We start from the raw sequence: 70,631 nt of genomic DNA on the forward strand, positions 1-70,631 counted from the left end.
CATCCCTGTTCTTGGGAGCTGTTGTAACAAGTGAATTTCTCCATTGTGAGAGCAATAAAGTCCTATCTTGTTGTGCGCTGACGATGCTTACTGCTACGCTACAGTAATCCTCTGCACTGTACTGCAATTCCTAAGAACAATGTGTAAACTGTTATTGGAGTATATTGTTTTAAAGTTTTGATTTGACCAATTCAAACATCATCACCATTTTCACAGTCGGTTCCAAAAAGAGGGAAAAGTCTGATACCAAACCGCTCCTCCAGATCAGAGATGAATGATTAAAACAAATGCTCACATCAAGGTGTGTTTGCATGCCTTGCCTGTTCATACATGAGTCAAATATCCCATGGCAAAATAGACAATTAAGGCTATGCGCAAAGCAAGCGTAGGGGTGTGTTCTTAGGTCAAAGCACTATTTGCACTCGACAATATGTAAACGCTTGACAAAATTAGGTGTAGCCCGTCTTGCGTCTCTTATGTAGTTTAACTTGATGGAACATTCGTCTGCGGTCTGAGGTCACCAGACCTCCTTTTCACCTTCATAACTGGCACAGCTTGTGGCTCAAGTTTCACAGTTGCTGTCATTTACAAGCAAGTTAGCCTGACACAAACTGCTGTTACAATAGGCGCATTTTTAATTGAATGTAAAATGACACGCCATTAAATAAAACAAAGTCTGTGGTAGCAACACTGTTGTCCTGCAGCGACAACAGTTAGACCAGCCTTATCACCCGTGCCACATTTTCACCGTCACAAAGGCAGCGTGGCCTAAATCAGCTTGTAAGAGCCACCGCAACATCAGAGGCAGGAAGAGGAAACAGAAACTTCACCTTTGCACAGAATGGCACAGTAATAATAAACATACTACAGCACTGTCATCTTCTTATAACCTCCATTTGTATGGACAGCAGGTGTAATAGGTGTAAATAGGTGTAAATGTAGCAGGTGTAACTGTTTTTGAAAATAATTACTCCATGTTACTTAGGAAAAACTTACATCGCATAACAGAAGAAGAAAAAGAACAACCCTACATCAACAGAATGGCACCATACAATGCTACTCACTGTAAGCCCGGATAAGTAGAGTTTACTTTAAAAATATAGGAAACTGGTTGCCCTAAAAAAATTAAGTAATGTTTGATGAAACCTTAAGTGCATTTAACTTAACAACATGAGGGGATGGCCCTGTTATTTTGAGTTCAATACACTAAAACCTTAAAGGGACTAGATAAAAGTTGGTCATTTTTATACTCACTGCTGCCACCTCAGGTCATATGTGTAACTGCAGCTTCTATATTAAGCTCGTGCATGACGGCACTTCTGACCCGAAGCAACAACTTTTTGAGTGACAGTGCAGGATTTTAGAGGCAGTTGTGGTGAACAGGTCTGAGCTCATTCTACACTTAAGGACATGGCTGGAACATGTAGGGGGAGGAAAATACTTACTTTTAACATTTTTAAACTCTGTATAGTCCCTTTAATTTGTTAAACTTAAAATCATTCGTAATATTAAATGCTTAGCCTCTTTATTCCACTATTAATTTTAAGTTAAGTGCACAAACCTCCAAGATGATTAAACTTAAAAACACAAGTAATATCAATTGCTTTACATATTTATTCCACTTATAACTTTAAACTGAATAAACTAACCTCCAATTTGATTTACCATAAAATTCCTTTGCCCAATTACACTATTGGTGGTGGAAGTTTGGGAAGTCCGATTCCCGGACCACTAAAACAGGCACAATAGGATCCCATGAATCAGAGATTTTTAATCTTAGTGGGACTTTTCTGTTTGCATAAAGGTCATATCATATGCCATAAAAGAGACAAATTGTTACGTTTGCTACAATGTTCATTACTTTGGAAATAATGAATTAGAAACACAAATCATGAACGACAAATGTTAGAACAAGCTAAACCAAGCATCTTTCACAGTGACAGTTAAAGTGCCACTGTGTCTAATAATTCAAGTCATGTTTTTACACTCCTGCAATTATCAAATCTGCTCTAATGTTTGTGCTGAAAGTGCAAACCAAACACATGACAAGAATGTTGATAAGTTAACCAATGAATATTTTTACTTTGTGAGGGTTGAGCAATTGTTTCCTGAATTGAATTGCCACTCAAGGTAGAATTTGTGTCTAATTTAAAGGAGGAAGAAGATGAAATCTATAATGTTTTGTAATGTAATGTAATATATGTACATTGATATATGTACATTATACTTTGTTAAATAATCCAACCCGGAGCCATGAGACATTTCATAGTGATCCAAATCAATTATCATACTGGTCAGGAGCTTCAACTCCCTGGGCCTGTTGTACTTAAGTGACTGAAATGACAACAACCCGCCTCTGGCCATGTCATGACTGCATAGATTTCTTTTATCAATTGTGAAAGAACGATCTTTACAGAAGCTCTCCTGTCAGTAATGCAGGCTGCAAATCAAAATAAGTCATTTCATAGACGTGAACTGTTTATTCCACATCAATGTAGCACTTGCAGTCTGTTACGCAGTGTGATTATGTGCAACCCACAATCATCCATTCCCAGCTCAACAGCTCTTCAGATTTGTAAATGACTATTTCACCAAATAGATTGCTGCTACTTAATTCAGAATGGTTTAAGTGCACATTGTGGACAAGGAATTATCTCTCTGTTTAAAGAAATGGAAAAGCTTTGCTGCCAAAAGATTTGTATTTATTTCTGAATCTCCATGACAAAAAAAAAACAGTTGATGTGAGACGTCCCTCGGCCAAACAGTAGAGAACAGGCTAGTATTAATAGTTCACAGTTCAATTTTGTTTCTCTAATAACTGAATATGCCTAGTCTCATGCAGCTATCACATTACTTTGTTTTTATAGATTACCAGTGAAAATAATATAACATACTTGTTTGTATTATTCATTTGAATCAATTCAATCTATCTATCATGTTTTCACCATTCCACCAAATACATGTTTCCTGTGTGGGAAATGGAGGGGGAGACTTGATACATGAAACTTTGCGGTAAATTTGTAAAGCATAAAAGCATGTCATTTGCTATTTTAGCCACAAAGCACACACAAGCATGTCATTTGCTATTTTAGCCACAAAGCACACACATAGGGAATGCAATAGGTCACAGAATGTCTAACACAATGTAAGGAAACCCAAAATTGTAGCCTATATTTTATGCAGTGTGGATATCTGACTTTAAACAATAGCCTACAATTCTCCTGGTTATATCTAAATTGGTGGGATAAGGAGATAAAGGTCTAAAGGGCTGTGCAGGACAACCCTAATGGAACTACAGTACAGATTATGATTCTGGGAGGCAAACTCAATGAGAGCACCTGTGTTTTCTATCTGATCTAAATGAGTTCTTTCATCATAGTAACATGCGCAAACGTGAACTAAAACTTTGAATCTCAGACTTTAAACACAGATCCATAAAAGGCAGAGAAACGCACCGTGCCTTTTGCTGCGGGCCAGTCTGAACGCATTGGGGGCGGAGCGCGAGACGCAGCCCCGCCCACCCGCAGCAACACGGAACTGTTTACCCCTCTGCTGCACAGACATCGCGGATCTCCTCTGTGAAACCAGACTGACAAGGGTTTGGGACTTCATTTGCGTAAGTTACGGTGTATTTTGTGTGCTTAGAGGGCTTTCTGCTGATGCTGTGGTGTGTTATATTGCGAGTAACTGGTGTAACTGGTCAGCAGCATCTCCCAGGCGATAAGTCGACGCTCGCGCGAGGTGCTGCTAGCTGGAGTTAGCGTTAGCTGTCATCTAAAAGCTATTGCACGTCAAGGGTATATTGATTATAAACCAACAGATTAACAGTCAGTCTTTGAATCATTTGCTAGTGATCTGCTCCGGCTTTTCTACCACATTTTGTTAAAGGATGTTAGAGATAACTGTCATATGTGTTCAGTAGGTTTTGTGTCCATCTCTTGGGGGACAGAAAAAGTAAACATTTGTGACAGAATCCACTTTAGACAATCATTTTACTACAGTCCCACGAGAAGAAAACGAGGAAGAAGCAAGACAGATAAATTAAATCCCGATGTCATTAATGATACTACTAACGTATTACTTAGTACTGATTAAAATGTGTTATGATTGCATACAATTGCATTCTCAATGTGTCAGGCTGTCAGCTATTGTTCAATATCAAATACAGATCATTTGTCGATTTCTTTATTGAATTGAACTCGAGCTATTTTATACATTTATGTGTAAGGTACGCTCAGCCTCAGTTTAAAGATGTATATTACAATCATTAGAATGACAAGCATGTGTGTCATTAGTAATCCTGTAATCCTTGATGTGCTTCAGAGATGGTAGCTCAATCTGTTGTTGCTATAGTAATGTCTGGCGTCCAAATGCAAAACCTATCTCTTACAATTGAGAGTACTAACTATTGCTTCATGTTCAATAATTCCCGAACACCCAACAGGCAACTGTCACATGATGAAATAACGCTCAGCTGCAGCTTTGCGCCATTTTCTGTTATATCCAGCTTTTAGTTTGCTGTCCTTTTATTCATTGAGTTCAGTGAATGCTCCTGGTCCAAACTGATGGTTCAAAGCAGCAACACCAGCAAAATGTTTTCACTTCCCCATTTTGATTTGGTTTTCAGAAAGTTTCAGCCATCCCAATGTGCATTACATGTACCATAGTGTTAAGTGGCTGCCTTCAAAGTGACAGAAAAGTGTCTATAACAAATTACGATATGGACAATCTCTCCAAATGGGAAGATTGTCACAGGGATTTGACCACAATTCCATTTTTTTTTGCCAGTATTGTAGCTTTTTCAGTTTGTATGCAATGATGACTTTCTTAATGCCGACCTCTGAAATTTCTTTTTTTTTTCTTTTTCTCTCCTTAGCAGAATGTACCGCTTGCGGGCCCTGTCGGCGGCCTCGTTTGGTTTGGCGCAGCTGTCCCGGCGTTATCACAGCGGGGCAGGGCGATGGCCGGGGCGTCGCAGGCTCATGCTGGCGGCTCTGGCCGGGGTCACCGGAGCCTCAGTGAGTACGGGACTCCTGTGGAAAAGGTATGTAATATTCACTGTTATGTTCCCTGACAACAAATGACCAAAACCATGGATGAAGTGCTGAAAGATTGTAGTATATGTGTTCACATACGCTCCGAGCAGGGAAAATGTGTCTGATGGACTAGATATGAAACCTTACACTTTTCCCTTTTTGATTTACCCATTCAAGTAACTGATGTGAATCATTTGCCTCCAGCTCATCGTCTTCATCAGACACTTTCACTACATTCATTAATCTCCTCTTTGTCTTTGTCTAGGCCTCTTATTTGGCAGCTAGAATCTCAGCACCTTCTACCCATTCACTAACAGTATTCTGTAGCGCTGAAGCCAAACTTGTGAATAATCCACCTTGAGTATGCAATTCCCTGATCTTATTGTTTGTCGTCTGATGTGCTTCTTGCTAAGGAGACAGGTGTGTAGTTTAGAGAAAGTGTGAAAGGGCGTTGACATGAGCGCTCTTTGGGGAGAGAGGACTGTGAAGTGATGGATGAGACTGCAGGGTTTCAGAGACGAATCTGTCGCCAAGGTTCACCTTCACCTCATCCCACTCTGTCTCATTAAATTGAATCATCCGGCTCATCTTGAACTAACTCAGCTATTTATTAGCATTATGCTATTTTCCAATTAAGACTGAAAATTGGTCACTGCTCCATATTGCACAGACAAGCTGCTCTCAGCTTTCAGTATAGTCGTCAACATGTATTGTTATAAAGGCATTTTGCAGAAGATTACTGGAGAGTTACACATTTGATGAAAGTGATAACAGCAGAATGTTACTTTATTCTGACTGTATTTCCTCAGATCAGTTTTTTTTCCTTCTTAACCAAAATAAACATAGTGTGAACAGACCGCATTGCATTTTTAATAGATGAAGAAGCATTAGCCGTCAAAAGAACGCTTTGAAAGCTGAAAACCCTGTTTGTGAGACCCTTGTAGACAACAAGTACTGTAACTAGTTGCGATATTTCTGACATTTCGACGATTTACTGGAGAGAATCTTGAGAGAAGACAGTGGTGTAGTGGATGTCTGAATATACTCAATAAGCCCCCATGGTGATGAGTGACCTTTTGTTTTGAAACGATATTGACTGTCTAAAATAATTGCAGCCTTACTGTTTGTGTTTACTATCAATTATTATTGGTAGAATATGTACTGTATGAACAGCTTTTTTCCCCCTAATTTTGTCCTAACCAGGGCTTACGCGGAGGCTGGCCCGTCAGTCCAGCACACAGAACAGCAGAGGAAGGAGGAAGAGGACTTTATGAGTGCGGCACAGTCCATGGCGGAGTCGGATCAGTCGGTGGAGGCCAGTTCTGGAGATGAGGAGTCAAAGGAGGAGGGGGACGAAGGCCGGAAGAAGAAGCCGCGCTCTGGATTTCGTGACCGCAAGGTAATCCATAAACCATTAAACACCCCAGCGTTCCCACAGTTTCCTCTTCAATTCACCTTATTTTGAAAGCCGTCGCCAATCGATGTCCAATATGCAAACGGCAGGATATTTTGATGGAAGATTTCGCTGTGAGCTTCTCTGTTGTCATAAACCTGAGATGTATTTTGTTGCCTTAATTAGGGAGCTGGTGAGAAGATGCTTGGCTCTTTATATTATACTAGAAAAACTCCCATAATGCTAAAATAGGCAATGGGAGTGTCTGAAGCAGTGTAAACAATCGTGAAAAACAACAATAAAACCTTGCATTGTGCTGTGCAGTATGAGATTCTTAAACAGTGCATCATGGCCCCTGTGCGACTAATATAAAGTCAAGTGAAAGTGGGGCAAGTGTTTGAAATTCAGATCTTTTCCTTTTATGTTGTTAATATTGTGCCGTCCTGAATCCCACACAATGGCCTTTGATACAGGGCAGGAAACATACATAGTATACTTCAGTTACTTGTGGATGTAAGCTTTGTTATGGTAATAAAGCATACATTTATTGTAAGGGTTGAAAGAATGATTCTCAAAATATGGTGCACAAAGTCGACTGGTACAGGGGCTTCCTTTGGTGGTGAAAGTGCCTTTTGGAAAGTGGTGTGAAAAGTATGTCAAAACCATCTTTCCTACGTCTGAATGCCGTAGACCTTTTCAGAAGGGGTAAGGGTGAGATCACATGGCTGGGCAAAGGAAAGTATGATTGCCGAAGAGGTGACAGAATAGCCTCCTAGACTTTTCATCACTTTTCAAGACTTTGCTTTTTCACACAACTGTCCAGCGGCCTCTCATCCATACCCTGTTATCCACTTGGGCTGGGGACAAGCTCCCGGACATTCCCCAAAGGAGAAAATAGGCCTCTTTTCAACCAACTCTAAAGTGAAGCACATAGTGGTTTTCTACTCACAAAAAAAAGAGTACAGGCTCTGCTATTTTACATTCGTCTTCAACTCATATTTCTCAGCTTATATTGTGAAATAAGTTGAGACTTTATTCAATTTGCACCAAGGGTTTGAGAGTACAGTAATGTATACTCTGAATGTGTTCATGTGGAGGATTTGACAAGAAATATCTTATTTACTTGTAAATCATACAACATTAAAGTACATTTATTAAAATGGAAAGCTTATGGATTTTAATGTCTATCTTAAATTCTGTCTTTACTGATGGTGACTTTATGCTGCTATAACCCAGAAATCTAAAAATGTCCAGTGTTTTCTCCCGGGGGTTTGTCCACTATCACTCACTGTCATCCAGAGTCACACAGTGTCACCTCTGCAGCGTTAGGGCTGAGCTCAGCTACAAACACACAGATCTGTCAGCTCCTCGACAAAGCTTCATCTGTTTAAGCAGACTTTGTGCAGACAGCGGGTGACTGTCTAGGTAAAACACGGCTAATGCTAAACAGTGCTGTAAATGTTGAACCCGACTAGGACGCCGTCCTGTCCTCAACAGGATTTTTTCTTCTCGTCGCTTCAGTGACACTTCAATAGACTTTATCTTGTTAACCTGCCTGACACACTCATCCTCAAAACGCTCTACTTCTCAAGTGAGTCAAAGGCTAAAAGACATTTATTTAGCACTGACAGCTTGTCTTCCAGGTTGTATACTTTGAATAACTGAATACTTTGAATAGATAGGGTTAGGGTACTGGCACCCCGAGTCTGTCACCTGTTTGGCAAGTGCAGTCCTAGACCAGGAAAGATCTGTCATAGAGCACAATGTAAAAACCTATTTTGACAAACTATTCATATTCAGCTGACATTTTCCCATCATGGAAATTTCTCCCTCAAAATCGGTTTTGATACTTAGCCTGCCTCTGTTCTTTCGTTGCAATTTATCAGAATTGCTCTTGAAAACGCGGAGGTGCTAAAAGAGATGAAAAAGCAAAATATTTGTTTTCACCAGCATGCACATTTGAGCTTGATATTCCATATAGTCATCTCTGCACCCACATGTTTAGTTCCATGGCAACAGGCAGAAGTAAACCGTTTCTTCATTGGTAATCTGTAACGTGTGACTCGTTTGATCAATCAGCCGTTTTGCTTTGCAGGTGATGGAGTACGAGAACAGAATCAGGGCCTACTCCACGCCAGACAAGATTTTCCGGTATTTTGCGACTCTGAAGGTTATTAGCGAACATGGCGACGCCGAGGTTTACATGACGCCCCAGGACTTCATACGCTCCATCACTCCCAATGAGAAGCAGCCAGAGAGTGAGTATTTTGGGGCTGGTTTCAACACCTCTAACTTTATGTGGTACTTTGGCTTCTTTGTTGCGTCTGCAAAATCAGTGTTTAATTGGAGTCCCTTTAATTTGTGCTATTTACTGCATTCAAATTTGCCGTTTTCCTGGTTTGGACTTAATTTAGATCTTTTTTGGGATCTTTTTTTGTTTTTTATTTTTCTTGATCCAGGCCTGGTGGAACTGGAGCGAGGTCAAATTTTGCTTGGTGAAAAAGTTGGAGAACCAATGTGTTGCACAGTAGTATACTAAGGTATGACTACTGGTAAATGTACAAAGCAAATATTGTATCTTCTTCTTTGCAAAGTTTGCTAATGGGTGGGAGAAAGTGTATTTTGTCCTTGAAAACATTGATTACTAGGAGAAAGGGCAGGCAGAAGGGTCTGGTTAGACGTGTAAAAGCGGCGATGCTATATGTCCTTGTAAGAGCATGTTCATAACTGTAGCTCTTGAAGCATGTGCTCGCTCTGCAATGGTCCAATGGTCCGCATCTTTGTAAGTTGTTCATGGAAGAAGCAGTAGTGAATAAAGTAGAGAAAATCTACAGTATATGTGTGGAATGAAGGCTGGTCCATTGGGTCTTAGTCAACAAACAAGAGATAAAAAATATGAGTGTGTACTGTGAGAAGACCGGTGTTCTGAGAGCCCTGTGAATACGCAGTGCAGTATAGGCAGTAGGTTGTGGGGTCTGGCGCCACGGGCTTCATCTTTGGCAGCCATGACAAATAAGCACCAGTTTTCTGTGTGGCTGCCAGCGGTGCTCTCATCTGTGTGCTGTTCCCATCAATGCGTATTGATTGATTCATTTACACCTGTCTCCTGCTCTATTAATTATCTATATTTTCTTAAGTGTAATAACTTCAGTTTGACAATTGACATTTTATCAAGTATCAATGTACTGCACATCTGCTTTCTCGATCACCCAACTCCTTCACTAAATCTCAACTTTCACCAATTAAATCTATGTGAATATGGACATGCTGTACCTCATTTTGAAGCTCTGAACCTGGAGAATTAAATTGTTCAGTTAGTTTTGACCTCCACACTCACTCTTGCCATGGAGATCTGACATGTTTGTGAGTGGTAGCATGCATTTTCCATAGACTAATATGAGCTAAAAAGAGTATAAAAAGTAGAGAAACTCTGTTAGCTGTGAGTCATACCTGCTAAATACATCTAACACACAGTTGTTTCCAAGTGTTTTGATGTGAACAATAACTCCAGTATTTTACCTTTTAAAAAAAAAAAAATCTCCAGCAGTTTATTATTGCTGCAAATCCCATGATGCTTAGTGACATGGCATCACGATCCTGAACCTGAACCTGAACCTGAACTCTGTTAATCAAGCTTGGACAGAATGGAGCGGACATTTATTTGTTAAGTGCTTTTCACCTGACAAAAACTATGATTGGGTAAAAGTAATAAATTACAATTAGCAACAGACTTTTAGTTTATGAAATACTATTAAAGAATAGCTGATCTGACATATATTTGTAATGTCATATACCCAAGGACATCAAGCGTAGAAAAGTCCATTGATCCTTGTTTAAATCATTTCGTTAACGAACATTATATTATCTCTATGGCATATTGTATTTGTATGGACACGTTCTGAGATGCGAGCCTTATTATATTGCAAAATCGCCGTTTCCATCTTTGATCTTCCATATTGGGCGACAGTGGCTCAGAGGGCAGAGCGGGTCGTCCTATAACCGAGACATTGGTGATTCAAATCCTGGCTCCTGCATGTGCAGATAACTGTTGTGTCCTTGGGCAAGACACTTCACCTGTCCTGCTTGTGTGTTGTGTAAATGCTGCTGTGTGTGAGTGGTGATCGCCAGAGGGGCAGTCATGCAGATTGGCAGATTGTCATTTACCCCAGAGCAGCTATGGCTACGATACTAACTTACCACAAAATATGGAGTGAATTATTAATGACTTCAGTGTGGTGCTTTGGGAAACGTGTCAACTCAGCGCTTGTTAAGTGTTAGCCGTCATTATTTTTCCATCTGACTGAGATTTATAAATGTTTTGCTGACACAGCTGCCAGACAAAAATCTTAAAAATGTAAAAAAAAAAATCTATCTTGGGCTTTTTTGAGTGTTGTTTATTTGACACAATTTGATGGAATCGCCCACATTGCTTTGTTATGGATTTTGTTTCAATTCGACAGAAGTACATACCCTCTCAAAATACCTTATTAAAGGGACATACAGAGTTTAAAAATGTTAAAATTAACCAATTCCCCACAATTGCCTCTAAAATCCTGCACTGTCACTCACAAAGGTGTTAATTCGGGTCCGAAGTGCCGCCATGAACGAGCTTAATATAGAACCTGCAGTTATGCGTAAGACCTGAGGTGGCAGTATTGAGTATAAAAATGACCAACTTGCATCTAATCCCTTTAAAATATGACAATAATGTTTTTTTTTTTCCTTGTATGTTTCACTCTCAAGTGTTAATACTCTTTGATGTGTTTTTGGTTTTCACTCTTCAACTGAGTCAACCAAATCGCTATCACTATACTTTGTAATGCTAATTAATGATTAACAATTAATTAGTAATATAATTGGTAGTTTCCAAAATAATTTAAGTAGCTGCAACACTTGGCAGAGCTCCAGCAAGCCGGTCACTGGATAGCGCTGCTGTTGCCCCGCGTCTGGATTCTAAAAGGAATCGAGAAGAGGGGGGGGGGGCTCTAATGTCCCGTTGAGCCCTGGAAGTCACGACGCAGCAGTTGGTGCATCAATTAACACGTCCAAAGCGGAGCAGATCTGAGCGCCACACGCAGCCTCTCAGTTTGATATGTAATCCCAGCGCTACAGGACGAATGGCATGGCAGAGAGTGTGTGTGTGCCGCCTGTGACTGCTTTAACTGCATACAAGAACCTCTGACATGTTTTGTTGAAATCAGCCCCAGACTTAGCCGTGATACTGACTACAACTGTCTTGGCAGTTTTCCGACAAGACAAAATGGGAAATCGGTGGATGGTGGCGTTTTATAGGACTATCCTGTGTCTGCGGCAGTGTTACCTTTCCTGCTCACTTCAGCACTTCCTGTTTTTACTATTCCAGCTGCCAGACTGAATTTGACTTTTCCATACTTGGCTTTGTATCTCAACTCATTTTCTGTACATAAGGGTTGTTGAATTTGGAAAGCTTCATATCCTCCTTAGAGTTTACTTCGTTAATTAGCATGTTTTAGTTAGTTTTGTTTTAGTCTTCTTTTGTCCAGGCTTGGGTCTGAATTGTCACACCAGCCTTCTTTGTGTCATACAGGATATTTCCATTGTAGTTTAGATGTTTAAAAAAGAATATTGTCACCTGGGTTGATGATGGTGTTTCACTTCTCGTAAAACTTTCAACTCAAACAAACCTGTCCAGTCAATGACATTTGAATATCTTTGCAATTAGAAGTTTGAAAAGTTTTGTACAAAGCCGTGGGGCTGGTTAAAATCAACAAATTATAATGAATAGGGCGTAAGTTTAATTGACCTGGAAGCAGAGTGATGAGAGAGTGATGACACTGTAACACTGTCACGACTCCATAGAAAAGATGAATGGCCTTTTCACATGAAAAGGTATTGTGAAGTAATGCAGTTAATTAATGCAGAACTTATAGTGTGAAACATGTTCCAAAGCATCCTTATCTTTTCGTTATGCGCACATTAATTTTCTCTCAAATTACGGAGCAGAAATTTAGCTCGTAATTGTTTATCATAATAAATGGCAGACTGAAAATGAGTTGCTAATAGCCCTTATCAGTCTTTAGCACTCCTAATTTGATTAGCAGCGATCCAGTGATAATTTATAATAAAACATGCTTCTCTGCCTGCGGGGTATTGGCTGATCTTTTTTGTCACACAGTTTCGTCTTGTTTTTCAGACCTTGGCCTGGATCAATTCATTGTGAAGCGCTACGACGGCAAGGTAAGAAATTAGCTTCTCCAACATCTCAATTAAATGAGTGTTGGGTTAGAGAGGTCAAGATGTGAAGACGTAGCACTCGACATGAATTGTTTCTCACTTGGTTAATTTAAACAAACAGATACTGAGTCCACAAATGATAATGATGTTTTCCAAACGATGCCATTCTACGTTTCCTTAGGCGCTATTTCCCAGTATTTCGCTATTGAGGTTGTTTCCACCGCACTGAATGGGAAAAGTCAATGGTGGATAAAATGATCAGTAAATGTATCTACATTTATATTAAACCAACACAATCAAGAGTCAAAGGTTAATGGGTTTTTCTCTAAAAATGTTTTTAAATATTATTGAAACTAACTAGGTAAAAAACTACTACTGGAATTAAGAAAAACCTTATTTGTCCCACAAACGGGAAATGGTATCTTTGCCACAGCCAAGCAGAAATATCGAAATTTAAACCTAAAAAAAAAATACTACGTACTTCAGCGTTCAGGTTATGCTACAGTTCATCTTTAGTCATAATGTGGTTTATGCAATTTGTTTGAGATCTACTCCCAGTGTTTGCATCCATTAATGTCAATTCATCATCAGTTTTCTATCCATCCATCCTTTGATATAGATTAGTCACCGTTACATTCTTATCTCTGATAGCAGGAAGCATCTCTGATTCATGCGCAGCCAACTAAAGGCATTTATTCAGCTCATCGTTGGAGCTGATTATAGTTTATACCCTCATTACGCTGCCACCAGCCTGTAGGCACAAGAGCTACTGATGAGCTGTATTAACCACCCCCCACCACCTTTTAAAAGTCTTTTCAGCTAAATCAAGTATAGCACTTTCCGAATTCGCCCCCGACTCTTTAACTTGATAATTATGTACATCAAATATTGTCCTGTGGTGGTGCTTGTACTCTCAATGAATCCCAATAAGACCTCATGTTTCAGCCTTGAAGGTATAAAATATGTTAAACCTTGGTTGCAACATATGGGGTGTAATGCATTTGTACCGCCTCCATTTTGATCATTTTAATTGAAAGATATACATGTAGACAATAGACAAGTTAGTATTATGCTTGATCTTGCTCTGGATAAACCTTAGAAAGATAAATAGGTTGTGAACACAATTCATATTCTCTATTTTATGAAGATGTGGTAAAAAAAAAAAAGATACCTAAAACGACATTCATTATTAAGATGGATGCATATTATTAAAGCCACACTGGTTATCCAGTATGTTGCTGCGCCACATGAGCTACTAAAACCATAAAATCATAAAGCTTTGATTCATAAGCAAACACGTCAGCGATAAATGTGCTCCTGGACACAAACAATGCTATCTTTGCAATGGGTTATTAAAATAAAGCAGTTTGAAGAGGACCTAATTTGTTTAAACCTCATGTTTGGCTACCGGTGGTCAAGGTGAATCCACAACATCTCCATGGACACGAGCTAGAGATGTCCCGCCCCCAAGCAAAGCAAAGTTACAAGTCAAATGTTTTTGTCTTTACAACTAAATTAACACTTGTAATTGATTCTACTTGTGCTGAACTTGTTAAAAGCCGTCCGCCCACAGACTGAGACATGTGTAATCTCTTCTTGTAGTGGCATTACGTTTTACATGACACAAGATAACCAAATCACGGTGGTGCAAAGTTATGTAAATGTCACTTGTATCCGCAGGCGCTATGTTGCTCCATTTGCGTGTTATATTGAGACGCCGCATTTAGCTTTGATTGGCCCCTGAGATTTCGTGGCTACAGTCGGGGCAGCGTCCTCTCCCTCGGTTTTGCCTAGAGACCTGTGCTTTATGCTCATTGGCTTAATGTACAGCTCGAGGTAGAAAAAAGCCCTTTGTCTCTACTGCCAAGAAACCATGAAATCCAGTTCACTCGAAGCCGCAGTGAGTTAGAGCTCATGAAGCCGCCACAGCACATAAAGCAGTATACCATGTGCTATAGCGTCTGTAAATCACTTTGAGGAGATGGAGGCTGTGGAGCTGGGGGTCGGTAGTAAACTACAGCTCTGGTCAATATTTTAAAGAATATATTGAACCTAATCCGTAACATGAGCCGAACATGCCACCCTTCGCTGCCATGTTTTTAAATAGCTCCTCGACTCAAGCTATTTTTCACCTAGCGTCGTGGTTGGCTACAGCATTACAGCATATGTGCCTCTCCTCACACGCTCACACCTGCTGATGCTAATTTGTTCGGGGTTGGCTTATTACACAAATCGACTGGTACTGGTATCAAAGTGTGATTAAATCAAGGTCATATTGACAAATAAAGTTAGTTTATGTCTTTTATTAATATAACTCCCCACAGTTTACAAGCTTTATAGGATAATAATAATCAAGCTCATCAATCCTGGAAACCACTCTGGGTTCCATCTGGGCTCTGGAAGTAAAATTGCCTTTTCCTTTTTCCAGCGGCTTTTTGAAAAAATAAATAAAAGGCACTACAGGGTTAACCAGCTAGGTAATGTAATTGTCTCCTGACCATAGTGTGAATGTTTTTAATGAAAATACGACAAAATGCTTTTATGTTATGATTTATGATGTTTTAGAGCAATATTGCAATTAGAATTGTGTTGTCAATAGACACCACATACCTGGTTAGCTTCTATCATACCATTCATTATTTTCCAAAAGTCTATGGATGAAAATAATGCAAATGAACTATTAAAACCCAACAGAACCGAAAGCGTGTATTCTTGTGCTGACTGTTGATCTCCAATTGGACAGGCAGTGAAATCCAATCATTACCAAGTTGCTAAAGCCGTGTTTAAGGACAGTAACTGCAGATGTTGAGGTTGTCTTCCCATGTCCTGCTTTGATTGATTGAAATGTGATGCACTGTGGATTCTTTTACACTTGTTACTATATTATGTGCTTGTCATATTGCACTGTGTATAATTGTGTGTTCCTCCCTGCTCTGATCTACTGTGCTTTCAGATGCCGTGATTACTTACTGTATATCAATGTAATTACATGTGTGACCATTTATAATTGTACCCAATCACGAGTAATCCCCCGCCATGTTCTCTCTCTTCCCCTGTGAATAACGTCATGGCCATCTCCCTCCACTTTTCCCTGTGTCCTCCCCAACCATTCCCACAAACTCCCTCTCTGCAGGACTTCTGGCAGGTATGGGGTGTATGCTGAGCAGCATGAATGCACCTGAATGAATTGAAACTGCACCTTGTACTCACTACTACTCCCTCTACTGTATTCTACCTCTACTTTAGTACTTTTATTTGATATGTTTAATTTCTTCTCATTACTCTTCTTTACCCTTTCAGTCCTCCATACTAATGTGAGGGGTCTTTCCACTGCAGTTAGTCCAGGGGAACAGCCAAGTAAGACTGTTTTTACACTTAGCGGTTGAACTAGAGTCCACCATGTACAGGGCATACTCAGCCTTTTAAGTTTTTAGGCTGGTTTTGCAATTTGCTGCAAAAGTATGTGCTCGTTATAATAGAAACGAATAATTTCACCTTCATCATAAAATAATGCAGTGTAGGTTGTATTTGACCGTTTGGTTTTAAGCTACGTACCTTTTCTGATTCCTTACAAAGATGTGCAGTCTAGTGCCCAGTGTGATCTCCATGAGTTTCGATGGGTGTGATTTACTGAGCAGATTAACAAATAAGAGAAATGCATGGTCCTCTTTACCATAAAAAACATGGTTGTTAATCCAAGAACAAAGACATGAAAAAGAACTAATAAAAATCCCTCAGAAGATTGAGAAACGGTGATGCCTTCTGTCAAATCAACAGGTGAACCACTAAACTGCTCATTATAGTGCATGTTGCTCTATTCCCTTTTTAGATACTGTAGTTCTAGCGAGTATGCTTATTGTAGTTATGCATTCACCATTACTTTCACATTAGATACCTGCATCTGCTGTAGGTTTATTTGTTCTTGTTAGACAAATCAATAAATTGCGTTATTTAGTATTTTCCACCTTACAAAGATCTTTGTCATATGCATAGACTGATAAGTAAGAACACACTTTAAGGTATAGTCAGCTATCAAAGGGCAGGTTTCAACTGGTTTACCTTGTGTGCTTAAGGGGAGAGCCACAACGGTACACACCCTGTTTTGTGTGTCTAAAATATGCAAACTCATTCTGCTGTTTCTGGACATTATGTTCCCCTGTGCCCTTTGTATACGCCTGATAGACGGACCGCAGATGCTTGCCCGGCCTTTGCTGCTAAATTATTAACAGTGAATCCAGGTATTATTAAATGATACTGCAGCACTGCTATATAATTTACAGATAGTTAGTGCCTTAGACTAAACCTTACCTGCATATTAGTTGCTTTATTGGAAGCTTACATTGAACATCACCAAACTGCAGTGCTGTTCCCCTGTTCTCTCCCCTTTTTACTTTTACAAAAACTCTTTCTCTCATCTTTTCATGTGAGGAAAATCTGCTCCACATGCTTTGGCTCCTCTGCTGTATACTCCCAGCATGCTCTGCTCTGTTGCCTGTATCTAACTGAAACTTAGCTGGTGGGGCACCCCTTTCTGTGCATGGTGGCATTTCGGGGTGGTTTGGTTTGGAAATGGGCACTTGCTCTCCTTAGTTTTAAAGTGGAGGCTGATTGTGCTTGAGAGCCCACTCCATCCTCTGGGTTGTTGAGTCGTCAGTGCTGCATGATCGCTGTAGAGCATGGTTTAGCATACCTTTTGAGGCAGGGCTTGATCTGTACATTCCTCCTGTTTACTTTTGCGGAGTACGTAGCGTCACAGGAGCGGCTCTGACAGACGGGACGAGGAGGCAACTTCACGCCAACTGTTCACTCTTCACTCTGTTTCACAGGAAGGCGACTGTTTGGACTGACACCCTTGTATTTCTGAAATACTTTCACTCTGTCCTCGATGGGTTGTGTTCATGTGGCTCTACAAACAAATCCTAAAATTGAATAATTGGCCAATATTTATATTCTCACTCATCCAACTAACATAAAATGCCATGTTTGATGTTGGCACAACTGAATGACTTAAGTGTTTCTCACACTTAAGGCCCTCACAGCAGCCATGTGTTTGGGTCTTAGATACTTCTAATTGTAGCAAATTTTTCAAAAAGAAGTAGTTGTACTCTTTGAAAACCTTGCTATGGGCGGAACTGTTTTGCTCTTGCCACCCATCTAAGTTATTCATATAATGTTGTAAAGCATGAACACAACTTTTTCTTTCATTCTTTTCTGTCCTAGAACTAACTTCCACAGCAGGTTCCCTCTCATATTTATGGCCAAATCTAAAGGAGCTTGGTATGTCTCTGCACTCGGTCAGTCTATACAGTCCCCACTCCCTTTGTGGGACAGCTGCTGGTCCTTTTCGACCAACTTTTGTTTAGTGAGCGTTCCGCATCAGGAGTCATTATTCTGAATGTGTTCCCTGAGTAATTAGTTGTTATTAACAGTACACCTGCTCCACTGTTACCCACGGGACTAGGGCTGGGAGGTAAAGCGGCACATTAGCTTCTCCCCTCCTACACACGTACCTACACACCCAGGCAGAAAATGTTTACCATTGACCTTGAGAATTCTGCTGGCGATTGGGCCTGTGTGGATCTCACAACGAATTACTATTGAATTTGTGATTATTGTATTTACTTCACTGTTCAATATATAAAAATAGCTGATTTTTGTAATATATAAGGAGAAATTTTGGGGATATTCTGGAAAGGTCAGTCCAATAGTTACCATACTCACTATTGTATTAGACATAAGGCTTCTGCAACTCAATGGAAAAAGTTTACTAGTTTGGTATTTTGTGTAGTGTGCAGTTCTATCTTTTATTATCATGTGGAGTTCTGTGTTTCCAGTGTTCATAGTCTAGCTCTTTCTTTAAAAAAACAAAATGATGGCTCATATGGTTGTGCTTCTGTCGGTTTTGTGAAGCCCGGCTGTAGACTCTGTCCTTGACGTACTCAAAAACGTCTCCATTGGCCGTTCACGAGTGTCAGCCTTAGATCTGACTTGGACTTTAGCCTCAAGCAGGTCATTCAAAATTCCCTTTTGACTCTTTTTTTCCTATGTACCTGCCAAAGTGACAGTAATCATAGCGCTCGCACATCACAGGGGGCACAGCGGACATGCAGGTACTGATGCATTTTTAATGTGTTTGTGTCGTCACTCCTGTACTCGACCCACTTCTACTTGCTCTATTTTAATCACAATAATATTTTACAGAGATTCCCAAACTATTCAACCCACCTCAGGAAAATGTACCTTCTTCACCGCAGTTGAGAAGCACAAAAGTGTCCCTGAACCAGGATCAGGTTTGAGCCATGCCTAATCGATGATCAAAAAGACTAGGCATATGTAAAAATGCGATTAAAATTAGAACCCCCACATAGCATCGGACGCCAATCCATAATTACAAAATGATTCAATAGATGTAACCTGTATATCATGAGAGCTGTCACATGCAAGGGCGGGTAAGTCCATTACATTAATAAAGGTGCGAATTAACAGATAAACAAGTGAGAATAGATTTTGCCGTTTGTGATCTTCTGCCGTCACATTTCTGCCCATGCATGTGTTCACAACCACTATCTCAATGTAAATGCAAGTGTTTGTGAACATTTAAATTCTAGATCCAAGGGTCTGATATCCTTTTATCTCCTCCTCTTTGTGTATCCGTTGGAGCTGAGGGAGTGTGCTGCTGCAGTGTTGGATCGGGTCAGATGGAATCAATAACAAAACACTGCAGCCAAAGTCGTTGGTAATAAACAAGGCCGCGTCTGGGCTCTTCCCCTGTGTGTAGTTTTTATTTTTTTTATTATGTTTTTTAAGAAATAATACTTCAAATGTTTGGTTTTTGCTTTTGTTTGACACAATAGACATTAGCTATAGACTCGTTTGAGAATTTACATTGAAGAGACAGACTGTGATAGACTGATCCCTGCGGAAAATGTTGCTGTAATTTTAGATGAAATGCCTTGGATTTCTTTAGATTGAAAGTCTGTTTGTGGTTCAGAGAATGCAAGGCCAATGCAGCAGTTCTGTCTCTCAGTGGTCGCCAATAAACATATAGGGCCACTCACATTTGTTTAAAAAATACTCTGATCAGGGATAAATGCATTTCCACCGCCACAACACACTTTTTACAGTATCTCACTGGAACTAAAGCGACTCATTTCTTTAGTAGTGAGTGAAGTTTCGTATCCCAGGTTCACTTGCCCGTGAAGCATTTTCTCCAAATGTAATGTGCTAAATGAGCTTTGAGACCATAAGCGCTTTAAGCATGTTCCAGCCATTAGCTGTCCTTGACTTTTTGGCCTCATTTGTTTGACTCTTCCTTGCTCGAATTCGGCCGCTCGTGCTTAAGGCCCGGCCCGTTGTGTGAAAGTCTTGGGAGAATAGCCCTGACTGGACCCTTAAACTTGTCTATACGTTTCTTTGGCAGATCCGTCGTTCAGCTTCAACTCACGCACATGGAGATTGGTCATTTGTGCGAGAAGGAGGCTGTGCAGTGTAGCTGACACATACAAGTATGGATGAACATGGGGACGTGCTCTCGGCATAGAGTTAATAAGCCATGTTCAAATATACACATGAGCGACCACCGAGACTGCACTAATCCACACACGCATGTTGATAAAGGACGGGTTGGATGTTAATTACATGAAGAGGTTTTCTTTCTTTCAGCTCAGAAATGGTAACCGCCATATATTAGAGCAGTGACAAAAAAGTGGGTCCCGAGCCTTTCCCAGGAAACATTTCTTTTAATATTTATATATAGAAAAAATATCTAATCACCATTTGGGTTTGTTAAATTGTCTGTTATATTGTCTGGTGTTTATTATTTTACACCATGTTGATTGTTTTTTATTTTTATGGTAATGCCTTTATTTGCTTTTCTTTTGTTTTATTGCTTTTTATGTGGATTAGTGAAGTTAAACGAAGCATTCTTTCATTGTGAGAATGTGCTGTATAAATTAAGTAGATTTGAATTTGGACGTTATTATTGAGACTAGTGCAGTCCTTGTGTCGGCTCGAAGCTTGAACCAAGTCACTAAGCACAACTGTACTACATGGGCAGAATGATTTGCTGAAGCAATCTCAAAATGGAAAAGCGGCAAGATTATCTAGTTTTATTATAATATAACTAATTTTTCTAAAGTATTTTAATGACCCTTGGTTTTAAAGTTATATGGGCGCGGTCAAGCCAAAGTGAAATAAAACTGTCTCTTAGATTAACCATAGCAGGAAGGGCAATAGCAGTAAAGCCCCCGTGAACACTGTAATGCACTCACTGTCATTGTGAAGAAATATTATTTTCTTGCATTCCTCTTGATTCTGCAAGCATTATTGAGAGAAAAAGAATCAAATAGCTCTACTTCATCACGACTAAAACTATGAAGGACAGCTCTATTGTCTGATTTGTAGCTTTGAAAATGTAGGAAAAATAAAAATGTCAAATTCATAAACATTCATGAAATATGCACTAACTATTCCTCTCTCTCCTCACATCAAATCAAGAGTGCATCGTGACAAGGCTGGACGCAGCCAAGCCCAGTTTGATTGTTGAAGCGGGATGTGCGTGGCCATCGTCGAAGCAGCTGCCCTTTACTTGAGCCATCTTTCATGATCTGATTAGATTTTGGAGATGTAACTTCTGGACCGTACATCAGTGTAACTCAACTGTTAAGAGTTTCAGGCCAATGCCAGTCTGATGTTGACCTTTTAGTGTTTGGAGACTAAGGCTTTGAGAGGGCTTTTATTACATTGTTTTTCTTGTACAACAATTTGATAGCGCGTCTAAATAAAAGGCGACAAACAGTGTATGGCTGCATAAGTTGATTGTTTTGTTATTGTTGTATTACCGTCTGCAAATGCATTTCCTTTGCACTGGTTTTGAAGATAAACGAATCATACGAGATCATGAACACAACAAAGTGCATTACTTGTACTTATACACAGTTAAGTCAAAAAGATTTATGTTTGTGGTTGCTATCTTTTAGATTTTTATGCTAATTACTGCCACATTATGTTGAAATTATATTCTTTTTTATAGCCAGCCATGGGGCTGTTTTTGTCCTTGACTCTGGACATTGTAAAATAATGACTATGCCTACTTTGCCTGGGGCTTCATTTATGATCATTTTAATAAGTCCAGTGTGTCCCTCATGTTCCTGGGTGTGTAGGCGTGTGTGGGTGTTCCAGGTGACCCATTTGAATGCCCTCCACAGTGTTTACGTCCATTATGATGGGTTTCATGGACTGACATAGTTGACCTAAGGCCTTCTTGTCTCTTGATATCCTGTTATAGCTCTGAGTGCAGTGGCTAAGTCCAACCTCTCCCTCTTAAATATCTCTAATGTCATCCTTTCTTATGTTCTTTATCCATGCTGGCACACCAATAACTTTTGAAACTTTTTACAATTTATAATATGCTTCCTCTTTGTGATCTACTACTAGCACGAAAGCCACCCACTCCCTTCTCTAGACACCAAACTATGCAGCTTCGAAAAAACTTTTTTCTCTTCGTGTTGACAAAACCTTATTAGTCACAGCCTGTCACTGCCTTTATTTAATATATCTCTGGAGAAGGGAGTTGTTGTTTTTTAGATAATGGATTAAGGAGAATGCCACCACAATTGATGTGCAACTTGAATAACTCAACTTTTATCGAAAATACATGATTAGTTTTGAGTGGCGTTCTCCTTACATAACATTTTATTATATGGGGTATTGTCACTGCTACACTTTGAATGCATTTGTCTGTCTTTTGTTGTTCAAGGCCCTGCTAAAGCCAAGCAGAGGCTGCACGTTATCTCTAACAGTTGTTTGTCCTTCTTCCTCTTCCGTGAATTGGACGTTTTACAGACGGAGGTAACTTCACGTGGGCTTATTGTCGCTAAGCCCCTTCCACACTCTACCAAGGCATGCTCTCTCCAACTCCGTCCACTGTCCTTCAGGGATTGTCTATAACTGTTTAGGCCTGCATGTGTTTACATTTACTTCATGCAATGCTGTCTCTATACACATGTTAACAGGGAAATGTCATTAATATCGAATGGGTTTAATTAGAGTTGTGTGTCTGTCTGTGCTAAGCAGTCTTCTCGTCCTTGTGTCTCTTGTCGCCGTCCACTGTGAGTATACCGTCTTTGGTGAAACTACCCCGGATTCATCGAGTGATCAAAGGCCACTTCCTACTTTCACCATCTTTATTCATGTGTATGCAGCATTTTTTGCATGAACTCGAATGTGCTAGACTGTCTTCCTGCGAAAGATCACACGCACTTTGTCTATTTTTAATGTTTGTGGAAGTACAGTGACTTTTCCCTATACTCACACCACCACACCTGGGGCAGCTGTTAGAGGCTATAGCGCTGAGCATGTAAAAGCTATTTTAATTCATATTTACGTTTTTGTTCTTTCTTGTCGACCTGGATGAGCAGAAAATAGCCCAAGAGAGAGAGAGGTTTGCAGATGAGGACAGCATATTTTACTCACTGGGGGAATGTGGCCTTATCTCCTTCTCGGACTACATTTTCCTCACCACAGTCCTGTCCAGTAAGTACCCTCGAGATCAACTTCCTAGATTATTCTCTCTGAAACAAATTTGCGTAACGGAGATATGCTGCACCATCTCAAAACTTTATTTAAAGGCAGGCAGTCATATGCAAAATCGACTTTTTAGAGCTTTCTACAAAGTTATAATGTTTCTCCTTCATCAAAGACTTACTGAGAGTCATTTACACATGTTTGAGGAATCTTTGAATCTCTTAAGACGACTATTCAAAGTGCCGTGGTACCTTCCTTGGTTTGTTCGTACATGGCACGGCTCACTCTTCTTTTGCTGAGCAGCAACTGGAGAGGAGGCACTGTTTTAATATTTGGTCAAGAAATTGAAGCTTTAATTAAGCTGTGTTCGAAATTATCCCCCACCAAGGCATAACATTTTAATCACTCTGGCTTGTTACCAGATAGTGGATTGAAAGCAGCATGAAAATTTGTTCTGTCCTTGACATTATGCTTGAGGGTGGAAGGATTGGGAAGTAAATAAGCTTTTTAAATGTGGCCAAATTGTGATGCATAGATTGGGTCATGTAATTTATTCCTCTTTTTTTATTTTCAGGTAAAAGTACTTAATAACCATAACTTTGTTTCACTCAAAGTTATAGGTCTTTAGTTTTTTCAGTCTGGTTATTAAAAAGCACCGTCCCGAATATTGAGAGAGATTTTTAATTTAACAGAACTGTAAAAGAAGAAAATTCTCAATCCCCCTTTTTTTGTAATGTTGATATCTAGATATACCAAATAGTGGTGCAGCATCTATTCTACAAAGTTTTCTCATAGAAGCAACTTTGAATCCAACTTATTTTAATAGATCAGGGACTGGAGGTTGGAATGAATGCCCTTTTCTTGCATGCGTCAAAGTTGGTAATAAAAATATAGCTCTGAAACCTTTTCCTCCCCATGGCTGGTAAACTTTATCCCCAGCTTAGCGCCACCATTTATTATAATCCGTTCATATGGATAAAGTCTCCAGGGAAATATTCAAGGACAAGTCATTTTTAAGCAGTTAGAGCAGGGCGCCTTATGGTTGCATCCAATTTATTTAGCATAAATAGAAAACAGACTCATATTCGCCCTGTAACAGATGAACACACCAACTGTCTAGTGACACAGATGAGATTATATAGACGGAAGTATTGGCCTGTGGAAAATTATGCACTCGTAAGTGAGTTGGCAGTTTTTTTTAATGTTTGCTAAACATAACATGCTTTGAATGTACAAATATAGTTGTGTCATAAACTATTCCCTGATGCAGTGGTTCCGAACTGTTCCACTGCGCGATGATCAAAGCTGTGACATCTGCATTACGTTAGTAAAACTAAACGGATTAAACCATGGATAAACTTGGTCTAATTAAGAGGTGATAGTACAGAACAAGACTCTTGAATGACTCATACCGAGATTAAAGCATCCTAATCTAATACATTAAGTGTCATGTGTCTAGTGGTCCCTGTGTAAAATGAGCAGAGCTGATTTGAATCACAATTGAAACTGTTCTCTGTGTTCATCCTGTGTCCAGCTCCCCAGAGGAACTTTGAGATCGCCTTCAAGATGTTTGACCTCAACGGTGACGGAGAGGTCGATCTGGAGGAGTTTGAGCAGGTAATTTCTCACAAAAATTATAAACCGAGTAACATAATTTAGCTACAGAGTGTTGTTGATTTTTGTAGATGCTAGGCTAGTACTAGGCTAGGGCATGTCTATGGTAACTAGTAGCCTGCATTAAAAACAGTCTGACCCAAGCACAGTGCACCTGAGGCAAATCACTTATACCGCCAGACTACCGATATAAAAGTCTGTGTTGACTGAATATTTTTTTAAATGTAGCTATTTTGCATTTAAAAGACCTTATATTTAAGCACCATCAGCTTCCTGGTTGTAAGCTACGTAGCGGTGGAGTGATCTGCTAGGTTTCTGGAATTACAGTTTGTTTACCTGCGGCCGGCATTACTATATGTGGAATTCACAAAGGAGCTTTCTACAAATCAGATATGGCAGCGTTTGGAGGACTACCCGATGATTTTGAAGAGGTTTTCAATGTAGCTTGCTAGTTACCATGGACATGCGCCAGCCTAGCACTGGATAACTAGGAATTGTTTCAGGAAAAAATCTGAAATATCCCTTTTACATGAAGAAATAACTTTTTCAATACGTCCATTGTTTAGTTTTTTTTTAGTTTTCTGAACATTCTGCACAGTTTTATCATTTATTGACCTATAATAAATGAAATACCTTTCATTTTCTCTAGATACCAGAGAGATTTGATGAATACAAGTTATATACATGCCATAATGTTTTTGTGGTTTTCTCTTTGTTCTACAGGTGCAGAGCATAATCCGCTCTCAGACCAGTATGGGCATGAGACATCGTGACCGCTCTACTACAGGAAACACCCTGAAGACGGCTGGCTGCAGCTCGGCGCTCACCACATACTTCTTCGGAGAGGACCTGAAGGGCAAACTCACCATCAGCAGCTTCCTGGAGTTTCAGCGGAAACTGCAGCATGATGTGCTCAAACTGGAGGTAAGTGTCTGAAGGCCTGATCTTCCACCTGGCGCAACAACAGCACTGCACAAGACCACGTAGGAATGCACAAACAATGGTGTGGCAGTGCTTTTGCCAGTAGCCTGAGGGAGTCTCTCTCCTCTCCTTAACAATTACTTTGCGCGCAGCCTCAAGCATCTTATTAAGTGCTCACAGAACAAACTACAAACTATGTCTCCCACTGTGAGTTAAACACTGTCCATCTCCCGAATATATCGATAATTCCTCTCTAGCGCCTGTATGAAAGAGCGGAGCAAACTCCACGCCGCAGAAACGTGATCTAAACACTAGTATGTGTGCCCGTGTACCAACTGTTAAAGTAGTTTATTTTATTTTATTTATTTATTTGAGCATGGACAGTGTACAATATACATTAACCTCAAAGGGAGAGATGCATTGTACCAGGTTATAGCACTTGTGCTAATTTCCACCTGTAGTCCCTGGGCAGACAGATGTCAACAAAGTCTGTACAACAACAAAGTATTTAGATCTATGAATATGGAGCTACTTTTTGACGATGTTTTATTATTACAAGTAAGAAAATGGAAGCAACGCACACCAGAAGTACTCTCAGAGGTGCAGATGTTGAGGAAAATCTTCATAAATCAAAGAAACAGCATTGCACACTCAAGTAGCCAATGTCCAATTTTTAATCAAGGATGATAACGTTTCTGCATAGCCTTCATCCATCTTTGAACCACACTCGACTACTTGAGAGTGCAATGCTGTTTATTTATTTATTATTATTACAAGTAACCAACTAATCATTTTAAAAAGTAGAATCAAATGTGCCTCTCTTCTCCTCATTGGTGTTACCAGTGGCATTGGATTGATATGCGAAACATAAAGTCCCCCTTAATGTTTGTGAAGTCTCAGTCATGCTTCCATCGTAGTAGAGTTCAAATATTATCAAATAGGCTGGGTTGGTTGAGTGCTTAATCTTCGATCATGGCGCTAAGTCTAAATTAATGACTAGGCAGTGCACACTAATCAACATAAATATGTTAAATAAATGGATTTTTCTGGCGTAGAATATCAAAAGAACAGTACTAAAGGTATGATAGTAAAGTTCCAAAGGTTCAGGTGTAACATTAGAAACAATAGAAAACATGACTTGGACTGATGTGCCTTTGTGTGTCCCGTCTGTCAGCACTTCTCAAAGTCACTGTGAGCGGTTTGACACCAGACTTCACACTCCCTCTACTCTCCACTTGAAAGCACTCGATATCTGATTTTTAGCCTGCTATTACTGAAGTCATTAGCATGCACAGCGCTCAACTTAAACACCAACGCTGCCACAAGCTGCTCCAAGAATAGATCTGGAGTCTGAGCATGTGGCTTCTAAATTCTGTTTGTAATGATAGCCCCGTGATCAGAGCGTAATCACGAATCTGTGGACGGTTTGACACAGTTTATAATAAATAAAGCTATTTTGCTGTAGCTGTCTCGCTCTCTTGTCCTCTGCTCTATAATCGCTGAGACTGCAGCTCTTGCAGGTTGTATTTCACCAGCTGCAGCTTCTGTGCTCCTTCATCTACTAACGCTGCAGTATTATTAAACTAAAAGTGGAACTACAGTAGGACAGTGGTGTGCAGGCTCATTTTGATGGTGTTTGAAAATTCACTTCTCACCACAATAATCATTTTTTTAGTGATCTTTAGTTTCTGTGTTTACTCGCATCTAGAATGGTGTGGATTTTTGGTAAATTTATTGTTGATTCCTTCTGTAATGCATGTTTTCTGACATGGATTTTCATGATTTAAAGCCGACGTTTCACCACAAACATGCAGCTTCTTCTAGGCTCTAGGCTGTTGGCTCTGTGTAGTAGTAATGAATCTTTTGTTTTATTTCAATCTGAATCTGTGTAGGTATTGTAAACTCAACAAACAGAACAATGCATTCACTTTTTACACCAAATTACTTCAACAAAATCTTATTGGATTGCAGGAAAATAAATTTCCTTTAAGCAATTTCCCTCCTGGATCAATAAGGTTCGTACAAGCCGGGACCAAAAAATGAATTCACTTATGTTTTATCTGCAAGGGAGTCGGGTCACTTTAGATATTCAATCCTGAATTGTTTTGACTCCGCTGTGAGCTGCATTTCAAAGTATTAACATTGTAACAACCTGCCGTATTAACGTTAGAGGAGGGGAGTGAGCTGTGTGCCAGTCTTACATCCTTGGATATAAATCGACTGGATTGACCTGACACAGACCGAGGCGGCGCTGTGCTGTTAAGACATGCTCTGTTGCCACGTAGTAAAAAAAAAAACCCTGCACATAGAGATTTTATGTCACGCGCAGCCGGCACATGATTCAAGCTGAAACCCGACGCCAGTGTTTACCGCTTCCCATCTCCCTCTTTCTATTAATTTGTTCGCCCTTGTTGCAAAGCGGCTGCTCATATGTGCGACCACCACCCACCCCCCTCACCCACCCCCTCTCTCTTTCTCTCTCCTGCAGTTTGAGAGGAACGACCCTATGGATGGAAGAATTACTGAGCGACAGTTTGGGGGCATGCTGCTGGCCTATAGTGGAGTGCAGTCTCGTAAACTCAAGCTGATGCTAAAGGGACTGAAGAAGATGTTTAAAGATGCACAGGTAAACGAATGTGTCAACTCGAAGCGCACGATCTATCAATTACACAAAGTGCAGTTAGTATGTACAGTAGGTTCTGGGTTGCGCGTAAAAAAAGAAAAGAAAAAGTGTTTATAGTCACAAATGAAAGACTGTGACTAACTTAACATTTCGTGATCTAATTGACAGGTTTGTGCGACAGACAGTGCGCTCGTGAGTGGAAGTAGTGCTGGGATGTTATATGTTAGCGAGCTGCTGGTGGAGGTAATACATCAGTGAGGATATGGCACGTTTGTAGCTTGACAGAAACACAGCAGCTCTGGCTCCGTCCAACCCTCTGCCTCTCCATATCTCTGTTGACCAAACGCGGAGCTCTTTGCCGGTCATAAATGTGAGAGCTATCTGCCTTTGAAGCCCGCTGTGAGCTGTGTCCACCATTTACTTCACTGCAGTCTCTGACGTTTATCTCACGTCTGCTAAGTGCCTGGGGGTGCCCGTTTTCACATGTTATCAGCCAAAACATTTAACTTCCATTGATATCATGGCTTAAACTGAATCAACTGAACTTTTACCCTTAGTCTGACCGAGTAAAGTAAAGAATACCTCTGCTGAGATAATGCAGAAGTTTCAGAGCCGGATCAAAACTCTCTTTTCCACTTTTTGCATCAACTGTGAACCTTTGAGCCTGAGCATTCACTGAACTAAAGCACTCCACTCTGTCCTTGAGGTGTTGCCATCCTATTTCAGTAGAGTTTGTTAAACCTCCTCTGATGTCAGTCAGTGCTTTGATAAGCCTGGCTTTAAAGGCTGCTTAAATGCAGCTATTAGACTAGAAGAAACTAGTACAATAAAACTGTTTTAGCCAAAGAAACATGGAAAAATACTACAAGCACCAAGTTTTAATTACAAATACCACGGTTCAACAGTATAACAATGGCTCATAAAAGCACATCCCCCCCTGTAGTGGCAGTACAATGCGCTCCATGCTCGATTTCACATGACAACATGATAACGGTCAAGTGAAATTGGCAACATCAGACCCGGGAGCCAAATACGGCCCTCCAGAACATCTGTCCTTCAAAATGATTTTGAGGATTTTGAAGATGATGTTTTAACACAAATCAGAAATCAAGTGCCTGTTAAAGTACCGTAAAAATGACAAATTTATTGTATTTATTTATTTGATGGGGACAAGTGTGAACCATCAACATGTACCACACCACAACATTTATAGATGAGGCTAGTTTGCAATGTCCGTCCCAAGTAGCATTAATTCTAACATTACACAAAGGAAGTGCATTTGAGTGCAATCTAAAAAGGATTGCCCACACTGTCTTTTTTTAAAACACGCTTTAGTTCATTATTTAAAGTCCTGTTTCAGCTCAGGAGACAAGGAGTTCCAGAGTTTAGTTCCCTGGACAGTAAAGGCCGACTGTCCAAAGGTCAGGGGCACTTTCACAATACAGTCAATTCTTCCTAAATTTCCAAGCAGAACACCCAATAAGGTCATGGGCTAAAACTGGCAGGTTCAGTCCTTGGTCTTTTTACAATGAAGAAAACCTCCACCAAGCAAACCTGCCTATCTCTGCCCTAAAATGTTGTAGTAGGCTACAACATGGGAGCTCTTTGGACGGCTCTGTCTCAGCCTTTCGACAGTTTGCTGAAAAGACGTGTGAAACTGTCTGGATCAGCGCCCACCGTGCACTGAAAGGTGAGTACAGAGTTGGTTCTGTGGGGTTTTGCAACATGGAAGCTGTGTGAAAGCCTTTGGAGATTTTTGGAGGATTGGCGTCATATGCTCATATTCTGGCTTTTGAAGACTCGTGCCAGGGATCCCGATGACGAGGACATTGCTGCAGCTCATCGTTGACTCATGTATTTTGGAGTTGTTCGCGTCAGCTGGACAGTTTAGATCTGACTCCTGACCATTGGCTGCTCCTCCTCAGTCACTCGCAGAGCCCCATCACCTGTAGCAGAAATTACAAAGGCGTTATTTACTCGCCGTGGCCAGCTGCTATGTTTCCATTGCCAATGAGCGCATGAGCATCTGTGGGACTGCGTTTTGGTCCTTCTGTTCCTCTGCCCGCTCTTGTCTCACTGCTCATCCATGTGTGCTCGGTGCTGTGGCCCACTTCCTATTGCCATTTGTGTCACTCCACAGGGCGCCGTTCCCATAAGGCATTGCTGCATTCGGACTTTGTGTCATGGCAATATGTGGGTGATTTCTCAGAGCTGCAAGGGGACCGGGGTGTGCAGAAATGAAATGAAATTGTTTCTGATTTGTCACAGGTTTCAATCTAGTCTCATCCATTCCTTATAGATTGCCTTTTGAGATTTCCTTACCCAAGATGAAAAATGCATGCATGTTAATTTAATTGGTCTGTGGCCGTTTCATTTTGAACCTCCTGTGTGGACGTGTCAAAATAAATAAATTGTTTCTACAGGGCATCACGTTCGAGGAGGTGGAGAACTTCTTTACATTTCTCAAGAACGTGAACGATGTGGACACAGCGCTGAGTTTCTACCACATGGCAGGAGCCTCCATAGACAAAGGTACTTAGAGTTACTCCGTGTTGGGCAGGGGGGGTAAAATCAAAGACAAAGTTGACACTGTACCATAGACTGTAAATTAAGAATGGCTAACCGATGGTGGCTTCCTGTATAGTGCTCAGTGTGGCCTAACAAGCTTGATCATGGTAGCAATTTTGGCTAGGTTTTGGAGCCAACTACAAAACAAAAAACGAGAAAGGAAAAAATAGGACGATGTTGCAAGTGTTAAGACAAACACATGGAGGTCAGAATCACAAGCCTGTGTTCAATAATGACCTCTGGAGCCTTTTTTCCCCATTTTCTAATGGCTTCAGGAAAAAGGAGGTTACAATTAGTCCATTCTTAATATACAGTCTATGCACTTTAGTTAAATATAAGTACCTAAGTATCTTCCACATACAAATAGCATAGGAGCATGTTTGGTATCTTTCGCTCTTTACAACAGTTTAGTTACATACAACCTGGAATGTTCCCCAGTGTTGCTTTAAGAACAACTTAGTAACTGTAATGTAACTGAGTATATCCAACTCTTTCCCCATCTGTGTTTGACGGGGGAAATACTGGGTCCGTTTGACCTTTTCACTCGGTCTGTGTCCTTCTAATTGCCGGTCGCGCCGCTCCTCTCCCCGCTCCTCTCCCCGCTCCCTTCACCTCGTCCTGTCTGTAAGAGCTGTTAATGCCGGCCCCAGTTAGAGCACGCGTCTATGTTTCCTCTGGCGTTGCTCCCGATTCCAGCTCTGCCATTTTTCATCTCTGTATCGACTGTCTCATCTCGGAGGCCCTGCAGGAGGGGAGAGCGCATCCCTCAGTCCCAGCCCGGCGTTCATACATAGACACCAGTGGAGCTGGGACTTGACAGTGCGGGATACTGATGTCCAATGACACATGCCCACATCATCACTTTAAGAGGGAGGACAGTGTTGGACAAGGCCAGCGCCTCAGCAAACGGCTTCACTCTCGATTTTTACAGACAATATTACAGCATTCTTACAAGTCTGGGAAATTTGAGAGCCGTTTTTCTGCATGGCCTTCTACATTTTTTGTCCTTCAGTCGCTCCCTTTTTTTTTTTATCAGAGGTCGCCACAGTGCACTGGCCAAAGATTTTTTCTTGTCAAATTCACTCATGTTCAAAAACTTAATGATATCATAATTTTAGACGGAGGACATTGGCTGAGGTAAGTCCCTGTCCCAATACACGCACACATGCACACTTCGGTGGACTGTGCATTTTCTGAAAGTGTTCGAAGTGCAGGAGTGCTCAAGGGTGTGTTGGTGGTGGTATAAATAAGAACTGGGACAGTCCACACTTGATGCAGCTCACATTATGAGCGCGAGACCAGCTGCCTTTTAGCTGTACATTATAAATGACTAAGTACATAAGGTTCAAGGTTTCTTCATTAATACCCGTAGAGAAATTTGTTCTTAGAAGGGAGCACAGCAGGCCAAAACCATGAAATACACCGTAAGAACAAAGACACAAACAGTATACCAAATTAGGCGTTAGTCATCATTGGGCAGTAGCGCAGTGGTTAGTGCATGTGCTTTACAGCAAGAAGGCCCTGGGTTCGATTCCCACCTGGACGGGGCCTTTCTGTGTGGAGTTTGCATGTTCTCCCCATGTCTGCGTTGGTTTCCCCATCACTAAAAAATATGCACAATAGGTCAATCCTCCATCCAGGTGATACTGACCATCAGCCTGGCTCCACATTTGGAGATGGGCACTGCTACCCACTGCTCCTTACGGGTTTGCCCAGCGGCATCGAAGGGTGGGTGATTAGTAGTGCCTTTTCCCGGGAAAACCATTCCAGCTAGAGTCAAAGCAATGACCTTTCCGATGCCCTCCTCAGCCTTGACCGTTGCAGTCTTACTACACAATGTATGTAATTTACTAATGAAACATTTTATTGAAACTGAAAATTAGAAAACTTCCATTTTATTGGCTCTGCCTCAAACCCCCTTTCAAGTAAAGTGTTTGTAAAATATTTTCATTTGGCATCTGTAACGTTGCTCCCAATTTTAATTTACTCTCAGCATGGAACATTAGTGTTCAGCCAACTGTTAAAACTCATTGGAAATAACATCTTTGGACTTTTGATCTTCAAGAAAAGTCCCTGAGAGGAAAAGAATCCCCTAAACTGTGAGGAAGCAGCTACTAGCAATTAATGAGGGAAACAAATCATCAAAAACTGTCTTATAATTACCGTATGAAGTCCACAAAATAACAAGAAATAAATCAAAGAAGTTCATCCTCTCTCTTTAATTTTCAGCAAACTGAAGAAATTGAAACTTGAAAGTATTGTTTAATTAATAGCTATGTTTTAATGACTAAACACGAATTAATTGCTGAGGTCACCCCCGTAAAGGATCCCATATGTTTAGCGACTATCCATTAATTCTGAATCAGCAGATGAGACAGCTGCTCGTGGAGTCGTCTGCGAGGTTCAAATTGCACGTCTGTACTCGGTGCACTGTATGCATGAGTCTGTGTGCATTGGGGGAAGTCCTTTCCAAATGCTTTCTTTTATCATCCCACTGCAAAAATAACATTGTCTGTGAACATGAGGGGCATGTTTGGTATTGCCAATGCGTTTGCTTTTATATCAGGGTTTTATGACAGTTTGTTGTTTGTTGTGAGGCTGTGCCACACGACCTGGAATGATCCACTGTGTGCCTGCAAGAGGGAGTTTTGAACGCATCCGGCAAAGCTTCGAGGCGTCTGTGCAAAGTCCACTGTGCCACTGGCTGAGCTGCTCCTCCAGAGACTTTTTTTCCCTGTCTCCTACATTTTGCATGAATTTTATAAGAAGCTCTTTTTGTACTATTTTTTTTTTTTTCTCCAGGATTTTATTCACAGCTCAGTGCCTTTTTCTTCTGCCCTTTTGAAGTCAGATATTCGGTCGCTTTGGAGAAGGATGAAAATGATTGTTATTATAGCACATCATTATATTTGCCTCTCCACTGCTGTTTGCAGATCCATGAATGGGGTTATATCCCAGATGGAGGACACTGTATTGTATTATTGTATTTTATTTTTTACAACTGTCTTAAATTGTCAATTGTTCTGGCTGGTTAGACTGAAGTTAAAATCGTGTGGTTAGTGCCTGGCATCGTGCAAATTGTTTAACTCGTCTAAGCACCTTTCTTAACATTCAGGGAGCAAAATGGAGCTTTTTAGAATGTGCTCAAGGAGGGCAATAAAAATGAATGTCATTACTGGGGAAAAAATGGGTTTGGGCCTTGAAGTAGCTGTTGAACAAAAAAGCATTGAATAAAGTATACATAAGTGATATGCAGTATTAAAAGGTGCTGTGTGTGTGTGTGTGTGTGTGTGTTTCGACCCACTCGCACATCTTTGGGTAATTTTTGAATCATCTCCAGAGGCTATTCCTAGCTCTACAAAAAAAGCGCTTCCTTTTCCTACTCAGGTCCTACATATCCAGGAAATGCTTTCCTCACCTATCAATGTCTTGCTAAGCTTAATCCTTTTATCACAAAATAAAAAGGAAATGGCTTCATTACAGCCACACTGACGTTTCCCCACTCTTTATGAAACGGCTGTTTGGCGTGGTTTGGGGAGTGAGACTGTGTGAAACAGTGAGACTGTGTGGAAACCAGAATGTTTTTTTAATCAGTAATAGTGATAATACACCGCGTTCCAAATGATTATGCAAATGACATTTTTCTCTGATTTTCTAAACTGTCAATTCAAATGAGAGTCAGCATAATTTTCAAGTCTTTAACTTGTAGAGGATTATTTAAATGTGGTTGAAAAAAATCTCCCAGTGATAACAGTATTTTTTTCAAAAATAAATATAGTAAAAAAACTCAATCTACTGTTCCAAATTATTATGCAACTCATTGTTTCAATGCATTTTAAAGCTTGTAATTAACTGAAAATTGTCATTTGTTGAATTTGTAGCATTAGGAAGTCATATTTTCTGAAATCAAAAGCTATTAACAGTTTAGGGGAGGCTGGATAGAACGTTTATGCACAACTGCAGCCGCTGATGTTTGGGAGACTCCAAAGGCACCAGCAGCTTCAAATACCTGTTTGCTGCTTTGTAGCAGCTGTTCTATTCATCTGATGTATTTGTCTGGCTGAAACCATCCTTATTGTGCCTTTATCTGCACAAACCTGTGTGTGCTCTGAATCAGCCACAAATCTCTTATCAGTACGATGATTACACTTAATATTTCATGAAATATTGAAGGTTTTCATACCTAGACCAAGGCATTCAACTATTTTAGGCTTTTCATCAGCAGAGAGATCCTTTTTCTTTCCCATATTGCTTGAAAATGATGGTCTGCTTAATAATGTGGAACATCCTTTTTCAGTAGTTTTTTCCATAACTGGGCTCACCTGACAACTAATCATCCCAGGTCTCTGAGATTAATGTCAGTGATTCAAAGAGCCCTGAGACACAATACCATCCATGAATTTCATTGAAAAACTTTTTTTTTTCTTTTTTTTTTTTTTTTACCTTTTTTGACACTGAAATACAATTTGCATTATAATTTGGAACACGGTGTAGTGATAAAGATGTGTGGGAGATTGTTTCCAAATACCTGCAAAAAGCACAATACCCCTCTTCAAGTGACCAATGAATTTTCTTCTGCCATTTTACGGTCTGTTGTCCTGATGCTGTGTGCCCCAGTTTCTCTCTTTCTGCTCATCTCAAGCTCTGTCTTTATTTAGTGTCCATCACAGCAGTCCCCGGTGGATGTGTGCGCTGCTGCGATCGATCCACAGACTCACACCACATTAGCTTTTGTGACTCGGAGCCCCCACTCTGTAATGCTGCTCCACATGTTTTCTAATCTCTTTCTTCCCCGTGTTTCCCTCTGTTTCCCAGTGACCATGAAGCAGGTGGCGCGGACTGTGGCCAAGGTGGAGCTGTCGGATCATGTTTGCGACGTAGTGTTTGCATTGTTTGACTGCGATGGTGAGTGATATATTAACTAGTGCAGTAGACCTGTGGGTTGTTTTTGTTCCGTATACTTTGACCTCCCCGTTACACCCACAGAACTCCCTACCTCGATTATTTGTGTGGACTATTTAAAGGGGCACTATGCAACTTTTTATGTGTAAGAAAAAGTTGATATTTGTGCATATTTGACTTTGTAGTGACCCAGTGGCTGTATGAATGGTCAGCATGGCACCGTTACCTTCCATCACAGTGTTCTCTAGGACGCTCCAAGATCAATGTTTGGACGGTTTTCACTGTTGACACTTGCTCTCACCAGAAAACCTACAAAACAATTGGTCCTGGAGCATTGTAGAGACCACCGTGATTGCACCATGGTGACCACTCATACAGCTGCTGGGCCACTGCAAGGTCAAATATGCAAAAATCAACATTTTTTTCACGTAGAAAGTTGCATTATGCACCTTTTTAAGTGGTTTATCCAAACTATGATATAGTAAAAATAAAATAATGTTGTAATACACTCAAACTTTTTTTTTAAGCTAAAAATAATTCAATGCCCCACCTTTATATTCATGTGTATCCCCAGCGATCCCCATACTCGCATACATGAACTGTATTGCATTGGCAAGAGCAGTGCCTGTATTGCCAATGTCCGAATGTTAAGGCCTTTTTGACTCTCTTTGCATTGTACCTGTATTCAGACTTGGGAAAAACATCAGAAAGTTACATTTTATTGAAATACTATTATTCTTGTCGCAAATAAAGTTGTTGAAAAAAGCAACACTCGATGATAGGGACCAGTGTTAATTTCGTCGACTAAAATATTTAGTCTTAATTTTAGTCAAAGTGTTATTTTTGACGACTAAAATTGGACTAAAACTAAATTAAAAGTTTTTCATGAGACTAAAACTATGACTAAAATGTCCAGATATTTTAGTCGACTAAAATAAGACTAAATAAAAATGAAAGGGAGAGACTAAAATCATCCAAACTTCTATTGACCGTCTGAAAGAGCCTCAGATCATGTAAAGTCTCTGCCAAAGGATCAGCTCTGAGCTTTGTTCATGTGGAGCAGAAACATGAAGCAGAGGATTAAGACTAAATATGATTGCAATGAATATTATCAATGCAAAGTCGACTAAATTCGTCTTAAATTTAGTCGACTAAATTTACTTGCAATTATAGTCGACTAAAACTAGACTAAAATTGAAGATATTTTTTTGACTAAAACTAGACTAAAATCGAATTACATTTTCGTCAAAAGACCAAGACTAAAACTAAATTAAAATGGGACAGCACATTGTATTGTCAATTTAAAGTTATAGCACTTAGAACATTTAAATATGAGTGGAGCAATGATCATTTTGTTAATGGGTGTCATGGCTCTTTACAGTAGATGGCGCTGGATCTTGGGGTTCTGATCATTTCAAAGTCGGTCTCTGGAAGCAAATTGCTCTGAGCCAAAATATTTAGTTTAACCTGTTTACCCCCATTTTAACAGTGTTTCGGCTTTACCTAAATCTAAAAGCTTCTCACAGCCTATAAGCCAGTGTAACACGTTTACATCTCGTTTTCATCCTTTTTGGCTGCATTTTTGTTACTTTTTCATCTTGTTTTTTGTAACCTTTTTTGCGCGTTTTCATCGCTTGTTTTTGATGCTCTTTTCAAGAAGCTTTTAGACTTGGGTAATGCCTGCATACCTGGATAATTGGAAAAAATGTGCTCGGTTGAGGTGGAGGTGGGGGTTAAGAGGTTAAAACATCCGAGCTTACAGTGGGCTTGCTTTTAACTTTAACTTTTAACTTGGCACATGTTTTTTAAATGAAATGTCAAATATTTTCTCTTTCTGTTATGCTTATTCTTGCATTTGTTTTTTTATGAGATAAGCTTGAACCGTTAAATAACTGTTCAGAAGATTTGATTGAGTCATGAACTTTGCTACTGATCATAATTGTATCATCAACATGTTTTTTTTGCAACATTAACAGCATATAACACAAACCTCTAATTATCTGTAGAAAAAAAAAACTCCTGGTTACTCAGCGCTTTAGCTTCTCCCATTGCAGCCTTTTTCTCTAAAATTTCATCACCCCCCTGTCCGTCCGCTGTCCCCCGCAGGGAACGGAGAGCTCAGCAATAAGGAGTTCATCGCCATCATGAAGCAGCGGCTGATGCGAGGCCTGGAGAAACCCAAGGACATGGGCTTCACTCGACTCATCCGCGCCATGTGGAAGTGCGCCCAGGACACGGCGTGGGACTTTGCCTCCCCAAAGACATAAGGCCAACAGGTGCCGATGAAAGAGCTGGACACTGAGGGGGAATTGTATCAAGGACTCTGTTTGTAAAAAAAAAGCATATTGACGCTGGAATTAGGGACTTCAATTTAAGCATGTGTTATTCAAGCTGTATCCACTAAAGCAGTGGTTCTCAAACTTTTCACTTCAAGACTAAGTTAACTAATAAGAGAACAAAAACATAAAAGTGATTCTTGCATGCTGATGCAGAAGTAAACACTTTCTGGACAATCTATTTATGCAGAGAGATCTTTGTTAAAAATGTGCCCAAAAGAGGAAAGTTCTTTTAAGCATATTTGATATAAAGAGTAAATATAAAAAGAATAGTAAATTTAACAGATACAGAGGGCATCTCTGGAATCGCCCATATATGTTCGTGTTTGAAAACAGTTAAGGGGGAAAACAAGAAAAATCTAAACTTTCTCTAATTATTCAAAAACAACTTTAACAAATGCTGAATTATGAATATAGTTTTCTACTGAATAAAGATAAAAAGACATGGAGAGGAGGAAAGTGGTTCAACAGCCCATAAATACATAAAGAGCGGAGAATGCTAACATGATGCTATATGATGCTACATGTTAGCATGGGGCTAATGCTAGCGCTAGTTTGCGCTAGCTACGACTGCCGTTTATTCGCTTCTACTGAGCAATCTGCTGTGAATAAACATCCATATGGACCCGATTTAGACTTGACTTTTATTGTATCTGATAAATAAGTTCATACTTCACCAGAAAATTGCTAAAAAGTGTGAAAAACTGTTTCCCAGAAGATTCTATTTTCCCCCTCGGCAAAGCCACGCCCCCCTTTTATGACGAGATGCCTTCTGTATCTATACCCTTTTTCCGTTACCATAGCAATCTGCCTTCTATTGTACGAAATAGATTTTTTTTTAACCAGATGCCTTTCCTGATGCCAAACATTGTCATTTATTTGGGCACAACACCTGGGATCTGGGTTAGTTGTAACACTAAACAGCATGCCTGTTGACTTTTCAGTTTTCATTTGTACACTGATATTTCAAAGGTGGGGCGACTATTTACTTGGCCCTTGTTACTTCATCATCGCAGTTTAGCCGAGAAACCACACTCCATAACCAGACTCCTTATTCGCTTTACAGATGTAGGTTATATTCTGTTTATTAATCCGCACTGAAATACTTTATATACAAGATGGATGTTGGAAAAAAACTGCAGTAAAGATGTTTTTAAATATGCCTAGTCTTCCTGTGATGATCTTTTATTTCCTCTTACCCGCATGCATCACTGTGCTTCGCCCGACTGGAGTTTTGATTTGTTGCCCTGCCATGTTTCCAGTCTCTGTAGGATGCTGAAAAAGCGCTGGGTAATTAGTGAGACTAATTTATGGCACATTGAGGTTGGCATTTGTCACGTGTAATAAAATACGGTGGGCCAGTTTTGGCAGATTGTATGAGTGTGTCAGTGGTGATAGTGGTGGCTGTGTGTGAGTCAGAGCAGTCAGCAGTTTTGTCTTAATTGAAGTAGTCGGGATGGGAAGACCCCTGTCAGAGTGGCCATTAAAATACTGTCCCGCAGGCTCCTTGCTCTGTGCTGCAAAGGCCTGAGACCAATTTCTGCAGTGACCCAATCAGTGCTAGCCAGAGGTTCCCTGACTGGCATTGGGTACCGGGATGAGATCCTCAGACCTACTGTAAGACCATATGCTGGTGCTGTGGGCCCTGGGTTCCTTCTGATGCCTGATAATGCCAGGCCACATGTGGCAAGAGTGTGTCAGCAGTTCCTGCATGGTGAAGGTATTGATGCTATAGACTGGCCTGCCCGTTCCCCAGACTTAAATCCAATAGAGCACATCTGGGACATCATGTCTCGGTCCATCCATCTACGCCACGTCACACCACAGACTGTCCAGGAGCTGACTGATGCTCTAATCCAGGTCTGGGAGGAGATCCCTCAGGAGGACATCCGTGGTCTCATCAGGAGCTGCCCAGGCGATGTAGGGAGTGCATTCAGGCACGTGGAGGCCACACACACGACTGAGGATGATACAAACTCGTTTGGAGGAATTTCTACAGAATCTGGATCAACCAGTGAGCTGATTTGTCACTTTGATTTTGACTATAATTTTGGATCCAGACCTCCAGGGGCTGAGAATTTGATTTCCATTTATCATTCTTATGTTATTTTGTTCTCAACACATTGCCCTACACTATGAATAAAGATTTTCATCCGAAAAATCGAATTGATTGACATCAAGGATGTGTTTTTTGAGTGTGCCCTAAGTTTTTGTGAGCAGTGTATAATGTATTATGGTAACACCTCAGAAAAAAGAGAATAGAGTTTAACTATTATAGTTTGCACATGACACTATTTGGGTATTTGAAAGATGTAGTAAAAATAAAAGTGTAAATCAAGGGATCAAAGGTTTCCACTTTTATATACCTGCTCTGTGTCTTGTTAATACGAGGATGCCATCTACTGGCTATTTTGAGTCAATGCTGATACATGAAACGGAACTGCTCTACATTTACACATGTTTGAACTTTTTCTGTAGTTTTACCTGAGCTCCTGCTTGTGAGCTAATTGGATATCAACCATCGTGGACTGTTAGTCTGGCAAGTGATGCAGTTCGAAATAACTGGAGAGCACACAGCAGTCTGGCGTTAGCCAGGCAAGACTGTAGCAATTCAAGAGGTTCAAACCAAGGGATGCGCCAGCAGCTCAGGCTTTGTGTGCACATTTGATAGCGAAGGGTGAAAGGCTCCCATTCGTGGTCCAAGTTAAAATTCCACTTCCTACAAATGTAAGTGTAAGTCATATGACCTAATGAGGGTCTCCCCGAGGGAAATCTATTTGGCTTGACCTGGCTAATATTCCACCTGATATCTTGGAATTGCAGATGATTTTCTGAACTTGGCAGTTTCTTTTAAATGTCTCTTAATTCAAGATTTCATGCCCATCTTTTAATTACAAGGTTTAATAAAAATTACAAAGACAGTAATATGGCTCTGTTTCTGAAAGTTCTCGACATTAGGACAAATAAACCACAAACCTTGGATGCAACCGCCACTTTGGCCCAAAGAGAAAACTAAAACAGTCAAATAAATACTGTATATAAAACATGGGCTGTGTAAGTCTGACGAGCTGGACCTTCACCATCTAAGAAGAAAAACGATGATTCAAACAAAGTGTAATTACCATTAAAACAAGACCCTTAGAAAAACCAACAGTTAACGTTCTGACACACAAGTTTTTACAAGTTCATTCCAGATGGCCCGCAGCCACCTAGTGGCTATAAATGAGAATGTTGTGTACTACTAACAGTGACTCTTTACTGCTCAGTCGATTTTAAGAGTTCAAAGAGCAATAATCTAAACAGGTTAATCTGAGAGGTACACACTGTAGCGCATACTTTGAAGTGGAGCCACCGATTCATGTTCAGAACTACAGTCCAGAAGAAAAGTCCAAAAGAAAAAAAGGTCCTCAGTCACTGTCGAACTTAATGGAGTTTATGGTTGTTGAGATGGCACCACCACGGTAACTTCCTCTCTTCTTTTTCGTTTTTTCATGACGAAATGATTTTCCTTTGGTGAACTTCAGGACATCATTTGCCTTTTGACCCCAGTCCCCATGAGCTCCATACTGAAAGAACACATTCAAATGATTAAGATGTGCAGCTTCAGTCTGGAATAATGTCACAATTGCCTGCACTCACCTTTGCATCGAACGAGTTGTCTGCCAAACGGGGATCCACTTCAACTTCATCTTCCTTTATTCTACGGAAAGGTATGTTGGAAGACTGATAAGAAAATATGGGTTATTTACTACAAAAGGTTTAGCACTAGTTTTTGATAAATTACCCTTTACAATATCGTCTGAAGGCAAAACCTTTCAAATACACAGTCTAGGCAGGGCTATGGCACGTACCTTTTTGTTGGCTTTTGGAAATGTCTGAGGTGTCGTTTTTGTCTTCTTGTTGATGGGCGTTTTAATTTCTTCTTCCTCTTCTGAAGACGAATCATCTTGATCCTTTTTAGTTTTGCCGTTGGTACCTGAATAACAAGCCACAGGGAGCCATGTTAATAACATTGGTCATATCAAAATGTACATGTAGATCAGTAAAGCCTCACCGTTTGCAGTGGGTGTGGTGGGGGCAGTGGCTGCTCGAGGTGCCGACTCTTCCTCTGAACTGTCTGAGGAGCTGCTGCTTTCTTTAGCCTTTGCTGCACTGGATTTCGAAGTCTTTGTTGCCACTTTAGGCGTTGCTGTTTTCCCATTAGACACCGCTGTCTTTGCAGGAGTCTGTTTGGTCTCCTTCTCAGAGTCGGAGCTGTCCGACTCAGAGCTGCTGTCCTCAGTCTTCTTCACAGGGGCCACCTTTTTGCCCGATGCAGGAGCAGCAGGTGTCTTCTTTACTGAAGCCTTGGCAGCTGGAGTCACTGGTTTTGTTTTCACTGGCTCTTCTTCCTCAGATGAAGAGTCAGAGTCAGAACTTTCTGCGGCTTTTGCAGCGGCAGCAACAGGCTTAGTTGCAGGTTTTGCAGGTTTAGCAGCTGGTTTAGCCTTAACTGGCTCCTCATCTTCAGAAGAGTCTGAATCAGAGCTGCTTTCTTCAGCAGCCTTTGCAGCCGGAGTGGAAGCTTTCACGGCAACCTTTGCAGTCGGAGTGCCGGCAGGTTTTGTGGTGGGTTTGGCTTTGGCCGGCTCTTCATCTTCAGAGGATGACTCCGAGCTGCTCTCAGCTGCAGCGGCTTTAGCAGCAGGAGTAGATTTTGCTGCAGGAGTAGATTTTGCTGCAGGAGTAGCAGGCTTGGCTTTAGCTGGCTCTTCATCAGAGGAATCAGACTCCGAGCTGCTCTCAGCTGCAGCGGCTTTAGCAGCAGGAGTAGATTTTGCTGCAGGTGTAGCAGGCTTAGCTGCAGGAGTAGCAGGCTTTGCTTTAGCTGGCTCTTCATCAGAGGAATCAGACTCTGAGCTGCTCTCAGCTGCAGCGGCTTTAGCAGCAGGAGTAGATTTTGCTGCAGGCTTTGCTGCAGGAGTAGCAGGCTTTGCTTTAGCTGGCTCTTCATCAGAGGAATCCGACTCAGAGCTGCTCTCAGCTGCAGCGGCTTTAGCAGCAGGAGTAGATTTTGCTGCTGGCTTTGCTGCAGGAGTAGCAGGCTTAGCTGCAGGAGTAGCAGGCTTGGCTTTAGCTGGCTCTTCATCAGAGGAATCAGACTCAGAGCTGCTCTCAGCTGCAGCGGCTTTAGCAGCAGGAGTAGATTTTGCTGCAGGTGTAGCAGGCTTAGCTGCAGGAGTAGCAGGCTTAGCTTTAGCTGGCTCTTCATCAGAGGAATCAGACTCAGAGCTGCTCTCTGCTGCAGCGGCTTTAGCAGCAGGAGTAGATTTTGCTGCAGGTGTAGCAGGCTTAGCTGCAGGAGTAGCAGGCTTAGCTTTAGCTGGCTCTTCATCAGAGGAATCAGACTCAGAGCTGCTCTCAGCTGCAGCGGCTTTAGCAGCAGGAGTAGATTTTGCTGCAGGCTTTGCTGCAGGAGTAGCAGGCTTAGCTGCAGGAGTAGCAGGCTTGGCTTTAGCTGGCTCTTCATCAGAGGAATCAGACTCAGAGCTGCTCTCAGCTGCAGCGGCTTTAGCAGCAGGAGTAGATTTTGCTGCAGGTGTAGCAGGCTTAGCTGCAGGAGTAGCAGGCTTTGCTTTAGCTGGCTCTTCATCAGAGGAATCAGACTCAGAGCTGCTCTCAGCTGCAGCGGCTTTAGCAGCAGGAGTAGATTTTGCTGCAGGTGTAGCAGGCTTAGCTGCAGGAGTAGCAGGCTTTGCTTTAGCTGGCTCTTCATCAGAGGAATCAGACTCTGAGCTGCTCTCTGCTGCCTTGGCAGGTGGTTTAACAGCAGGCTTTGGTGGAACTTTAGCTACAGGCTTGGATGCATCCGCATCATCTTCATCTGAACTTGAGTCAGAACTGCTTTCTGCTGCTGCTTTTGCTGCAGCGGGTTTGGAGGCTTGGACGGTCGGTTTTGCTGCAGCCTTCTGAGGCCCTTTTGCAGGTTTAGCTTTGGCTGCCGTTTTAGTTGCTGGAGTTTCTTCATCATCGGAGCTTGAATCTGAATAGATATAACATTAAAATACACGGTGGTGGGGATAAGGGGTTGTGATTACATATGACCCACATAGGTCATTACCTGAACTGTCTGAGCTTGACTCCTGCTTCTTTGTCACAGGTTTGGGGGCAGCCGTAACTTTCTTTGTCACAGGTTTTAGGGCAGCAGTAGCTTTCTTTGTCACAGGTTTAGCTGAACCAATGAAATAAAAGTCAAATTGTGTTTTGATTAACTATGGTACACGATTTTCTTACCAGTTTTTTGTTCATCCTCATCACTGCTGTCGTCACTACTGTCTGACGAGGCCTCTTTCAGAGCCTTCTTCACTGCAGGCACAGCTGTAGTCGGCTGCACTGAAGTAGGAGGTGGAACTGCGCTGTAGACACCTATAAAAACACATTTTATCAGTTATAATACTTTTTCCTCAAAGAAATCCCCTTTGCCGGGCCAAACAACACAATACTGAAATGTTCTTCATGAAACTGAAACACACCAGGTTTAGATTTTTTACTGGGAGGAGCCTCATCTTCAGATGAGGACTCTTCACTGCTGGATTCAGCAGCTGCTGCTTTAACTGGAGCAGGTTTAACTGGGGCCTAACATAAGGAATACAACAAAATGAAATGTTAGGATTGTAGCAGACAAAAGCTGTAATTTAACATGTGCAATCAAATACGACACCTTTTTAGGTTCTTCTTCTTCTGAATCAGAGTCTTCACTGCTGCTCTGCGCCTTTTTCTGAGCTGCAGGTTTGGGGTTTACTGCGGCAGCTTTAGGTTCTAACGTCAGGAACAGAAAAAAAAAACACAGTTCACATTTGGTGTAGCACTTTGAGACTTGTTTGCAAAGACATAAAAATGCAAAAGGGCAGGTAGTAGTAGTTTCCTCCCGAAATAAATGATTCCAACTTCCACATCCCACACAAATACACTACATCAGGTCAAACTCACTTTGTACTGGCATTTTTGTCGGCGCCTCATCTTCAGATTCTGACTCCTCACTGCTGGAACTTGTATCTTTTTTTCTGGCATTGACAGTGGAGGGAGCAGGTGTAGCCTTTACAAGAGCAGGTGTCGTCTTTGCAGATACCTGTATCACAAATACATCCTTTCAGTGTTCCTGTCTCCGCAAGTCTTTTTTATATTTGACAGCAAGCTTACTTTTGCAGGTGCTTTCTCTTCCTCAGAATCACTAGAATCCTCACTGCTGGATTCTGCTTTTGCAGCTGCTTTAACAGGGGCAGGCTTGGCTGTGTGCATTTAAATGATAGTAAGATTGCAAAATGAGAACGGGAAAGAAAGTTATTTCAAAAGTTAACACTCAAGTCCCACCCCCCTCCTGATTGGCCCAAACAGGCTGGTTCACAAGAAAGCTCGTCTCATTGGTCAAAGTGATGGCACTAAGTTTTCTGCTTAATTGCCAAGATCAGCAAACATTAGACCATGTTATGAATAACAATTATTTTGAAAGATTTTTACCTGGAGTGAGAGATGCTTTAGGAGCTACCTCCTCCTCCTCACTGCTACTTTCGCTGGAGCTCTCTGCATTAGGCTTAGATTTTTTAGCTGAAGGACCATTTGTAGTTTCAGCTTGGTTGTCTGGTGCTTTCCGTTTTCTGGCTTCAGGGGACCTCAAAAGAAAACGTTACATGAATTTGCTGTTCTGATGTAAAGTTGATAAAAAAAGAGACTGCTGATCACGACTTACTTCACCCAGAAGCTGTAAATATTTTCAAGAGGTTCCTCGTTTGAATCTTGGGGATTCTAGGAGAACCATTGAAGAAAAACACAACAAGCACGTTAATTTCACTTTTAATAACAAAATTGCTTAATGCTGAAACTAAACTCCGAGGGCTTCTGTCCTACACAAAAAGCAGAATAGTTGGGTATCACGTTCAGAAGCCAACAGAGAGTGCTACAACTATGTCAGTATCCATCCACATCCACGTGCTTACATGTACATTTAAGGCTCCTCATGCACCCCCCTGGACTTCCCAGCACGCCGGGGGACAGATTGTTCTTTCTGCAAGGGCTGTCATTTAAGCGCAGCGACACACTTACCACTTTAGTCTGCTTAAGAAACTGCTGAGCCGCCTTGGTGAACTTGTTTTCCAATAAAAAAGAATATACGCATTTGTACAAATCGCTCGGCACTGTCTTTTGCGACGCCATCTTCACCACGTTTGTTCTGGAAGGAAGGACCGGAAGCGAAAAGAGGCGGTGTCTACAAAATACGCGTGCGCACAAGATGTATTCCAATTTAAAAAAATCTACGATGGATTTTTTTTCTTTAACGCACAATACACAATAGTCATGCATTCACTTATTGTACTATTATTTGTGGCTATGGGTGTGATGCTTTGATGAAATTCATGGATAAATTTGTGTTTATGTGGGCGCTCAGGTTCTACGTCATCATCCTGCGTCTTCGTCCCTCGCGCCCTCTTGACATCGCAGGGTTGTTAGTTGTTTACGAACCGCTCTCCCCTGGATAAACTTGAAATGACAACTTATCATTCGTAATCCAAGTGCTGTATATTGTTTTCGTACCAAAGCCATGCCTCGATACGAACTTGCGCTCGTCCTGAAGGCGATGAAGCGACCAGAGACCGCGGCTGCATTGCGGCGGACTGTAGAGACTCTGATGGAGAAGGGGGCCGTGGTAAGAGGTCTGGAGAATCTCGGGGAGAGAATGCTGCCTTATAAAATAACCAAACACAACGAGAAGCACGAGAGGGCAGCGTACTTTCTGGTGGATTTCTACGCAGCGCCCAGCATCGTCACAGGCTTACTGGATCACTTGAACCGTGACGTGGACGTGGTGAGGCCTGGTGTGCTCAAGAAGGACAAGGAGGTTTCCAGTCAAAACTGCTGTGGATCCTGACTTGTAAGGACTATTATATTATGGCCAAAGAGCAAATCCAATACATCCGCTGTTTTCATTTAGTCAAGAGTGCGTCGTCTATAATGTCATCGTTTTGTAAGTTGATATCTAGAATTACTGTGAATCCTAAATGTCCTTACATCTCTAGTCAAGACGAATGTTACATTACAATGTCTTGATTTACATGTTATTTGACTGCTTTGTACTAATTTTTTCCTTTCCTTTTTCAGGTATTGACTTCTATTCTGAAGATTCTGCTAAATGTCCTGACTTTGTTTTCATTTTGTGATATTTAATTAAAAAAAAAAAACATTTCCCACAAGTTTCAGATTTTTTGGTAATTGTTACAGATTAGATTAGATTAGATTAGATTAGATTTAAGGTGTCAATTTTTTTACTTACACATTTCTCCTGTTTCCACTTACTTCTGGCAAGTTGCAGCAAAGGCCTGTTACAATGATCTATAACAGGTCAATATGTCCATCTCACATGTAGATATGTTCCTATAACAGGCAAATATATCCATTTACAAATAAATGCACTTTATTTAAAAATGTTGACTTTTACACATACTGCTGAAGCTTTAAATAGTTCACCAAATGAAGAAGTGCTTACCCTATCAGTATTTGGTCTCTGTTCATGTATTGCTTCATTGTCTTACATTGTCTGAGGAACCAAGGAGAGGTGGATCTCGCAGGCCTCCCACCTGGGGCTGACAGATGACACTGCAGTGAAATCAGCACACTGTAGTAGATGCCATACATTGCCCATGTCATTACAGTAGTTGCTCGAGAGGCCTTTGGCGTAAATGGGCAGACACATTTCTATAAGTCTGCCTTGAACATGCCCACCAGCATGTGTATGAGTGGCATAAGGCACCTACAAACTGGATTCATGCAATTAGATAAGGTGGATGAAGTGTCTATCCCAGGGACAGAGCGGCAGCAGTCCACTGGCTGGAACAAAGCACCACCAAAGAAACCACTTCTCTATTTTCTCCAAGTTGGACACAATTCACATTATTAGTTAGAATCAGCATGAGCAAGTCTCAACCATGATGACAATTCTATTCTCTTGGCTCGAATTGCTTTTGCATTGGGTTGACTGTGTTTAAAAGTTTGTTGCTGGTTTTAATTAAAATTAATCGAATGCATTATGTTACACCAGTGGTTCTCAAACATCTCACACCAAGTACCTCTCAAAACGCTTGACCTTAGAAGCACCTTCATGATATGTAAAAAAAAAAAAAAAAAAAAAACTTTAAAATGTGTCTGCGTACATTGGTGTATGAATGAGAGTATGAATGGGTGACTGGATCCGTGCTGTAAAGCGCTTGGCTTTGAGTGCCTAATGTAGGTGGAAAAGCGCTATATAAGTTGAGGCCATTCACCATTTACCAATGACATAAATTGGTGACTGGTTCATTAATGTGGAGCGCTTTTGGCCCTGATGGGGTGGAAGGCACTGTATAAGTTGAGTCCATTTACCATTTACCATAAACACCACAGTTTGGGAACCACTGTACTCCTATGATGGGTGGGGAGGTGAAGTGTGTGTGTGTGTGTGTGTGTGCGTGCGTGCGTGCGTGCGTGCGTGTGTGTGTGGGTGTGTGTGTGTGTGTGTGTGTGCGTGTGTGCGTGCGTGTTTTGATTTGATTGCATCTACTCTGTTTTCTGTCCAATTGTTCTTGGACATGATCTTGAGGACCCCATGAAAACGAGATGTTCATCTCATGGGGCTGATCCTCCAATAAAATGTTCAGAAATAAATAAAAATAAATAAATAAATTGCATATTTTACTTTTGGCAAAAGGCATGTATAGGCAATGGGGAAAAAAGACTAATGTAACAGTTTCTCTTAAAGGGGGCCTATTATGCAAAATCGACTTTTTCAAGCTTTACATCATGTTATTAAGTCATTCCCTCATTAAAACCATGCCTGAAGTGTTGCCTTGGCACATTCACGTATTTTCGAGTAATCTGTAGAAACTCTGATGGCGGCCATTTTAGGGATAAAACGCCTGATTCCTTCAGGAAACGCCCTCGACCTCCAGGATACGCCTCCGACCTTTCGTCACCAGCCGAGTAACCAACCACTGCTCCTCAGCAGAACCCCCTCCCCGCAGTGTCTAGCCCTAAGATGTAAACAGAGTCATCATGGAGGTTTAGCTTCATGTGTTGTGAACCGGAGCCACAGCAGACTTTTACAAAGACACACATCAGTGTTTCTGTTACCTAAACACCCAGGATTAAAACCGGTGACAAGAACGCTTATTTCAGTGTCTGGTTCTGCGCTGGGCCTTGATGATGCACAGAGCCTCCGGAGAAAGCTAATGCTAAGCTAAACCTCGAGTCATCACGTGAAAACGAGAAATATGCACAAATAAAGTCAATAAAACCACCACACACATAAAGAACCGTTTAACAATGATCACACACGGAGCCAGGCTTGTTGATTTGGAAGTTTATTGCTCACATTTCATCTACAATGGGTCATAGCCAAGTGGTTTTCTCCCGGAGCTAACAAGCTAGCCGCGACAAGCTAACGGGAAAATTCAATGAAAACAAGCATATCATGCATTGAAAACGTCACTAAAACAGGCAACTGCTTGAAGCAGCCTTTATGATGATCACACACTGAGCCGGGCTTGTTGATTGTGTAGTTTATTGCTCACATTTCATCTACAGTGAGTCGTAGCCGAGTGGTTTTCTCCCGGAGCTAAGGCCCTATTAGCCACGGCAAGCTAACAACCTTCACCTTCACAACATTCATTGAAAACAGGCAGCATATTATGCACAAATAACGTCAATAAAGCCGGCAACTACTCGAAGCAGCCTTTACGATGATCACACAATGAGCCTGGCTTTACACATTTGTGGTTTATTACAGACTTTTCATCAACAATGAGCTGTAGTCGATTATAACAAGCTAACGGGGTAACCTCGAAAAACCACTGTCCACCTGCACAGATAATGTCCGTCTTTGAATCGTATGGGCTCCTGCAGATCCTGGTGTCGTCCATGGGGGTATAGTTAGAGATCCATAGGGCATGGCAGATGCAAAGAGAAGCCTCCAAACAGCAGTTATTTTTCAGGCAAGAGCCCCTTCCAAGCGTCCGGTGTGGAAGGTTCGTCTTCAAATCATATCCTGTGTGGCCATTGTTCACAAAGTGATAAACAGTAGCTCCTTTCCAACAATAAAAATTAAAATGCACCGATCGTAGTTTCAATACTGTTGAGACGAGCGCAGTGTTGTTGTGATGCCACAGACAGCGTGTGGAGGGGGCGTGTCGGAAAGGGTCAGAGGTTCTTAAAGAGACAGAGGCCTATTTCAAGTCATTTGCTAACGCCATTTTGAAAGAGCAATTTTATATAAGGCAGTTATTCTAATTTACTGCATTGACAGACCAACAGAAGGTTTCGTCATCATTGTAGTGTGATATAGACTGGTGCTATGTGGCTGAAAAAAGCATAATACCCCCTCTTTAAAATATTTTATTGTCAATTACTTTTTTTTTATTAAAGCAACAATGTAAGTAGGACAGACATGTATAACAATAAGCCAAAGACATCTTAAAGCTGACTCAACTATGTACTCTTTCTGTGTGCCCTTTTACTGGCGGTTGAAGTGTTTTTTGCTGTTTCAAAGCCGAGTCATAGTCACATGTCTGGAGTCAGCTGACTGAGACATAATAAAGGCCACAGTAAGAGCCGCCTGCACAGTACAGCAGCGACCTCCGATACAGCCTGTTATCTCCACCTCAGACAACACAAACCAGCGGAGTCATGCTGCTTCTAACTCTGCTCTTCGTGACTACAGGTAGATATATCAGCACAGTATATTGTTTATGGACTCTTTGCTTAAACATCCTGTCATTGAAGCAAACGTCCATTTACAGGACGGAGTACTGTACAACTAAGTGCGTTTCACAACAACAACGCGGAAGCGGAGAGCCTAGTTTAAAGATTGTCATTTCGAGAGCATTTGTTCAACCTTTTTCAAATGTGAAGCCAAAAGATAATAAAACAGTCGAGGCACAGTTCACGTCCTATGTGTCTTTTCCCTAAATTCACTTTAAGTCAGTTTGCACATTCTGTACATTGTTATGTGTCACCGCTAGCTACAAGAGCGGCTAATGCTAATGCTAACGATAAACACTGTTAGGAGGAGGTCTCCATGGAGCTGTTAAAACTTTATATTATAGTTCGTAAACGGGCAAAATCCCCCAATATTTACATCCATCCTTTTTATTGTGTGTTTGTTAAAGTTTTTTTTTAAATTATTTTTAAACATACGTGTAAATACAAAACGGCAGCTGTCAGCTTTAACTTAAGATGATTTTTCATACTGATAACGCCCTACCTTTTTTCATTTCTCAAACTTTATGCTGCTTTTTATAAGGAAGTTATAACAGGGGAACTATCACTTCTTGAAAATGCAAATTAAAATACTTACTTGTTCCTCATTTCAACGGGTTTTATCATTTGATAGAATTATCTCCATATCAGACTTTGAAACCCAATCGCTTCTTATCATTTCTGTTTAAATCAATGTTCAATCATGGCTTTTTGTCTGTGGTCGATCTGAACAATCAATGACTTTGTCAAGCGGAACTTCTGCAAACAATGGTGACTGTTTTGTCCTTGTCTTTCAATTTTATTCACTTTTGATTTCACTTGACTTCCTAATTATTTTAGAAAACAGGCATCTAATTTTTCACTTTCAGTGCATATTGTGGGTCAAAATGGGCCATGTCAGTTCCAACTTCCTCTAAAATCTCTTGGTCTTTTGTTGACCTTGTGGTATAATAATAGCAAGGGGATTTGTGCACCAGCCACACAGTGAAAAGGTTTAACTACAGTTCAATAACTTTATAGCCAGTGTCAGGACAGCCTGTTGTTACTTTATCATGTGACTGAGCGTGTTGTAACTACTTTGGTATGAACAATTGGTATCTTTCACTTTCAGTCTTTAATAAGAATAATAAGAACTTTACTTCCTCATGTAGGTTTTTTATTTTATCTTGGCTCACATACAATAGGAATGTAAGAGAACCTGCTGATAGCCTAAGTTCATGGGGTAAACATGGGCTCGACAAGTTAAATATTTTACACATTAAACACACATCCACATACTACTTTCACATTTCTCTTTTTTTTAAGAGTTCATGTTGTACTTGGGGTCATCTGCAATGTTAGCCTTTGTTTTAATTGGCGGTTATTCAATTTATACCGTAGTAATGCTTTTAAGTTGGGTGCTTTAATGGTTTAGACATGGTTTACATCCTGTTTAGACAATAATTTTAATATTTTAGTCCAAAATAATTCATCTTTCAGAACTGATTTTACCAGGTGCTTCTTGCTGTGAAAGGTTTGAGAACTCCCGCTGTAATAAATGGCCCACATCAGTTTATAAACATTTAATAATACTGTATCTGGCATAAATTGGTTTCTCATGGAGTTATAGGAAATGGCAGAGATGCCGTTTTTGTATGACCATAACTATTGCCCATTAATTTGCTGAATTCCTTTCCAGAATTCCTTGATTGATTGAGACGTTCAATTACTGACAAATGAAAGAGGGAATTATGATGGCAATTTAAAAAAGTAAAACAAAAAAAAAGATTAAGAAGTAATAATAACCCAAGTTTATTTCAGAATCAGAACTAGGAATTTGTTTTTGGTCGATCGTGCAACATATAAAATATATTAACTTAAGATAAATAGAAAATTCTAAAGACTTTAAACTATAAGGCTATAAGACAATAAGGGCATGCTAAAGAATTCATTCATTCTGATGACATCATGAAAAGCAATTCAAATCTACAAATATTTCCAAATTTCTTAAAGAAGTGACACTCTGATCTATTGACTGCAGTAGTTCGATGGCAATTGGCTGGAGGGGTTTAACTTGACTTGCAGCAGAAACTAAAGTTCATGAGATATGACTTGTTTGTTTCCAGCTGTAGCCAGCCCTCTGCTGGGAACCGAACAGTGCGCCCGTGGCCCCCCCTACTGGTGCCAGAATGTAAAGACGGCTTCTCTCTGTGGAGCGGTTCCCCACTGTCAACAGAATGTGTGGAACAAACCTCAGCTGGTACGACTCTCGAATCATTTTTACTTTGTGCCAAGAGCCTCTTAATCCCACTGTGGTTGTTTGTGTATTTGCTTTTTATTTTCTTGTCCTTGACGCTGTTTATCCTGCTCTCACAGAAAACCGTACCATGTGACCTGTGCAAAGAGATCATCATTGTTGTGGAGCAGATTTTGAAGGACAATGCCACTCAGGTAAAAAAAAAAAAAAGAAGCAATCTCTGTCTAGCTATTTTCCCATATGTGTAAACAGCCTTGTAAAGGAGAGGTTTTCTGTGTTTAGGGCGAGATTCTGGGATACCTGGAGAAAGCCTGCCAGCTCATCCCAGACGAGAGTTTGACTGCAGAGTGCAAAGAGATGGTGGACAGCTACTACCCCATTCTGATCGGTATCATCGAAGGAGAACTGGTGAGCACATTTCACAAGTTGTCATTTTAACTTAGCCAGTTCTCAAAATGTTCTTTTCTGAGATTTTAACCATCTCCTAAACGGGACCCCTTCCACCTATATATGTGAAACCTACTAGATGTTCATTTTAAGTTACACTACCAAAAATATTAAGGCTTAGGGGCATTAAGGAGACAATGGGCAACACTTCTCAATGGTCTCAAGAAGACACAGGAATAGAGTTTAACAAGATCAATGACTTTGAGAATATTTAGTCCTCTCCCAATGAGAGAGAAGTGACACAAGACGCAGCTGTGCAAAGTGCAGCAGCTGAATAAGGGCTATTGATGGAGAAGTGAGTCCTACGAAAGAGAACAAAGTGCTTTCTGTGTCATTAAACCCCGTGACTGAGTGCATTTACATTAGATCACAGGTTTATTCTCTCATTATTTAAGGGAAGGGGCATTGCTTATCGTGTATTGACTCTGAATTTGTTGTTTTTCTCCTTAAACATGAAGAGGATTAAGGATTATTGTATTTTTTTCTCGATACTGTACAGTTGCATAATAAGCTTTGGGGGAAACAGAGTAAATAACTGTAACGGGCCAATGTTATTAACCCATGTTTCGATCTTTAGGACAATCCTGATGTGGTGTGTGGAGCCATGGGACTGTGCCGCTCAGAAGAGGCAGCTTTGGCCCAAGTGGAACAGATCCAGTCCAACGAAATCCCAAAAATGGATCTGTCCCAAGTCGCGAGCCCATTCATGCTCAACATCCCCCAGCTCCTGTTTCCCCAGGAGATGGCCAAAGAGGAAGAGCCCAAAAAGGTGCAAACAAAGCTGTTCTACAGTGGGTGGATAGTAATAATGTATTGTAGCATTCTAACATTTTGTATAGATGAAATGCACATTACATGCAACATAATTTTAGCGTTTCAGTAGCATTTTTAGTGAACCCATTGTAAATGAACCTTGTCTGATTGTTAACTCTTAAGCATAGTAGTTGACTCTTTACCTATCTGTACTTCACTTCCAGGGTAATGATGAGGTATGCGATGACTGCATTAAGTTTCTCACATCTGCTCAAAAGAAAATGAAAGATGATGAAGCGTTTGTCAGCAAAATGATCGCACAGATCGAGTCACAGTGCGACCTGTTGGGACCAGGCTTGTCTGATATGGTGAGTCTTTAGTTCACGTTTTAAGAAAAATAGATAAATAATGTCTTTCACTTATATATGTTTCCTTTTCACAGTGTAAGCAGTACGTCAGCCAGTACGCACCTATGATCGTTGAGCAATTTGAGAACATGGTAAGCGCTTGAGCTCCCTGCTCTTTCATTTGCAACGTCTGAGTTTTGTTATTCCTGAGCCTTACTGTCATGGCTATTGATCACATCCCAGTGTCTCCTGTGCAGATAAAACCTATTGTGCAATGCTATGCTTATTTAAGACTCATAATAATAATAATAATAATAACTGGCATGTGACCAATTGAGATCCTACGCAATTGCTATATATCCAAATTTACTTTTTCATCTCGTCTTCCATTACTACGTCTCACTCGTATTTCCTGTTTTCCTCTGCTCTGGGTTTTATGTGCCACTTCCAAAGGAAAAGGTAGGTCTGTGTGTTGCGCCTGTAGCCTCCTCTTTAACTTTAGCTCCTGCTGCTTGTGGTTCTACTCATCCTAGCGTGTCGATGCATGTCAATGATGTAGTTGAAGTGAATCACTGTCATGTCCGTCCCACTAAACTACTAAACCCACAACCCTCTCCTTTAAGCTCACATGACATGGATTAACAGAATGCAGTATTTTAGAACACTTGTGGTGCCTGCCTGTATTTGCAGCCGAGTATGTTTATGCTTGTGATATGACGAGTGCTAGATGGTCGGATCGAGAGTGGAGGGCCGGCTAAAGTAATATGAGGAAGGCAGAAATCACGCTGTGTGAAAGTCCTAAAATGTTAGATTTTAAGGTTAGCTTTAGGTACAGGTTCAATAGTGTAGCATGCATGGGATATTTATGCAAGATTTCCTGAATTGTATTCCACTGCCATTCAGTCTTAATCTCTCATAGAATAATTATATTACTTGAATATTTTTAATGCTTTGGCTGAAATTGTAAAACTTTTTTTTGCTCAACAGCCTATTTCTCATTCATCTTAAGAAATTAAATATGCCCCGATTTCTTTGTGGTGTCAAAAGTATAGTGTGTGTATATCATACAATGGCATTAAATTAGACAATTAAACACTTTAAAGCTATGGGTAACTCTTAGAAATCAGTCTGCAAATCAGCGAGGATGTTGACAGACTCCTGCCAGCCAAACAGAAGATTTTGGCTTTGTTAAGACTCACTTACGTAATTGATTCAAATGACCAATCACAGCGGACCGTCCCTCCCGATCTTACTATCTGCCACCAACCTTGTAAAATGCTTGTCAAATGGAATGAGCCAAGAAATCTGTCACTGAGCTGAGGGTCGACTGCCTTTTGCATGGGTGACAATATAGTGAAATGGTATTTTAATCCTAGTTTATACAAATGCATGTTGTTCAAGTTTAAGCCTTTGAGCTGCATGTTTGAAATGTCTCCTTAAACGATATCCATTTTGCATTTCCTTTAGGTTCCAAAGGACCTCTGCTGCAGAGCTGGTTTCTGTGCCGCCATGAAGAAGTCAGTCCCGATGTTGAGTCTGCAGCCAGCCATGGTCAAACCTGCTGCTGAGAGTTTTCCTGCTCTCCGGATGTTCCCGGCCACAAAGGTGGAGTCGCCCAAGGTGAGCGGGTTAAAATATGTGCCGAGTAAATGGCCAATAAGTTCATATTTAACTAGACTGTGTTGTTTCAGCGTATGGTCCGAGTACGAGAGTCCCCACAGTGCGCCATCTGTGAATTTGTGATGAAGCAGTTGGAAGACACACTGGAAGATGAGACGACAGAGGTAGGGTCTATTAATGGGTTTCAGATGACACCACCTCATCCTGTCGTGTTTAATTGGACATGATGAACATGGGGAAAATTTCTGAAAAAGTACGGCATTAGCAACATAAAGGAATGTAATACTAAACATCAAGCCTCAAAATGAATAGACAGATGCAGATTTCCCCCCATCTTAGAGGAACATGCAACTAAAATGTACCGTCTCTCTGTCTCTCTGTCTCTCTGTCTCGCTGTCTCTCTGTCTCGCTGTCTCGCTATCTCGCTGTCTCTCTGACTCTCTGACTCTCTGTCTGTCTGACTCTCTGTCTCGCTGTCTCTCTGACTCTCTGACTCTCTGACTCTCTGACTCTCTGACTCTCTGACTCTGTCTCTCTGTCTGTCTGTCTGTCTGACTCGCTGTCTCGCTGTCTCGCTGTCTCGCTGTCTCGCTGTCTCGCTGTCTCGCTGACTCTCTGACTCTCTGACTCTCTGACTCTCTGACTCTCTGACTCTCTGACTCTCTGTCTCGCTGTCTCCCTGTCTCTCTGTCTCTCTGTCTCTCTGCATCTGCTTAACGTCACTTCTTTTTGCCTTCAGCAAGAGGTGATTGATGCTGTGGAGAAGGTGTGCACTTTCCTGCCCTCCAGTCTGAAAGGCCAGTGCAAGGACCTGATTGACACCTACGGCAAGGCCATTATTGAACTCCTGGTGCAGCAGGCCGATCCCAAGACCGTCTGCACCGTCCTGGGACTCTGCACTGACTCCAGCCGCAAATATGTTGGTATGTGGTTTACTAACTGTTGTCAACAAGCGGGGACATTGTGAGCAGATTATACCTCGTGCATACCTCGATAAGGTGACTCGCTTGGTGAAACATTTTGGTGACATGTTCCATTTTCTATATTCTGTGTGGTTTACATAGTTTAATATTTCTTTTTTTTAAATCTAGAGAATAATGTATTTGATTGATATTTAAAATGCGAACGTTGGTTTGGTTCCAATTAACTGTGCAGGCCCAGTCATACTGATATTTATACTCATGATAAAATGTAGAAACCGTTCACCTTGATATCCATACCCCTCATGGTTAAACACCTAAAGTAAATCTTTTTTTTTCTCCTCCTAGCTGCTCTCAATGAGGCTCGCTTCCAAGCTGGCGAGTTCTGTGAAGTCTGCAAACTGGCCGTCAACTACGTCGATGGCATTTTGCAGAAGAACGCGACTGAGGCACAGATCGCGGAGGCGGTGAAGAAGGTCTGCAATTTCCTGCCCCAGGCCTACCAAACCGAGGTTAGTCACACTTTGTTTTTTTGCAGTTTTGCTATGTCTACTTTGTACATAGTTTCATCTTTACATGAACGACCCATCAACAGTGTGACCAGCTGGTCGATCAGTACGAGCCAACGCTGGTGGAATTGCTGCTGCAGATGATGGACCCTGACTTTGTGTGCATGGTAAGAGGAATCTAATGTTCTGTAGTTGCTTTTAGCAAAGTGTGTATTGCAATTATGGATTATATTTGTGCCTGTAACAGAAAGTGGGAGCCTGCCCTGGAGCAGTGAAGAGGCTGCTGGGAACAGAGCAGTGCAGCTGGGGGCCATCTTTCTGGTGCAAGAGCATGGAGACGGCCACTCGCTGCAATGTAAGAAATGTCATTTTATGTCCTCTTTTTTTAAAATGACAAAAAGGCAGGTGCACTGTCAAACCTGCAAAAAGAGATTCTGAAGCGTTTCTCTTAATATCCTAGTTAAGTTATTTGTTGCAAGGTAGGCAGTGTGAGTTAATCTCCTTTTTAACTAATGACTTAAAGGGACTATACAGACTTTAAAAATGTCCAAATTATGTATTTTCCTCCCCCTACATGTCCCAACAATGTCCTAATGTGTAGAATGAGCTTGGACCTATTCACAACTGCCTCTAAAATCCTGCACTGTCACTCAAAAAGGTGTTAATTCGGGTCCAAATTGCCGTCATGCATGAGCTTAATATAGATGGTGCAGTTACACGTATGGCCTGAGGTGGCAGTAGTGAGTATAAAATGGCGAACTTGCATCTAGCCCCTTTTTTTTTACCCATTTGCAGCTAGTTATTTCATGTTTTACAGTTTTTAATTTTATAAGTGTTTTTTTTTTAACTTTTATTTATATAGAAAAGTATGGCTTATAAAACACAAACAGGAAATGCCTGTCTTTTAACAACACCTGTGTCTTCCTTCAGGCTGTGGAGCACTGCAAGCGCCACGTGTGGTAACAGAAGAAACCGGCGTAAACTGACTTTCAATGTTGGGAATTAAAATTACTGTAGCTGCTTTCCACTTTTAATTTTGTCTTTTATAATGGAATTAAAATGACATGTTTAAATTTGCATAATGCCACAGTGGAAAGGGACTTGGATGTACGTTTTTTTTTGTTTTTTTTGGGGGGGGGGACACCAGAGCTGTGATATGAAACCGAACGCCAAACGCTTTTTGAGATAAAACTTCACTGGAATTTTTGAGGATTTGAATGTTTGTGTGTAAATAAATGTTTTAGTTTTAAATGTTTTACAATGGCCGTGCACCTCGTTGATTTTTGAAGGTCGCAGTTGTATTTTCTTCGGCAAATTGGACTGTTCAGCTTATGTTCAATGTATTACAAAAGGCATTACCGTGAATATCTAAATTTTCTGTTAATGGTGTCAAAGATCATCTCGCGACGATTGCACTCATTTGATTAAAAACTGAGTCAGAATGAAACCTCTTGTTTTCCATATCCTAATCAGCTGTCATACACTTGGTTCATTTTAACAATAAAATAACACATTTACAGTTGTTTTGGCACTTTTTACTTCTACACCAGTGTAGATACAATCATTTAGTGGACTTTATTTTCATTCTTTTTTTTCACCTGGTAAGTCAATTGAGAACAAATCATTTAGTCGTCACCAATCATGTAGAATAAACATTTACAAAATACATTATTACAAACATTACAATGAATAACAGTTAAAAGCATGTGCACTGACATCGGAGTAATACTGAAGTTGAGTTATTGAAGGATGCAGTCATTAGAAGCAATGAATCGATCAAAGGAAGTCATTTAGTTGACAGGTACATCTTCAGGTACGAGGTACACATTTTCAAATCGAGCATTATTGGTATTTATACCATGGTCTGGTTGAATACTCGATTTTGATTGGCTGGAGGGTGTCTTGTTAAAAAGTGATAATGTACACCTAGCCCGGCAACATTTAAATAGTTAAATCAAGTTCTATATCACTCCACTGCAGCTGTTTCCATAAGCCCCATTTCGACAAGGCCAGACCGGAACGGACCGGAGCGGTTTGAAGATGTTTCCACAGCCAAAAGTGAACCACTCCGCTCCAAAAGGGAGGTCCAAACTGCTCCAGTCCCGGACCACTTCAGCCATGGGGTCTGGAGCGGTTTGCAAACTCGACCGGTTTGGTGGAAAAGGGAGGGGGGGCTTGTGATTGGTCAGGCCAATAGTCAGCAAGTTTCTTCTATCATGACTGGTTCACAGAAAATATAGAGTTTTTTGCCATCTCTACTCATAGCCTATGCCTGATTTTGATGTGAAATCATTCAATTAAAAATTATATATTTATAATATATATAAATATATATATATATATATATATTTCCTCATATTTATGACAGTAATCTACTGCTCAACTTTTTAGGTTTTATTTGCACAGTTTTCCCATTGTCCCACATTGTTTCTTATTGCACAAATGAGAGGAGCGAGGTCTCGTATCTCCCGCTTTTATTTTCTGAATTCACTGTCAAACTAAAAAGAATAGGTTTACTCGTTTTGGGCATTTTTGTGATTTTTCTCTTTTCTCAATAACTGTTCCTCTGGCGCTTGAAAACTGTTCAAACACTAGAGCGCTCTGCCCCTCCTAATGGTGACATTTTGCATATACAAAGGTGTTTTCATGCAGGACTAAAGCTCAGTGATATCAGGCTGTGGTTGTTGCCACAAGCATATGAATGTCAATACAAATGAACCGGTCTTAAGTGAACCAAACTGGTCTAGTGCTGTCGAAATGGGCCTATAGTAACGATAAACAACTGAGCTGGAACTACTTTCAGGTAAAGGCCCCAATGAACAGTTTCAGTTGGCAGGACCATGGTATAAGCGGGATAATGCACTCCGAGGTGTCCATTATCAGAATAACTGGACGGTTCACGCATCCGTGTCGTCCAGTTATTTCTGATAATGGACACCTCGTCCTGCATTATCCCTTACGTATTGGTTCTTAGCTGAAAGAAAAACAGCATGCAGTAAACATTAACTATGGTCAACAGGAATGCTTCCAAAATCAACATGTCTTCAAGTCCCAAACGAAAGTTTAAGCTTTCAAACTTCACACATACTGAGATTAAGTGGGTAAAGACTGTTGTGCTAGAACTGGTCTCCAAAAAGCATTGTCACATTTTACATATCGGTTTTCTCCTGTGGCAGTAGACGCTTGATCTCGTTTGGGTTCATCTGATTTAGTGTAGCATTGAAGATTGTTTTAATACAATCCTGGTATATCTATGTGTCTTTTATGATTGTGATTGTCACTGTTCATTACAGTAGAAGCACCAATACAATTCAAAATCCATGAGTTTTTACACATTTACCAACACATTTGCTGGTAAACAGGAGTTTTCATAAAAGCAACCCTTTACAGATAACTGTAAAATGTTTTTAAAAGTATTCTAGTGAAATGTACAAAAATACATTTATAAAATCGATAGCAAAAATGCAAATAGTAAGGAATAAGAAATCATGACCATTCCTCAATTGAGGTAAACATTTCACGTATTAAACTTGTCACAAGTTTTGCTTTTTGGTCCTGTGTGGCAATAAGTTGCTACTGTGAACTTCTGTGGTCACAATAAACGCTCAGGTGCTTCCAGTTCTCTTAGTGCCAGCACATGACAAGTCTATTAAGTTCAATGTTGCCCATTAAAAACGCTTAAAACAATTAAATAAAAATGATGGCACAGTCAAATACAGTGCACAATGAGCACAGAGAAGGCTGATCCAACAGCCAATCCTAACGTAAGGAAGAAAGACATCACGACTCCCGTTGCCTCTGCCAAGTCTCGTGACACAACTTTAGGCCCGTAAATCATTGGTAATGTACCGAGGTAGCCATTGGTCAGCCCCAGAAGGCAGTTGAAGACTATGGGGTAAACGTCATGTGTAAACAGCACAGTGTGTATGTGGTCTCTCGGCTGGTAATTACAAAACAGTAAAAGTGGCACCAAGGCTGAGCGGCACAGGACGAGCGCTGGCAGAACTCGACTGGTGGGTCCAGGCACCTGCAGCCAAGCCGTCGCCTGCCTGCCGCAGAAGTCTGCCACATTGTACAGGAAGAAGCTCGACAGGGGGGTGAAGTACGTGGTGGTCCAGGGGCTGCCGCTGTCTTTGTTGACCGACTGAATCCCCGAGGACACAGCGGGGAAGACCATGATGGAGATGCAGAAGACGTAGAAGACGGAGAGACCCAGGACCCACGTCTTTGCGAGGATGGGCTGCAGAGGAGGGACGGACACTTTGGCTCTGCCCCCAGCCTCGTTAATGATCGCTGAACTGGAGCACTCTGCCGCCAACATGTAGTGTCTAAAGAGCAGGTCAAAAAAGTGTCATTTTCAACATGCTTTTCTTTTCCCTCAATGTGTTCCCTTTTCAGAATCATCCAAGCAAATCATCTGCCTCTTTGTGCAATTCATTTCTTACTTATTTCGAGAAGTTACATGCCCCGATGCAAACAGGATATAAAGATGCCTTGTGGTTAGAATAGTAATAATCAAGCCTTAGTGAGTCAGGAATACATTTTGAAAAATAGCTTCCAGTAACGACGCTGCTTAGTGCCAACTGATTTTTGTTGTTGTGTATCTGACCATGTAAGGATGCCATCTGGAGGTTAGTTTTTAGGATGACAGTCACACAGGAAGTTTACCGCAGCAACATAACATTGACCTGTGAATTCATTTGGCTGAATTATGTACCAACATCTGAGAACTAGTCATAAAAATGTTAACTATAATTCCTGAACACTGCCATATACTTTTACAGCTCTAAATCTATGTCACGATCCAGTGTGTTATACGCCTCATACTGACCTTGAATACTCCAGTTTTGGCAGGAGCAGGTATGTGATGATGCAGAGGAGGATAAAGACGTCTGCGGTCAGAAAATAGGCCAGAGCGCTGTCTGTCACGTCTTTAGCAGCTGCCAGGTCGATTATTGACGCCACAGCGCTCAAGGTCCCGCCCATGGCTTGCCCTACAAGAGCGGAGATAGGGCGATTCTTAAAGTACAGCACTGGACAAATGAGTCATTCGTGTACAACATGATAACCGCTCACAAGTAGATATTGTTTCAAAAGTCAAATATTTTTTTTGACTTAATAGGAAAAGGATCTAAGGCGGGGCCACATGATATAAGAAAACATTGTTGTCTAATTAGGTTCATTCAGTCTTCTAGTAATGATGCTATTATGTTCTTATAGTCAGATCTTTATGTTCCTGACAGTTTTGGCTACAACTGTGGCCGTCCACAGCGGCACCAAGAGCAACAAATGCTAACGTTGGATCAGAGAAGCCATTAAGAGAAGCAGGAAGACGGAGCCAAAACCTGTTTAAACCAGCTGACCAGACACGCCACAGAAACACCATGTGACAACCGGATGGCCACAGTTGTAGCCGAAACTGTCAGGTACGCAATCAACACAAAGGTCTGGCTATAAGAACAAAATAGCAAGAAAACACTGTACTTAAATATTTTCATACGGTGACAACAAAGTGAACCTTAACCAATTGTTTTTATAACATTTTTCAAAAACAAGATAAAGCGAAACAAGGATAATTTGGAGGTAATTCACAGCTGAACATTAACATTTGCGCACTTTTAATTAACCATGAGGGTCAATAACAAAGCGCATTTAGTTTTTACTCACGCAGCATTCTCTCTTTTACACATCGGATTTGGAGCCCTAATACTGTAATAAATGCATTCGCAAACAGTGAGTAGGTGCAACATGCTCACATATGGCTATATACCATTTTCCAGCTTGCACTCGCTGCCCTATTAAGCACCGGTTTTGGGAAATGTTCCCCAATGCGTCTGTGCATTAAAATTCTCAGATGGAAGACCTCAGTAATATTGTGATTCATTGTGGTTGTTTACATTATGGATATCGCATCATCTTATATCAAAATGCGATAAGAATTTGTCTATGTGGTATCTATTATTTTGATATTATAAAGCCCTAATCAAAAAATTACAAAAATGTGCCCTTTCACACTGGGTATATTTGTACATAGTCTTTTTTTTTATAGTACCTACCTGCCAATTAGGCTGTCCCAAATGCACTATTTTCAACATTTATGTAAGTCTATATGTAGGTTTATGCTTATCCCAACAATAATTTATTAAATTAAATTAAATTCTGTCTATGAGCACATGCTGTATTTTTTCCTCTTCACTCTACACATCATACTGAAATTGTGCTGAATATTTTGACTATTTGCATTCAGTAAATGGATACAGATCATTTTGTAGCACAAAGGGCAGTGGTTGAAAGTAACAAAGTAAAAAGTACAAATTACAGGTACTTTTATTTTATTTAAGTACATTTTATGATGAATACTTTTTACTTTTCCTTCACTACATTTTAGAGACTGTATCTGTACTTTCTACTCATCTACTACATTTTTAAATTGGGTTAAAAGTAAAAGTATTTTATTTTAAAAGTGACTTGGTTTAGTCCCAGTTTAGACTTGGTTTAGTGGTTTGCTCCTTTAGAACTAGTTTATGTCTGTGGTAGACCTGACTTAGTTTAGTCCGGGTTTAGACCTGGTTTAGTTCCTGTTTTTGACCTGAGTTGGTGCTTTACTCGTTTAGACCTGGTTTGATTCAAATGGTTTAAAAAAAAAATCCTGCACATTAAACTCTTAAATACTTTAACTTTTTACTTATGAAGTACATTTTACAGTGCATACTTTTGTACTTTTACTAAAGTAAACATTTTATCAGATACTTTTGCTTAGGTAAATTTTTGGTCGTCTATCTGTACTTTTACTTAAGTAAGGACATTGAGTACCACTGACAAAGAGACACTAATAAAAGAAATTCACGTGTGAGTAAAACACAGTATATTCTTGTTTATGTACCGGAGATGAGGGCCTGGGATATCCTCATGGGAAAGTGTCCCGTGATACCAAACACGCTGCCGGAGAAGAGGTTGGAGGCGCCGCTGACGATGGCCACACTCACTAAAGTCCCCACGAAGAACTCCATAGTGCAGTTGGACATGTCCACTTTCACCAGGACGGTCGTCACCACAAACACCAGCAGGATCACGGCCAGAGAGGACAGGATACGCACTCTGGGGGACAACCTATCGGGACAGTCACAGATCAGCTACCACTTTCTGCAATATAGTTTATATAGTATAAGATGCAACAGGCACAATAAGTAAGTTTTAGTATTTCCACTTACAGTTTACTTGAGCGTTATACATCATTTTGTTATACATATATTGGTACAAGAGTAGAGCGAAATAAAAAAAAGGAACTTTGTATGTAAGGAAAGTGATATAACACATTGGTTTGACTCAATCTGATCAAAGTCTGGATGAAAGTGAAACAAGTCTCTACTGGCAAATAAGGAAAATCACATTAAAAAGGGTCAAATAAAACAGAAGCTTCATTGTAACAAGTTCTTTTTATAATGTGTGTGGGTGTTTTTAGTGTGAAACTGAAACCAACCTGTTAACAAGGACATAGTTGAGAATCAAACATAAAACGGAGGGCACAGTGGACGCAATGGCCAGATAGCTTTCAAAGTAGTCCTGAAAACAGAATCAAAAAACAAGATTGTATTAAGAAAGCCTTAACACTTCCACAGCGACACATTGTACAGATTCAGATAAAGGGAAGTGAAAGGACACTCGATTAGCAGAAGTCATGCATTCCTCCAAGTAGCCACTGCAAGAATGACTATTTGTCTCACATATGACGCATTGCATTAGGAACACTATATATGCTCCAGGGAACAAGAAAGACATTGTTTGTTGGCTACTTTAATCATAATCATGCTTTGACCATAAAAAAACAAAACTATATTAGAAGAAGACAGTATGTTCTGACATGCAGGATTAAAAGGGTGTGGATGTTAACAATAGCATCATATATTTTCCATCAAATTGAGTCCACACAAGGCCAATATGAAGCTTAGGAAAATTAAGACTGAAATATAACAAAATCTGTGTTCGATGGATGACCTCAGTGATAAGATTAAATAAGATAATTATAGATAATATTACGATAACAATAATCTGGCAGAGCCCTATTGCTCATCAAAATGGATAGAGCTAGAAGTTATGGATTGTCTGCCCTTAATTTAATCATAATTTTTCTTCAATTACAAGTTTTATGCACATATTACAGACTTACGCTGAGGTCTGACCGCTCCTCGTCTGGCTTATTAGGAAGGCTGTGGTTACTGAGTTTATAGAGCCAGTAGTGTTTCGCCGTTATAAAGAAGTTCCAGGGCAACAGGGAGCCTATGCCCATCAGGAAGAAGATGATGTACACAAGGTTATAGGAGTCCTTTGGGCTGTAGCGTACGGGCAGGGGGGCGGAGGAGTGGTTGGGCAGCAGAGAAGAAGAAGGACTTTGGTCACTGCTGTCCTCATCGTCCGTAAAAGCAGGGGGGAGGTAGTCCGAGTTTAGACTAGGAACTGGTTCTGTGGTCTCCATTTTGAACACTGGATGAGGTATATAATATAGAGATAATATTCAAGATAAATCTGTTGAAAGAGGAGGAAAAACATTACCACAAGCCTTGCATACATGAGTGTAAAAGAATATGTAAACATTGTTATCACACAACAGCAGCAAAAAATACATTACAATTTAAGGCACAGTCAAGTATCATTTTTGTATTCACCCACAGATAACATTGCTTATATATGGACTTACTTGTTTTCATCTAGAGGGTGTTATGAAGCCATAGTCTTTACTGGGACATCAGTCTAGTGTGAAACAATGAAACAAGCCTCAATAACAACACAAACTGATTTGCATCATGACATTAGTGCAACATTTGACACTGACATGGGAAGTTCTTTAAAGCGATGTCAAATTCATTGCTTCTCATCAGATAGCGTGCCGAGTTGCTTCATGTCCACCTTAAGCAAGCACCAACTTAAAATCTACATGTCAAGCTTCAGTCAAGTCACGAGACCAGTTTCTCTGAGCCAAAAATACATTGGTGATCTTTACAGACAATACAAGACACTCACTTCATCCAGTTACTACATACAAAAGGAAGACTGTCATGACAGGTCTTCCCTGACATTGGCCTTAGCGCATCATGAGTGTAACTAATGAGGAACACTGTTCACATGATGCTGACCCAAGAAAAAGTTAACCTCAAACTTTTTTAAGCAATCTCCCCTTTCAGCAACTTTACTTCTGTTTATGAGTCATCCGCGTATTTCAGTCAATTTAAATGCCAAATAAAATGACATGTGGACAATTTGATTAGCCTTATACCCGCTCACTCAGTACTGCAAAGGAATAAAGTAATAGGTTAGGTTAGGTTAATTTATTTGTACCCGTGGGTAATTCGTTTTGCAATTCTGAGAACTAGTCGACACATTAAAACACATTATACAAAGATAAAACATCACACATATACAATATAAAACTTGTAAGTGCTCCACATACTAACAGGATGTGCCTTTGCCTTAATATTACGTAGCTATACGATAAAACTTCAGTGTAAACAGTCTATGGTGTAAACACATTAGCATTAAAGCTAGCTCTTGTTTTGACAGGAAGTTGTCCTACTTATCATAACATCTTGCTGTCTTGTACGTAGAAAAAACATTTACATTCCTTACCAAGACAAAAGCTGTAAAACACAGTGGAGACGAGGGACAGGGACAAGAAAACACATTCTCGTAAACCTGCTCGAGCTGTGCTTCTCTTCTGCCACCTCCTCAGTGTCAACAACCGCACTTCCGGTTTCGACCTTCAAAATAAAGTCATCCTTTTTCTAGTGAAGTTTTATGGCGCAAGTTACCCTCAGATAATTTACCAACTTTACTTACAGACAGTGAGTCAGTAAGACAAAAAACAAACGATTTCCTCATAATTACTCGTAGTTATTCATAGCTATTTTATGAAATATGGCTTGGACTCACTGTTTAATATTAAAACAGCACTATATCCCTTGAAGCAATTTTGGAGCGCCCTAATTTATATGATAATGTATCATACTGTTACCAATGCTAAAAGTAGTACAGTTTAAATGTTTACCCATGGTCACCCTTACCTCTGATATAAACTAGCCATGTGCCTTAACAATGTAGGCTAATATTGTTTTTTTTTTTTTTTACTTCTCAAATTTGGATCTACCACAAATTGTCAGTCAGACACTAATCAAGTAGACCTTTTTGAGCATAGATATAATAGTTTTGAGTCATATTACAGTCGGTAGCGCGCTCTCCTTGGAGACACGCTGACCACTGCATCGTGGGTTCGAGTCCCGCCCGTATCAATGGCTCCAGGCCCGCGACGGGAGGCCGGGTACTCCACTCTGCGTAGCTTGCATTCCTGACATCTAATTTTACACATGGCTCCTCAAAGTTTAGTAAGTTGATGACGGTTTTTTCTTCTTCTTGTGTCTCCTGCTGCAGAATTTGATTGAGAGATATACGGTCGTTTCACCTCAAAGAGCCACGAGATAAGGTATGATGAAGGAAATGATTTTTCGTCTGACACCCTCTGGCAGTTTGAGAACATGTTACCAAATATTCTTTTTCATCCCTCATATGTTATGTTGTTGAACACATTATGCTAAAAGGTCAAGGCAACCTAACTGCCTTTTTAAAAACAATTATTTATGTTACTAATCTTTGTGATGTCGAGTCTGATGAAGAAAACCTTTTATACCAGCATGACAAGATTAAGTGTGTTTCTTGCATCTTACTTTAAGAGCTATATCTCCTTAAACATATATTTTGTTTAAATCCTTCATTTAAAATAAAAATGAAATGCTGTAATTGTATCTTCCTGCAGCAGGTGTCACTGTTTACCTTTCTAGTCCATTCAGTCTATGGTCATAAACCAATGAGAATTGGATGTACAGTACTATGTTGTGAGACAGCCTATTGAAAAGGGCCTATAAAACAACATTTTGGATGTTATGAATGAATTGTGTTGTTGACTGTAAACCTGCACTGCGAATACTGGCTGTTTATACTTGTTGCCCCTTAAAGTTCTTTGATAGTCATTGTACATAACATACGTCTATTTAGTATTTCATTGTTTGCAGATTTCCTGTCTATTCTGCACACCCAGAGTGTTTCTGAGATGTAACAATTTCTCCATTGTTAGATCAATAAAGTTTATCGTCAAGTTTTCATTCAAGTTATTTTATTTTTCTTGAATCATCTTGCATAATTCTGAAAGCAGATTTGCGGGGGGGAAAAGACTTGTGTGTTCTGTGCATCTAATTATAAAGCCTTTCTATTGATCGTGAAGCAGCAGACTAATTGTTGTGTGTTTTTTTTATTGTGACAGTATTGCTCCCTGACAGCTGTGCTTCTAAACTTATCCCTGTGGTGAATTGTGATGTTAGAAATGTAGAAAGTTATGAATGAGTTTGGGCCATAACTAACAGATTAAAATGTAGCCTACACGCTCCCAGGTATTAATGAAATGCTTCTCTTCAGTTATGCAGCTTTTTCTCTAGTGTTCTGAAGTGTTCCCATTCATGTTTCCTGGATTAGTTTCTTATAGAGGGAATACAAAACCACATAGTATTTAATGCCGAAAAACCATCACCAGAGCAATTCTGCACTCAAAGTGTTTTTAGCGCTTATCGCCATCATCTTGTAATATGTTATAACTCTGGCTGAAAGATACATCGTGATCGTATCGATATCGAGATATGAACATTCAAGACATTAAAATCGAAAAGCAAGATATAAACGATATAGATCATCATCAATAAAACTTCACTCTTTTGTATTATTTTCCCGTAAAATGCTTGGTTTTCACCTAACCCATAGTTATATCGTATCGATATCGAGATATCTGGCATGAATATCGAGATATGACATTTTGTCCATATTGTTCAGCCCTACTTATAACCACCACCGCCTGTAGACGGCCCCTCCTCTTACACTGTCTTACTTCACAGACTTTTAAAATCTAAAAGAATGTTTCTTAAGTCTCAATTATGTTCAGTATGAGTCCTGTAAAATAGATTGAGCGATTATGCTGTATAGAACGTATTGACTTTACATGACACGTACAGACCCTCCAGTCAAACATAATGACAGCTTGATGTATTAATAAAAGAAGCCCTTCTAACTTAAATCTTGTATTTCCTCATCTTTAATGAGGCATGTTGTGCAGAGGTGAGTTGGGGTGAAACTGCATCTCGGTGCATTATAAAAGCCTCACTGATCTTGCGCACAGGGGGAGGCACATGGCTCTGTAATTAGCAGCGTGTCTAATCAAACAGGTGCAGGAGAAAGCGCTGCCTGTCATTACGGCCACACTGCATTGCACATCTATTAAGCTGCATGTCCTCAAAACACCTGTCAAACAGGGTATAATATAACTGCTTTAGACACATTTGGAAAGCTAGAGGAGTTTGAAAAAGTATTTATTTTATGACTAAATGTACATTACACAGGACTATGATGAATCTCCACTCAAGTTTACGGGTGTAAGATTGAAAAATGTCTGCTCTAAATAGAATAAAAGTGGCGTTGCAGAGCATTTCATCCAAAAGGGTTAAGCTGGGACTCGCTCATGGCCTTTATGTACAGCATGGTTGCAAAGTGAAAGCCATTTAATAAAAAGGAATATTGGGTAGGCTAACTAAAATGGGCTTCACTGCACAGATATCATATTCACTTTGTTCTATAGTTAATATCAATTAACACAAGAGCTTGCTATGGCAACTTATTTGAACCTTAACTTTGGCACTTTTCAATTTTTTTTAAAATGTACTAATCCAAACCACCCCTTGTGGAACCGTCACCTTAATGTGGGGAGGGGTTTGAGCACCCGAATGATCCTGGGAGCTCTGTTGTCAGGAGCTTCGTGCCCCTGGTAGGGTCTCCCATGACAAACTGGTGCTAAGTGACGGGTCAGACAAAGAGCGGTTCAGAA

At 40.6% G+C, this 70,631-nt stretch overlaps 5 protein-coding genes across 8 annotated transcripts; 3 read left to right on the forward strand and 2 right to left on the reverse strand.

The window, feature by feature from the left end:
• Window positions 1-3,510: 3,510 nt before the first annotated feature.
• On the forward strand, window positions 3,511-38,152 carry micu1 (mitochondrial calcium uptake 1). 3 transcript variants are annotated; one of them, XM_079560645.1, is made up of 13 exons: window positions 3,511-3,616; window positions 4,880-5,044; window positions 6,240-6,435; window positions 8,525-8,687; window positions 12,602-12,645; window positions 15,776-15,787; window positions 23,061-23,175; window positions 24,701-24,783; window positions 25,504-25,704; window positions 28,190-28,327; window positions 30,748-30,856; window positions 35,708-35,797; window positions 37,901-38,152. In XM_079560645.1, the coding sequence occupies exons 2-13, from the start codon at window positions 4,881-4,883 to the stop codon at window positions 38,059-38,061; spliced, it is 1,476 nt and encodes a 491-aa protein (XP_079416771.1). In that variant the 5' UTR covers window positions 3,511-3,616; window position 4,880; the 3' UTR covers window positions 38,062-38,152. The 3 variants fall into 3 exon arrangements, with proteins under 3 accessions (XP_079416771.1, XP_079416770.1, XP_079416772.1); XM_079560644.1 differs by having other exon boundaries at window positions 3,512-3,616; window positions 4,877-5,044; XM_079560646.1 differs by lacking the exon at window positions 15,776-15,787 and having other exon boundaries at window positions 3,512-3,616; window positions 4,877-5,044.
• A 2,900-nt stretch (window positions 38,153-41,052) lies between these two features.
• nolc1 (nucleolar and coiled-body phosphoprotein 1) lies at window positions 41,053-46,344 on the reverse strand. 2 transcript variants are annotated; one of them, XM_079559428.1, is made up of 13 exons: window positions 46,210-46,344; window positions 45,857-45,912; window positions 45,628-45,779; window positions 45,310-45,398; window positions 45,100-45,238; window positions 44,831-44,928; window positions 44,643-44,745; window positions 44,404-44,535; window positions 44,231-44,341; window positions 42,185-44,152; window positions 41,982-42,106; window positions 41,770-41,853; window positions 41,053-41,696 (listed from the first exon to the last, which is right to left on the reverse strand). In XM_079559428.1, exons 1-13 carry the CDS (start codon window positions 46,318-46,320, stop codon window positions 41,538-41,540), a joined length of 3,327 nt encoding a protein of 1,108 aa, XP_079415554.1. In that variant the 5' UTR covers window positions 46,321-46,344; the 3' UTR covers window positions 41,053-41,537. The 2 variants fall into 2 exon arrangements, with proteins under 2 accessions (XP_079415554.1, XP_079415555.1); XM_079559429.1 differs by having other exon boundaries at window positions 41,569-41,696; window positions 41,770-41,830.
• A 235-nt stretch (window positions 46,345-46,579) lies between these two features.
• On the forward strand, window positions 46,580-47,350 carry mrps6 (mitochondrial ribosomal protein S6). The gene is made up of 2 exons (XM_079560368.1): window positions 46,580-47,035; window positions 47,263-47,350. Exon 1 carries the CDS (start codon window positions 46,706-46,708, stop codon window positions 47,030-47,032), a length of 327 nt encoding a protein of 108 aa, XP_079416494.1. The 5' UTR covers window positions 46,580-46,705; the 3' UTR covers window positions 47,033-47,035; window positions 47,263-47,350.
• A 3,353-nt stretch (window positions 47,351-50,703) lies between these two features.
• psap (prosaposin) lies at window positions 50,704-58,915 on the forward strand. Its single transcript, XM_079560232.1, has 14 exons — window positions 50,704-50,851; window positions 52,995-53,128; window positions 53,245-53,319; window positions 53,408-53,533; window positions 54,150-54,341; window positions 54,550-54,693; window positions 54,768-54,824; window positions 56,140-56,292; window positions 56,364-56,456; window positions 57,032-57,215; window positions 57,561-57,724; window positions 57,808-57,888; window positions 57,969-58,076; window positions 58,652-58,915. Exons 1-14 carry the CDS (start codon window positions 50,818-50,820, stop codon window positions 58,682-58,684), a joined length of 1,578 nt encoding a protein of 525 aa, XP_079416358.1. The 5' UTR covers window positions 50,704-50,817; the 3' UTR covers window positions 58,685-58,915.
• A 2,350-nt stretch (window positions 58,916-61,265) lies between these two features.
• Window positions 61,266-67,455, reverse strand: slc29a3 (solute carrier family 29 member 3). The gene is made up of 7 exons (XM_079560238.1): window positions 67,343-67,455; window positions 66,417-66,469; window positions 65,889-66,244; window positions 65,202-65,284; window positions 64,605-64,831; window positions 62,553-62,715; window positions 61,266-62,049 (listed from the first exon to the last, which is right to left on the reverse strand). Exons 3-7 carry the CDS (start codon window positions 66,192-66,194, stop codon window positions 61,431-61,433), a joined length of 1,398 nt encoding a protein of 465 aa, XP_079416364.1. The 5' UTR covers window positions 66,195-66,244; window positions 66,417-66,469; window positions 67,343-67,455; the 3' UTR covers window positions 61,266-61,430.
• Window positions 67,456-70,631: the final 3,176 nt, after the last annotated feature.

The sequence above is a fragment of the Gobius niger genome (genome assembly GCF_951799975.1).
Source record: "Gobius niger genome assembly, chromosome: 7".
In the NCBI taxonomy this organism is placed as follows: Eukaryota; Metazoa; Chordata; class Actinopteri; order Gobiiformes; family Gobiidae; genus Gobius; species Gobius niger.

Coding starts and splice junctions, on each gene's coding strand:
- micu1 (XM_079560645.1), top strand. CDS start 4,881: ATGTACCGCTTGCGGGCCCTGTCGGCGGCCTCGTTTGGTTTGGCGCAG. Junction 24,784..25,503: donor ATCTGGAGGAGTTTGAGCAG/GTAATTTCTCAC, acceptor TTTGTTCTACAG/GTGCAGAGCATAATCCGCTC. Junction 25,705..28,189: donor ATGATGTGCTCAAACTGGAG/GTAAGTGTCTGA, acceptor TCTCTCCTGCAG/TTTGAGAGGAACGACCCTAT.
- nolc1 (XM_079559428.1), bottom strand. CDS start 46,320: ATGGCGTCGCAAAAGACAGTGCCGAGCGATTTGTACAAATGCGTATAT. Junction 44,746..44,830: donor AAGAAGAAGAACCTAAAAAG/GTGTCGTATTTG, acceptor TCCTTATGTTAG/GCCCCAGTTAAACCTGCTCC. Junction 44,153..44,230: donor GTCAAGCTCAGACAGTTCAG/GTAATGACCTAT, acceptor ATATCTATTCAG/ATTCAAGCTCCGATGATGAA.
- slc29a3 (XM_079560238.1), bottom strand. CDS start 66,194: ATGGAGACCACAGAACCAGTTCCTAGTCTAAACTCGGACTACCTCCCC. Junction 65,285..65,888: donor AGGAGCGGTCAGACCTCAGC/GTAAGTCTGTAA, acceptor TTCTGTTTTCAG/GACTACTTTGAAAGCTATCT. Junction 64,832..65,201: donor AACTATGTCCTTGTTAACAG/GTTGGTTTCAGT, acceptor CTGTCCCGATAG/GTTGTCCCCCAGAGTGCGTA.
- psap (XM_079560232.1), top strand. CDS start 50,818: ATGCTGCTTCTAACTCTGCTCTTCGTGACTACAG. Junction 50,852..52,994: donor TCTGCTCTTCGTGACTACAG/GTAGATATATCA, acceptor GTTTGTTTCCAG/CTGTAGCCAGCCCTCTGCTG. Junction 53,534..54,149: donor GTATCATCGAAGGAGAACTG/GTGAGCACATTT, acceptor TTCGATCTTTAG/GACAATCCTGATGTGGTGTG.
- mrps6 (XM_079560368.1), top strand. CDS start 46,706: ATGCCTCGATACGAACTTGCGCTCGTCCTGAAGGCGATGAAGCGACCA.